Source organism: Eufriesea mexicana, unplaced genomic scaffold (genome assembly GCF_001483705.2).
Source record: "Eufriesea mexicana isolate 0111107269 unplaced genomic scaffold, ASM148370v2 scaffold1849, whole genome shotgun sequence".
NCBI classification, from domain to species: domain Eukaryota; kingdom Metazoa; phylum Arthropoda; class Insecta; order Hymenoptera; family Apidae; genus Eufriesea; species Eufriesea mexicana.
Window position 1 is genome coordinate 163,878 of NW_016909933.1, and position 72,089 is coordinate 235,966.

Consider the following 72,089-nt stretch of genomic DNA (forward strand, 5'->3'; position numbering starts at 1 on the left):
ATTTAATTAAAAGTTCCAAATATTTTATTGTTTCAGTTTTATATGAAAAAATTTGCATATAATTTAAGCATTAACTACTTTTAAGTTAAGTATTCAAGAAATACAAAACAAAACTTTTATTTTTCTTTTCTCTTTTTCTATGAAAAAAGTTATTAAATTATTGCATACTTAAAATATATAAAATTTTTACAAATCAAAATAGGTACATTTTATTAATATATATTTCATTGTTCCTTTTTTGTTTACATCAAATAGAATAACATAGTTATCTTAAAATTGTAAATTCCAGTAATAAAATTATAAAAGCACCAGTACCTTGAAATATAATTTTAACACAGACATAATAAAATGAGTAATATACGTATACGTATATATATAAAAAACTACTTATAACATTAAAATTTTGCATTGATAGGTTGCAGATATCGATCTATGGCATATTATTTAATATATCGTAAACTAATTATTAATGCGATTACATTGTATTAAGAATAACGAGTTGTTAATATAAAACTTATCAATAAATTACAATTTTTTTTTTTTTAATTAGAATACAAATAGTAATTATTCGTCAATTTTACTGATATTACTTAATTACAAATTACAAATTTGTTATTTTGTTTCTCAATACTTGAATACTAATATGATTAACAACATACAATGCACTCGCAATTCCCAATAATTTTATTAGTAATCATCTTGCAGGTATTGAATGCAACAAATGTAACTCATGTGTTACTGAAAGAATTCAAACAAAGTTAAAAGTATTATACTTTTATATCTACTCTATATGAAAAAAGTCAATAATGCATTAAGAGTTAAATTTTTAACCTTCTAATACATAGAAGAGATTAAAACTTACAATATTTAGTACTATGCTCATTACATAATAAATGAACGATTTTACTAATCAAACAATAGTCTGCTTATAAATTTATTCTACACTTTTTTAGCAACTACTATTTATCTAGTTTTTATTTTTCTTTAAGTTTTTTTTATTGATCTTAATTATAAAACGCTCGATTTTCAATAGGTTTTAAGATAATCTCACTTATAAGAATTTACCTGAGAGTGTAAAATATAAAAATAATAATATATCTTAAACATCTTTTTAAATGTTTAGTGGCAGAACTTTTTACTGTTATAATTGACAATATCTTTTTCATATAAAAATGCTTTTCATAAATATTCATTATAAAAATAAGTATAATTAAACTTTGTGCATTATTAAATTTAATATACACTATCATAGAATATAAAATGTTAATGTAAGTTTATCAAATTTTGCAAATATTATAAGTAAATTAATGCAAATACGTTGCATCTCTTACACTATTGTTTACATTTTATTTCTTTTGTTTGTACTTTTGAATATTTTCCATTTAACATAATTTTGAATAAGCTTACAAAAAATGCATTTTTGATAATGTTAAGGGATCATCTTAAAACATTAAAAAAGATAATTAAAATCACAAATTTTCATTAGTATACTATTGTAACTGCATTGTGTTTTGCTGCAAAATGATTACATAGAACCATTCTTTTGAGCTTGCAATTTCTTTCTTTCAAGAAACAAATTCTTCATATCGGCTAATGCTTTTTCTATTTGTTTCGCAAATCGGGCAGCATTCTGAAAAAGAATGGAAACGATATAAACATTTTAATTATTCATAGAATTATATAATAAACTATGTTACAATAATTTATATGCTTACTGTCTTTGGAGAACTACGTTTACATGAAATATGGAAAAATAGAAGATTTTCTCCAGCAATAATGTACGAAACACCATAACCATCATCAGCTACAGGGCCAAAACCTCCTCCTGCAGAGATACAATTTGGATGTTTTTTCAAATTTATTAATGAAGTTTGACCATGTGGTGTTTGCGAAGTAGATAACTTCCATGGTTCACTTAAAACTTCCTAAAAAAGGAAAATTTTTTAAAAACATTTCTTACATATGTCATATAAATGTATTTTTTTGCAATCATTACCTTTAAGAAAGGAGAGTCCACTTCTAAATATTTGGATACTACATATAAACAAAATAAGTGTCTATCTATTCCTTTACCACACATAGCATTTTGATAACCTTTTTGGTGTTGTTTTGCTGCTGTTAACAGAAGTTCATACTTTGTCTCTATCTGTAACAAAAATAAGTAAATAAACTATAGCAAACTGTTTAAAAAATATAAAAATCAAAATATGTATTAAATTATAATACACAGTAATTTATTAATTTATATAAGATTTTTGATTGTAATAAATTTTATAGCATAACTTACATTTGTATCTTTACTTTCCATCGCTTTCACCCATTCTGTAGATTCAATTGTACATGGTCTGACTGTCTCTGTTCTTCCTTCTCTGAATAGTCTAGTCATTGATGCTTCATAAGTTAAATTAAATTTACCAGCATCACGGAAATATGCTAACTGTAAAGCCATTTGTATGTATGCATCCGGTGACATTGAATTAACTTTCATGAAGCCTTTACCATATGCATCATGTACATAAATGCGTAATTCAACATCATTTAGTAAATTCTGTGCAACCTAATAATTAAAAATTTATTTAATATAATTAATTTTCCTTGTATAAAATAAATTAAAAATATTTTTTATTAAAAGTTCTAATAAGCTTATAAATAAATTTTTATATTATTATTAGTATCATATTTTATCAATTGTAAATTAGTATTTTAATAAGTGATTTATAAATAACTTTTAAAGGCAGACAATAACTTTAAATATATAAGAAAAAGTTTTTAATTTTATGACAGTTACTTGATTCGATTCTTCAATGGCAGCTATGCAACTTGGATTTAAATCCCACTGAAGCCGAACTGGAGCAGGTGGTGTGAATTCTGGTGTTCCCTTATTATATCCATCTTCTTTGTATCTACAATACATTTTAATGAGTCTTTCAAAGTATATAATATATTAAAAAATATAAAATTTTATTATATATATATGTATATACGCACATATATTAATAAAAAATGCTTGCATAAGTGATTAGAATATAAAGTAAAAACATAATATGATTACATAACAAAACTTCAATATTTAAAAAAAAAAAGTTAAATTATACAGATGTAAAGTAATAATTTCTTGAACATTTGTAAATCTTAAATTCTATTATACTACTGCAGAACTACTATAAATACTATAATTATTAGAGAATATAATTATTATATACTAATTTATTTTAGTTCCATACAATAGAAAGAATTTATATTTATTTTATTTTTTATAATTCATAAATATATAGGATAAATTATATAACTGAGATAAAATATAATTCTAGTTTGATTGAACAAAAGGAAAACAAAGATAAAAAAAATTAAATACAGATAACATTTTATTTAATAGAGCTCAAATGTACCTTCATATTAATATGGTTACATGTTCTACTGCTTATTAAATTCATAATTGAAAAACGAGTAAAATTGATGGATAACTTATTGAAAAAGAGTAACCATTAATAGTATATATGAAATATATGATAGTTAACATGCTTCAGAATTTAATTTTTTATACATTTCTTTGTTTGGAGATGCAATACTAAAGAGAGAAATGATATATATTTCTATCTTTTTATTATAGCATGTGCTTTATTTAGGTAGATATCTGAATTTCTTTTTTATTTTATCTCATGAATTGTGTTTCTTATAATTTACAAATATTCAATTGTTTTCTGCTTCTGTGAAATAAAATATAAGTTGTCCCAATTGTGTAACTTACCCTATAAATACACATATGTAAATTTTATTAGTAATTCACAGTACAAGTATGATCCTATAATTCAAAATAAATCACAATAATAAAATAGTTTCTTTTGTTCAAATATTCGTTTTTTAAAAAATATAATTTTTAAAGTATTTTATTATATATATATTTCACTAATACTTTAGCTATTCTTTTTGTACATAATAGAATGTCAAGCTTCCAAATAATAAATAAATTTTTATGTTGTATCAATTGTAAAAATAAATATAGTAGCAGCCTACAGTGATAACAATTAAAAAAAATTGTAGTCAAATTTTGAAGTTATTTTTCCAAAAATAACTTTTTAAAAACAGAAACATTGAGCAAAAAAAGAATTATTTTATATTTAGTTTTATTTTGTAGCATAAAACCTATCACATTCCACTTGTTGAATGAATTACAATCCACTCCATAATAAGTATAAGTGAATGAAATGTAGCAAGGTCATAAATTAAAACATTAGTTAATATTGCTAATTGATGCATCTGTTTATTTATTATAATTATATTTTATATAATATGTTAATTAAATATGCTTACTATTTCAATAAAATAAATATAGTAATAAGTAAGTAATAAAATATACTTTGTATAATTCTGAGGTTTCGAGTATCACATTTTATCAATTAATTTATTTTAAATACATATATTTTGATAGCTTATTTATTGTATGAACTTGCTATTTCTTTTTTCACTGATTATACTTCTAATATATATTGTACCAAGAGTTAGCATCTAATACATGTATATAAATTAAAAATTGAAAAAAAAGAAAAAGTAACATTCATTATATACAAGTTAATTTTAAATGAAGGAATACTGTAAAAGTAAACTTTGTATAATTAGAAGCAGAGAAATATAAGAAAATAATTACCCCATTTCCACCTCATTAGCGATAACATATTCCCATAGCGATCCCATAATAGGCGCATCAGCCCTATTAAGCATTATAAATGAAATTATTTGAATTATTATGCATAAAAGAAATATTACAATTCTACCAATTAATAAAATCATCAATAATATTGACATAAATATAACAAATTAAAAAATAATAAAATAAGTACAGACCTCCAAAGGTATGTATATACTTCTATCTACAAGAACATTGAAAATTACAAATGCATACTAAATAAATAAATATTAAAAAAAAGTTTCATTGATTTTATACACACTTTATGTATTTCTAATATGTTAGAAGGACATAAATATTTTAGTGAGAAGAAATTTGTGAAAACGAATACACAGGTATCTAAAAAATAACTAATATAAAAGTTGAATAAATCTTTTGAATCTCTTAATCACCTTTAAACAATAGTTATTATGTCGTAATTAGCTTTTGAAGAGAAGGCAGAGTAGGCAGGAGAAGCAGAAGAATAGTGAAGTAAACAACATCGCGAAAGCCATGAATTTAGATTCTTACTCTCTATTGCTGTTTTCCTGAGATATCACGTACTCCCACAAATGTGACATCACTGCAGCATCTGCCCTGCTCATCACTTCTCATTATGTATCAATTTCAACATATTACAATTTTCTAATACTTAAAGTTAGATATTAATATACAATTCCATTTAACCCTTGGGTGATTATGACCAAGTCATTCATGACATACATAAAGCTTCACACTTGCATACCACAAAATATTATCCAGGAAATATATATGCAGCTTTTTTTAATAATAAACAAAATACGATTATAACTTTATCACTAAAGTAAGTACAATAATTCTGTATTGTTGTTTTATATGGTCTTTGAATGATAATTTAATTTCTCATGTGAGGGTAAAAAAGAATGAAATTGTATATTATTTTTGTTAATTTTTTTATCTACGATAATAATAATGAAATATCTTTCATTTTAAACATACATTATTTGCATAAAGAACTATAAAACAAAAAGATAATAGAGAGGTATCACACATTTATCATAAAAGTTTAGTTTATATTACTAAAAAATGTTTAGTTTATGTTATGCAAAGTAATTAAGAAATTATATTCATTAAATACATGGTATATTATGTGGCATATGTAATTATTTCATTGTGAAACAACACTTTTTCTTTCAACCATATCCTCCTTTTATATATTACTTTTTTCTTTTATATAATTTAATCTCACTTTTTTTTTTGTATATATTTATATAAAAACTCACCATGAATGTTCCGCATTAAAGCCAGTCTGTAAAATATAGCAATATTTAATAATTATATTATAAACTGTACCATATTATTTTAACATAATGTTTTCATATAATATTACTTACTCTACCATTGTTGCCTATACACAAGGTAAAAGATTTATCGAACCATCTATCATATCCTTTACCATGCAATAAAATTCGACCATACTGATCTAATTTGTCTGGGTCTTCCTAATAATGAGGAAAAATAATGAATGTAATATAAATTTACAAATAAAACAATTTTTATATTACTTACTGCATCATATACATATGGTACATCATCTAATGCAACTACAAATGCAGCTTTTTCAATGAGATCTAGGGATGCTTTATTTATCCCCTTTGAGAAAAATTCTTCTCTAGCTATTGCCCATGCAGTTCTTTCACCAGCTGTTAATGCAGCCAATTTCTCTTCACCTTCTAATGGTTCTGATTTATCATCTAAAATTTGTTGCATTTGTCTGAAATAAAATTTATTACGTTTTTACAAACATCTTTTGTTAAATATACAAATAAATTTATTTATGATAAAAAGAATAAAATAATAACTTTATATTACTTTGAACATCATTTCTATTATTTTTGCATATTACTTAAATGAAAGCTTCAAAAATACTATAATCTTCAAATGTTTCATTTATATATATATTTTATAATTATTAAGTAAATATTTACACATATAAGACATACAAAATATTTTAAAGTTATAAGTCAATCAAGTAGAAGTGATGTAAAATAAAAGTAACAATTCTGTTATATAAATATAAAATTGATTCTAGTTCATGTTTTAAGAACAAAATTTAAAAAATAATGTATTTAACTGTCCATAGACTAGTATCCATTACATACTGATTGTTATTGTGCTGTTCTTGATATAAAACAGTTTGTTCATTGACAACTATCCCCTAAATTTCTAAAATTTTGTTATTAAAACATTTTTATTACAAAAAATGTTCTATTTATCATTCTTTACCACTTCTTACTTGATTAGTCCATACTTAAAAAATATCCTGTATAATTTAATAAACAAAAAACAGAATGTTACTAGATTAAAAAATCATTAAAATAATAGAAAATATTGGTTTAGAGGCCGGCGATTAACAGTTTATCAAACATTTCATGTATTAAATTTTCAAGTGTATTTTTATCTTTAACAGTATAATATATTAACATGCATTGTTTTTGGTGAAGAATTAAAAGAATATTTGTTCATTATTTTACTTTTTTTTATAAAATTGAGGATGTTCTAATACATAAGTTACATTATTTCTGTCTAAAGTTATTCAAAACTTTATGTATTAACTTTAAATTATTATGTCAATTAATGTAATTAGCATTTGAATAAGTCATTTAAATTTATATATTTAATATTTATTGAAAATACATCAAAATGGGGTTAAAAAATATTATGCAGTGGCAAAGACCCAATGAGTTTCAAAATATAAATAAATAATGTGCATCTTCTAAGCATATGACTTTATAAAGTATGGTTTTGTCAGTTATTTATTCTGTTAAAAGTATATAGTTATTAAAGTAAATTATTAAAAAGGTAAATTCGGATTAATTATTATCCAAGATAGTCACATAAATTTAATAAAAATTGGCCCAACCATTTTTTTTAAATCGATTTGAATAAAATAAATATAAGAGATATAAAAATTTCAGTGATCATACAACGAAATGATTACTCATAGTTCGGAGATAGTCAGCAGATTTGTTCTTTACTTTCCATCGGTGTCATTTTGGTGATTCACGAACATTTTTTGGAAGAGAAACTTGCCAAAGTCTTGTTTCACGCTGCCAGCTCCGAGTTGCCTCCGATTGACGCGATTCTATCGTATTTCTTAAACTATTAACCATCGGCCCTTAAAATCATGTATCCTTGTGAAATATTTCCATCTTTTTAGTAAACACAAACATTTATGTGTATATATATATAAAAAAAAAATATACATAATGAACAATACCTTTCAACATTTTTCTTCACATTTTATGTACATGTTATTAAGAATAAAAAGAACAGTTTAGATCTTAGAACCACAGAACACTTTATATAACAGGAAATCTTTTTACATTTCAGAAACATAAATACAAGATGAATTATTGATTAAAATACATTAAATATCTAAAAGGAGTTATTTGTAAATTTTATAATTAAAGTTTTAAAGTTGCTTTAATTTTTTTTAAATAAAATGTTGATATTGATTAAATATTCACAGTTAAGACATTTCATTTTACAAATTTTAAATTAAATTTTATGTGTTTATATTTCATAAAATTCAATTATTAAACAATTTTTAATTAATATATTGTTTATTAAATGTAATATTATATAATATTAAAGTTAAACAATTTAATGTCAATAGCGTTTACCACTGTCAACCCATAAATTTTTTGAAATATAAATTGGAAAAATATATATATCTATAGATATATACAGAATGTCCTGGAGTTTTCTGTACAAATTTCACACGTATGTTTTACAGGTAAAAACAAAACAAAAATGCTATGTAATAAAAAGTTTATAAATACTCGATTAAAGAGTTACAACAAAAATATAAAATATAAGGAAAACATTACCTATATCTCTATATTTACATTTTAAAGAGATACCTATATATATTGATGTAATATGATAACGACATATTCTACTGACGTTTATTGCAAACTGAATTCATTATAATTTTTTCTAATCTTTTCACATTGGAATATTGATTCTATAAATTCATTTTGTGTATATATTTTTATAACTATTATATATGTATCCAATTAAAAGAAATAGCATTATTCTCCATATATATTTCTATCATAATTTTTTAGTAAGGTATTTATGAATTTTTAAGTCCATAACATTTTTTCTTATAAAACATATTATTGAAATTTGTACAGAAAAATCTAAGATAATGTTCATAAATATGTAGAATGTATGAAAAAAATATAATAAAAGAAAAAGTTGAAATGTATAAAGAGATATAATTTTCTACAAGAGTAAAGATGTATTTATAATATACAAGTGCACTTATTTGTTAATAGAAACATATCAATATCATGTTAATATCAAAGTACCATGAAAAATATTCAAAATATCAATAATCAAGAAAGATATCCGAATGCAAATTAAAATTTAATTTATGAAAATACAATTTAATTTGTGAATAATGATATCAAATATTACAATAGTTATTTAAAAGTATTTAGGAATGTTTAAGCACCTCTTTAAATAAAAAATATCTTTATACATATTCACATAAAATATCTTTTGATTCATGAATTTGTAACTACTCAATACATTAATATTTTTTTTATGCAAAATATTGAAAAGAACCGATTTATATAAGAGAAAACATATGTTTTTATACTTGTATACTTGTAGAAAAAGAATACATATCTCTTTAAAGCATTTAATCTTCTTCTATATTATTCTTTTTTAAAATAATAATTTAGTATTAATCAGAAAAGAAATATAATTTGTAAAAATACTTATACAAAAATTTATCAACTTAATTATGAAGTAATTTAAATGCAAAATGTGATATAAATATATTACAAGTTTGTATATATTGTACAAGTTTGGGCATATTATTAACACAAAATTATTGAATTTGATAAACTTTAATGTATCTTAGATACTTACGTCAATTTTTGTTTTCAATATAATATTTTATAGATGTAATTCTTTTCTTACTCTAAGAAATTCTAAGAAATTTAATAATAAGAAATTAGATTAAAATTCTGAATTCTATAAAAAATTTAGAATTTCTGCATAGTTTCTTTTTTTTTTTTGATGCAAAATTAACAAGTAATTAATATTTAAATTAAAATGATAATCCAATTAATACCATGATCTAATTAAACATTACATTACATTAATGTTTTAATGAAATGTAATTACATTACATTCCCCCTTTAGAATTAATAGTAGACCTTAATTAATAATGTAAAAAAACACAACAAACAATAGTTGCTAAAAGAACATATTGTTAGGTACACTAATTTAGAGATTATTTGTAAAGTCTTTACTGCAGTATATAGTATGTAACCTCCAACTTTCTCAACAAAAGAAAAAAAGAGAAAATTAAATGTAGGACTTCAAAAGTTTAATGTTTTGATAATAACCACATATTAATTATATAAGTTATATAAATAAAAATCTTATTTTTAGGAAAATGATCTTAAATTTCGATTCTTATAGTGGAAGTATAATGCTTTTATACATGCTACAATCAAAAATCAAAGATATAAAGTATAAAATCATATCTGTACTTACATTTCAATTTCACATGGTTGAAGAATTCTGTTTTTATGATAAATGAGAACTTTGAAATATCTTCCTTTATGATATACTACAATATGTTTAGAATCCTGATAATGTGTGATTTTATCTGTTTCACGTCCTGGTATCCTTGTAGTATTAAATAATCTTTCATATTGCCATGAACAAAGTGGTACTAATCCTTGAATCAATATCTAAAATGAAAAATGACTTTTATCTAAGAATTGGTACTGTTTTAAAATATACAAATATATTCTTTTTCATATATAATTATTATCAAATTGAATTTAAAATAATTTATTTCAATGAATCACTGAATATATTTCAATAATTTGAAATTAAGACACACAGAATTAATGCATATGACAATATATGAATAAAATTTGCAAATTAGATGATAATAAATATAAATTAAATTATTTTTCCATGTACTTCATAGTTAAAAAAAAAAAAGAGAATAGTTTAATATATAATTGATAAAAATTTAAATTTAATAAATCAGAGAAAAAATGAAATATTTTATTTATAAAAAGCTTATTTACTAACCGGTTCTAATTCTTGCCGTTCAATGAGTCGTCTGTACTGTAGACATGAATAAATAACACTTGCAGCACGGGCAACTTGTACATTAGTAGGGTACATAAGAATGGCGTCAATACCATAAAAGTTTGAATTCACCATGATAGGGGATCTTCCACGTAAATAAACATAATCTTCCCACCAATCAGAAACGTAATTTGTAGCCCACCATGATTTCAAAATTAAATAACGCTGAAGTTTCACGCCAATTCCCTTTTGGAATTCATTAGCCAATGTTTCCATTCGAGCATAATTTTCATCATCAAGTAGTGGACGGACACTTCGTAGGTACTATTTAAATGAATGTTTCCAATTAATTAAATAAAATTCGATAAATAAATAAGGCTTTTTGATAAATATACAAACATATTATAAAAAAGAAAAGGAAACAGATCAGAGATCGACTTCTGTCTGATGAAATGTGAGTACAATTTATGTAAGATTATAAAATATTATTTTAGTTTAATTATTTAAATTAGTTTTTATAAAATATAATCTAACCCGTTTCATTGTATCTTCCACTGAAGGTAATGGTAACCGTGGCAACGATCCTTGAAAACTATAGAGCATTGGTTTATGCCACCCAAAGAATAATTTCACTAATGTAGTCCACACTTTGGTAACCCGTGTAGCACTGGATCCTTTTTCTCTTGATTCATATATCCATCCTTTGTACATAAGCAATAATTTAAAGGTGTATCGAATTACATATATTACTACCAACCACAAAAGCAGCCCAACTATAAAAGATCCTGCTAAGTGTGCCAATACTGAAGATCTATTATAATAATAAAAAAAACAGGATATTAAAACATTAACAATTTATACTTTTATTATTTTGTCAACATTTATACAAAAATTATATTAAAAGAGAGAGATAATTAAATTTACCCTGAAAGATATGGTGCAGCTTTACCAACAAGGTCATAAGGTACCTTGTAGCCAGCAAAATGTATCGCAGTCACTACAGTTAGAGTAAGCCATAAACTTTCCAAGGAGGCAGGATATACCCCACTTCTTAAATTATTCTAAAATTAATTTAATTATCTTATTAGATATTTATTTACAAATTGCATTATAAACTAATATTTATTTACTTACAACAAATCTGAAAAATCTTTTTTTCCAAGAACGTATACCTGATTGCCATACTAAATGTAAAACTTCTCTATCAAAATTAACATCCCAGCCTTCATGAGTAATGGAAAAACTAAATGCTACAGCTGAATGTGCTTCCGCCATATCATCTGTTATAAACTATAAAACTGAAATAAATGAAAAAAATTAATAATATTAAATAAGAAAATAAATAACATTGAAACAAACAAATATAAATATAGATCAATAACAATTTATTATTATACATTTAAATTAAAAAATAGTTACATATAATAATAATGGTAATAACAACAACAACAACAACAACAAAAATAACAATATTTAAAAAACTAAATATCTTTCTAATGTTAGTTTAATATTTACTTAATCTTCTCATGTTCATACACCTTTTTACAGATTGCATGTTTTTCCTGTACTTCTTTCAACAAAAATATTATTATGTATCAATATTATATATTTAAATTGGATACTATTAAATATGATTAACTTTCCATAATTAAAATTGCATTTTCTTTTGAAGTATATTATTTATATGACTTATAACTTGTGTTGTAAATGTAGTTTTGTGGAAAAAAATGATACAATTTTTTAATATTTTCTGTTTAATACACCTATTTTTCCCATATGTATTTAAAATTTTATGAATTTATAGCTTCTAAAAAATATTTAGAAATTTCTTATTTAAGTTCAATTGCATACTTTTTTTAAAAATATCAGACATATGCACACAACTATATCATATGATTGCTTTATAAGTTTCTAAGTTATTTCAGATTCCAATGACAAATAACAAAGAAAGACTAAAAACTTTGGGAAAGCTATTAAAAGAATTTTGATAAAACTAAACGTAATATATATGTCATATAAAGATAATTATACCGTTGTTAATTGTTATTTTTAATTGTATATAATAATATTTCCCATCTTACAATAAAAATTGAAAGACAATTGAAAGTAACATGCACGTATATGTACTTTCAAATGGTAACGATTGACTTTACGCTTCAGTTATATAACCTTGGACTTTGAACGATGTTCGTCTGGTTGGAAAAGTGGCCATAATTTTAGCAAACAATTACTCGATCTGGCTACACATTCTGAGTCCATCCGCATATTATGCACATGATATAATATAGTATCTATTACGAATTCTATAATAAGTTTTGATTGTACCACATAATAAGGTCTTCTAAACTTTTAGTAAATTCGTGTAATATAGACATTTTCATGTTTCCGACATGACTAGAAATTTTTAAATAACAATATTTCTTAAATGTCATTTTGTATATTATTTATTAATTGTAGTACATTTCTTAATAAAAACATTAAGAAGTTAACTTTTAATTCCTTTTTATCTTGCATAAAGATACGAGTATATATATTAATGGATTGAAGAAAATTGTTGCGACATCACTAGGATGATACATACATTCTTCGGGAAGAGTATCAAATAATATTTACACTACATTTATCATTGAGTTGCGTCAATGGATACGTAGTATGCGTATACGTAGAATGCATGTGCGTATATTCGTACATAAATGACACTGAGGAATAATATGCAAAAAAGAAAGTTTTGATATGAGTGCTATTTAATGAGATAAAGTTTGCTTTTTTCAGTTTGTTTTTTTTTAGTTTGTTTTGAGTCCAATTGAATAAATATGCATAATCTTATCACTGTACTGATATTTCTCATAACTTGTCATAAGACAAATTATTCATTCATAAATCATCATGAAAACATTTCATAATTAATATAGTATGAATCATATTTGTTTGTAAATATACAATTGAGAAAATATGTAAGTAATTTTAGTATTAAGAATATTTAAAAATTTGATATAATTTAATGTAATATGAAAATAGCCTAACATTCTGCAGAACTTACATATATTATACCAATAATATATAATTTAAACGGGGACAATGAAAATAATTCAAATGGAAACATACTTTAAAAATGAAGCGGTTTCTCGTGCAAAGATTCAAATCCATAATAACATATCCGAAAATAGATATACTCAAGATTTATTTTATTTCTTTTGTATTTATAAACAAATGTATAAATACAAATATATAAATGTATATGATATATCTATGAAATAGAGTATACACGTATGTGTGTGTGTATATATATATAATCTGCGTACAACAGAAATGTATAATTTAGTTCATATATATGAAATCGTTATTTTACATAGAAAAATATGGATAAAAACTGTATTTAATTAAAATAATTTGCATTGGATTATAGATGATTCTCGATAATTATAGCTAAAGCAATATTCCTTTTTTCCTAAATTTCTTTTTCAAAATTGGAAAATTATTATTTTTTGTTACTTTTATATATCAGTTTCAATAATTGTTATTCTATTTGTATTATAATCAAAAGAGAGATATCGTTAAAATATTTGAAAATAAGTTGAATTTTTTTTATTGGAATATACGAAAAAAGCAATATTTTAAAGGACTAATTACGAGAAATAGGAAATGTAATTCTGTATTAGAAATAATTTTCTTAATATAAATCTTCACATGTCGATGATTAACAGTTTGAACATTAAAAAAATTAAATTTGACGACCATACTTTATCTTCTACCTATTTTTTATTATTAAATTCGATAAAATTCACGACTGTTCGAATATCATTTAAAACTTCGAATAAATGTCGAAAAAAATACATTCGACAAAGTTTTTTAAAGTTTTTGAAATAGATTTTAAAAATAATTTGTTAATTAAGTTCCTATATAAAATTTTTAAGTTACTTATCATTTCATTAAGTACAAAAAACGAATAATACGTATTAAAAAATATAGCAAACTTATAAATTTTAAAACTTGCACAATCAAGATAAGTATCAAATCATTTTCATTTATATAAATCACTCTTATAATGCAGAAAGTGGTATAAATTATTTATCATAGTCCTAGTGAATTAATTCTCTAATTGTGAAATTGGAGAAAATTTTGTTTCGAAAATATTATTATTATTTTCAAAGTTATCCTTATAAATAACTATAATTTATTAATGATTTAATTGTAAGTTTAGATTAAACCGTTTAATTATAATTTATTCACTGCACGAAAATCTTGTTATTTCATAATTATATTAAAATGGCTTTCTATACAAATCAGAAAAAATTAAGATATTTGTATTTTGTTACCGATTGCAATTTTCATTTACAATATATTACATAAATATGAAGAACATTTACGTATCGATGCATATATACCGCACTTGTGGCTTCTTAAGTAAGGTCAACTAGCTTATTTCCTCCTGTGCTACAATATCGTTCTTACCATTTACAATAGTATAGTACATATGTGCATATTTCGAAGAGCAGTAATATTTATTACGTAATCAATTTCTAACGTTATTAAAATTAATAAAACTGGGATTTAAAATTATTGTTATTTGTAATATAAATTTTACTATATGTTTCTTGCAAAGTACTACTACTGAGATCAATTTTCTTCTATGGATTGTGAAATAACTGTATTATCTCTTAATAATCCAGTTTTATGTGATTTTAGCGACAAATTTTGATTTTATTTGGCAAAGAATATTTTTATATTAATATAAATGATATATGAACAATTTTTTACTATTGTCTCCTACTAGATGCATGAAATTAATTAAGATGCATATAATTTGAGTAACATAATTTACATAATATTTCTAATTTTTTACACAAAAAATTTATAATATGACATTAAAATCTAAATATATTTTATTAATGTTCTTTTGATCATAACATGTTTTCTATTTTTTTGCAGTAAGTAAACAAAGTTAGTTTAAATAAGATTAAATTCTGGGCAATCATTTAGTTTCTGAAATTTTCCCCCCAAAAAACCGTTGCTACTACATTGAATTCTGTCTATACGTACGTGTCGGCGACTCTGTATGCGTCAGTCCATGATCACCCCTTATCTCTTGTTTCTCCAAATAACGGCATGACGATCAACGACGAATAACGTGTGTAACGTGTCAAGAAAATTGAAACAAAAGATGAATGCGTGGCCGTCAGCCTCGCGGTGTTCGGAACAAAAGAATATAACTCGAACCTCATCCATTAAATTAGTTACTAGGTAGGATAGTTAGGTTAAGTACGGTCTGGGTTAGGGTTTTTTATTCTTGCCACTACGAGACTGCTGGTTACTTAAATCGACTTTTTTTTTTGAACACCCGTTATACGCGTCCATTGCTGGCTGCTTCAATGTGTTTACAGAAATCATAAACAATCAGCGACTCAACGTTTACTCACGCGCTATCACAGACATGTAGCTATAGGCAATATTCGTTGCAATAGTAGCAATAGTTTCTTGCTAAAATCTCGGAAATTCAGGCAAAGATAGGTAAAAGTTGTTCAAAATGTTGATTTCTACAATATATTTAAAAATCATCGAAACCGGTGAAATCTCTCCTTTCCTAAATAATTACCAAATTATGTACCATACTATAGTCTATAATGACAATGAAATTTAGCTTTATGTATTTATGTATATACTTTCTACGTTATTAAGTTTTGTATTTAACTATAAATTGTTACTGATTAAGGAACTGCTTTTAGATTTGTCCTGTTTTTATTTCAAATTTCACTTGTAATACTCATTAAATTTATAATTATTCTGATCAAACCATTTCCAACTTATAAAAAAAAGAAATGTTGAGTTATATTAATGAAATGTAAAATATGTGAGCATGTGTATGTAACTTTGGGAATATTCCATTGTGGCAATATTGTGACCGAGACGAATGACCAAATAAAACCACAATATGAACATAATAAACAATGATAAAGCAAAAAATGTGCATATAAAAATATTTAAATTACATAGCAGCTTTAAATATGTAACAGGTTCTTTACATTGTAAACTTGAATTCTACCATTATATTTACATACATTTTTATACCTGTATTAGTATGTCAAATTAATAGTTGATATTAACAATTACATTGATTTTACAATAATTACAATAATAACAATAAAAGTTATTATTCTCAAGAATATATAGTAAACTCAGAATATTTTGATTATGACAAATGAATTATTATTATGACACCTATATTCGTATAGACCCAAAATATTGTAGCATTTAAATGATTATGTATTATGGTATATACATATATTCGTAAATGTGTCTAATTTTGTGTGCGCGCGCGTGCGTGTTGGTGCGTGCATGCGTACGTGCGTGCGTGTGTGCAATGTATCCACAATCACATACTGCAAATGTAGTATAAACATTTATGAAAATATCATATAACAATTGACAGATTTAACTATTACCACTACTACGTACAATATTCAATTGTAATGGTTCTAGGAAGTTTTAAAAAAAACAAACATGAACAGTAATAGCAGTAACATTATATGCTAAAAATAACGCCATTAGTACTAGTATTTTATAAAATTAAAAGTTTGTAGTAACAGACACTAACAATTTATAATTTGTGTACTTAACGATTCGCTTAAAGTTTATAAAGCGTAATATTAATTATTAGCGATAGTTATTTTGCATAATGTTATTCGAAATAACATTATATATTGATCAATAAATTATATATTGATTACTGACGATAATTCATGTATCATTTTATACTTCAAATATCACTTCTAAATACGCTTAAAACGATTTATGCGTAATATGTATATATAAATCTATAATTTGTTTTAATGAATGATATCACTCATAGTTGATAATTTGATATCAATTCATAAATACTAATAGCTAATAACTAAAGAAAATATAATTAATAATTATTCTTCTTTTTCATCCTCTTCCTTAAGTGTAATATATCTGCATTATTTGTAAACATTTGTAATAAAATTATCCAATTTTTGGAAAGCCTAAATAGCTTGAAAATTGCACTTCAAACAGTAAGTAACGAAATAATTTATAAAAATATAAACAATTTGTTTATAATTATTTTTACATGTAAATTTTTATTATTAGTATAATTTAGAAAAATCTGTACTATCATTTAATAAAGTGAAAATTCTTTATATTATCGTATAAATATTTGTATAATTAGTATTCAATAAAAAATAATAATAAGAGATATTTGATAAAAAAAAAAAAGAGGATAAGCACTACTTGAGGTAATCTATATCGATACAATTAATTACAAATTATAGTCGAGAAAATTAATAATTTGCTGCTTCATATATTATCTCAAATACCATTGAAATGTACAGTAACATCGATTTGTTTGATAGTAATCAAAAGTTCGTTTAATGAAACTATAAGGATGCTATATAAAATATCTTATAATATACTTATAGATAATACATTAAAATTTGAAACTCTAAACGATAAGATACGAGTATAAAGAAGTTTAATTTAGAAAGAATTGCATGTTTTTCTCACCTCAATTAGTTCAATGACCCAAATACCAAACCGAAATTTTGTTATGCTCGACAAGGTAATCCTCTTTTGCACGAAAGAAAAGAATATTAATTTATCGTAAATAAATGAAGCGGTATGAAAAATATATAAATTATTCAAAATTCTATATCATTATTCAAAAGATAATATACTGTACGTAATTGCAATTATTCAATTCCTTATAGCTTGCAAAATTTTTAGGTCAACGCCGATTGAAATTCAAGTTAGTTTTTTTTTATAGTCGTAGACATGTGTAACACATTAAGCAATATAACCATGACACTATTCTCTACATTTCTAAGTTAAAAGATAATAGTTGCACTTGTTTAATATTCAATAATTCAAACCTATTATATGTACATAGGTATTTCATGTCATTTTTTACTATTCGTGTTGAAAATATTGTCCTTGAACAAGACTCGTTTCCACAAACATCGTGTTGTTGCAACTTCAGCGCGTAGAAAAAAGAGTTCACAAATATCGCACGGCCTAGCAGATATCGGATAGAATATCTCGATAGATACATATAACGTATTCTGAAGTAAAAAATTTGTTGTTTTACACAATTTACGTCTAAAATCATCTGAATATTATCATTATGGCAAATGAAAAAAATAATTTTACTGTTTATGATCTGTAAGTAATTTTATATCGAAACATCACTTTCTTAACTTTGTGAGTAATACAAACAATAGGAAAATTAAGTTATGTAAATGGTAAAATTGATGTATTATCTATCAGTTAAATTGTTAGTTTCACAATACCATTTCGTAATTAGAAGATAAAAAATAACTGATGCGCGATACAACTGTTACACTTTGTTTTCGTTTTAGACCTCAAAAATAATTTTTTCGTTTACAAATTCGTCATTAATTAAAACTTTTAGTTTGACACATATGCATAACTTTATATTAACAAAATATTGAAAATGGAATGTTGAAAACATGACGCATACAAAGAAAACCAATTTACATAAAAACGTATTCAGAATTAATGAATAATTAGCATGTAAATATATGCAAGTGTAAAGGAAAGTAATATACCTACAAAATTTAAATATGTTAATCATAAAGAAACAATAATGTATCAAATTGAAAAGGAGTGCATTTTTCATTTTCAAAAAAAAATGTTTAATTGAATATAATTCTTTTATATTTTAAAATAATTTGAAACTTATGTAAAAGTTAAAAATATACACAAGGAAAATATTATTATTACTCGATATATAAAAATTTGATCATTGAATTTAATTAATAAATATCTTTTTATAAAATTATTGTTCATAAGACTATTGTTTTTATATGACTTTCTTAAATTAAAATTTTTACTTTATTTTAATATTCTAATAGAAGAAACAAAGATTACGGAGTTAATAATTATGTCAATAATATAAAGCACTCGGTTCTATATTTTTATTATATATTCTTTCTTTCTTTCTTTTTACATCTCACATTTTTAAATATTATATTAAATAATATACTTCAGTTTTCGTTTCGATATTTTGAGATAATTAACGAAAATCTTCAATTAATATTTATGACACACATGATTTATTATTGTACAGTAATTACCTGTGATTGTAAGAAATGTGTTCAAAAATAGACATGTATGTATATTATATTCATTTACGAAGCACTCGTAATAAAATCGACATTGTCCGAAGATTAAAGATATTGCAAACTTGATATTGCAAACTACTTCTTTCAACATCTTATTTTTAAATGAATTAAAAGAACTGTAGGTCACATGAAAGTCAGAACAAATGAATAATTTCTCTTAGCTAGATTATTAGTTGTATATTCAAATATATTAATGTCATTATGATACTTCAATGTAAATAATAAAAAAATTTATTAATTTTGTATATGTTCTTCTAACTAAAAAATAAGGAGATAAATATAAATATAAATATACTTGTAAAGATAGTTTTATTTCTAACAGTAAATTATATTCGCAATACTATGCACTATTTCTGCTTATTTTATATTGAAGTATTACATCAAAAAGATGCAAATTTTAATAAAAAGTCAAAAGAAAAAAAATTATGAACATTAAGAAAGTATTCCATTAAATTTGAATTTTATCATATTTGAAAATCGTTTCAATTTTAATGTAAAATATTACTGATTAATAATTAATTTAATAAGAATTATTATTTCCGAGGTAAAGATTTTTATTTAATTAATTTATTTTCATATATGAGATTAAGTAATCAATAAAATTTAAGTAATAGTAAATATTAACAATTGATATGTTATTATGTACCATATATACGAATTTTTAAAGTGTGCATGTAATAAAAAAATTTGTTAAATAACTTATGTTGAGACTATATGTAAAACATTAAGATATTGATGTTTTTTTAATATACCATATGCTACCATAAATATATGTAAATTAATGAAAATTCTGAAGTACAAATTTAAGTAGAATAGATATTTACTTAAAAGGGTATGATTATGTATAATTTTATTATATTTTGTTTTTTTAATTTTACCAAAATTGTTTATTAGTAGTAATTATTTTGTATAAATGTCACGTGTAATGCAAACAGTTTTACGAGCAATTGTAATAAAAAAAAGATAAAGCTAAAAATAAAGTTTCGTTTATAAAATATGTAATTACAATAAAAAAAAGCTGTATAATGATTGAAAATAGAAAGAAGTAAACAAATTTAAATTTGTAATAAAATTATTAATAAAGAAATAACATTTTTAATTTTTAATAAATATATTCTTATTCATTATAAGAATATTGTTTATATTTATATGATTTTGAAGTTCATAATAATATTTAAATTTGTTATGATAAATAAATCAAGCATGTATTATTCTTTATAATCTAAATATACAAAATTTTTGTTAAATTAAAATGCAAAAGATAGAAATTAAAGCTTGAAATATTAAAAATTGAATATATTTATAAGAATGCTTTTATAATTTATAAAAATATGTTTTGGTACTTTGAAATAATAATACTGAATTTATAAAATGGGTATATAAAAAATATAAGATGAGAGAACAATGGCTTTATGATAAATACGAAGATAAATTATTTCTTAACATCCCATATGGTATATAGAAAACAAATGCAAGTGACCTTTCAAAAGTATTTCTAATCTTATTGAAGGATGTGAAACTTAAAACTAACTGTTTGTATACAGTGTAGTACAGTGTAATTAAATTAAACCAAACAGTTATTTAACGTATTATATCAATGTATTAATAGATTATAACGCATTAAATTGATACATCATAAATCTGAAGTCAATATTTAAAATATATTCTTTGAATTATATAAATTTTTACAATGCAAGACAACTGTGTTTCTTTTTGTTAAATAAAAGTATATTCATACTATACTTCCTTCGTATAAATAAAATGGAAGTCAAAGGTTATTAGCCTTAAGAACTGAAACTTGCATTCTGATTGGTCGAACTGAAGGGTGTGTGTGGTCGTGCCTCCCATCTTGGATTTTTTACGTGTAAGTAGGCCAAAATAATTTACTTAGTTGCTATTAATAAAGTATCATTTTCTTTTGCGTTAATTATATTCATAAGTAAGTAATAAATAATTAGCAAAACGTTACCACGATTAATAGGGATTCTTGCGACGCATATGAAAATAAATTTTATCGTAAAAATAATTTCACAACCTGATGCACAATCGTAACTCTTCAAATATCCCAAGCCTAACACACCTCTCGTTGTACTGCCGCCACTACGACTTCGTACGTAATACACTATTCACTCTGCTTTTAACTCCCTCTCTTATATTCACAACTGCACCAAATAACCAAGTTACCAACTTGTTGGCTAAACTAAACTATAAACTGTAAAGCACTTTACACCTAATACTTAGATACACTCATCTGTACAAATACTGTATACACTATAGCATATGATATAGTACAGGGTAACCATAATATTTATAATACGAAAAAGGGTTTATTTCAGCGCATGCGCAGTCACTATTTTGACAGTAATAAATTTATAACATATTAATAACATATATATTGATACGGCAATGAACTATTATATTTGTTTATTTATACATTTTAATAATTTAATAAATAATAATTTAAATCTTTCTATATTTACATATTATTTACATCCATATTATTACATATTAATTTTTACAAACATAATATTTATATAAGTATATATTTAATTCATAGCCTTTTAAATAAATATAATCTTAATGTACGTTTCTTTAATGTGTTTATATTTTATTATTTATTCTATTAAATAATAATTTTTATTTTTGTTCATAACTATCAATGCTTAATATATGATTATGATTAGCGCAAATGTGCATCATGCAACAGAGTATGCGTTACGTTACATGAAACAATATGTAAGAGTGGCAACACTGATAAGTATAACTTGTGATCTCTTGAAAAGAAGATATTTAAACATATTAAACATAAATATATATTTGTATTTAAACATAAATATATATATTAACATTATTTTATTTACATCTAACGTTTTTATATTTGTATACTATATATTTACTATATTAATATATCTGTTAAAATTATAATCATCATATTATATACCAATTTTATCAGTTTCATGTTATCATAATTTCAGATTATCGAAGAAACAAATATTTGAGTATTTACGTGAAAATAATTACATAAAAATATGGATCCAATAAGATTTGCGTTATTAACAGGTAAATATAATTAATTTGAGAATTTATTATTATTTTAATAACTTGCTATATTACACATTTCTTTATTCATTTTTATTTATTGCTATTAGATTTTGAAATTTTTATTTATTGCTGTTAGATCATGAAATAATTTATTCACTTCTACATTAACATGAAATAACAATATCTTTAATTTGTAATGTTTATAATTATGTTTTATGTACAATAATGAAATTAAAAAATTAGCAAATAGTAAAAATTAAAAACTTTCATTATTAGTTAGTGATAGCTGCTATAAACATAAAAATGAAGATAAAAGTGGATATGAAATAGAACAATATATTAAAGATGAAAAGTCTGAGATTGGAAAGATTTTGAAAGGTCAAATATATCATAAAAGTATTGTTCCCGATGAAGAATATCTAATAAAGGTAATTATTTAATATAGAATTTTATAGGTAAATAAATATATATACTTTTTTTTACATTATCATGATTAGTAGAATATCATATTTATTTATTAAACATAGGAAAATTTAATTTCTTGGAGTGATAGCAGACAAGTAGATGTTATTTTAACAATTGGTGGTACAGGATTTTGTAAAAGAGATGTAACCCCTGAAGCAACAAAACAAATTATTCATAAAGAAGCTCCTGGATTAGTTACAGCTATGCAAATGTTTTGTTTAAAAATTACTTCAATGGCTATGTTATCTAGGTTTGTTTTAAAAATTAAATTCTTAAAAATCATCATTATTATCCAAATTTGTTCTATGTTCATATAGTATATGAAATAACAGTCTAGAAAAGAATATAAAGAACTTATTATTTCGAATAAAATTTATTATTCGAAATAAAATTTTCATTTTGTATAGTAATTGCAAAACACATATATTTTTTAATTTGATCAAAAATATTATTATTTATACTTTTTTTTATTATTATTATTTATAGTCATTTTTATGATGCAATAATATTAATAATATAAAAGTGAAATTTTAAATGTCAGTCTATTTTGCCCTTGTTATATAACTTAAAAGAACATTTAACTCATTTAATTTTTGGTTAAATTATCTTTTAATATAACAAATAATAAAATTAAAAATATAATCTATCTTTATTTAGTATTTATTTATTTACATGTTTTACTCTCTTATTAAAACTATTTAAATCTATGTTATTAAGAGCTGTATGTGGAATTCGAGATAAAACATTAATTATAAATTTACCGGGATCACCAAAAGCTGCAAAGGAGTGTTTGAGTGTAATTGCACCTGCTATTCCACATGCTGTTGACTTGATTAGAGATAATAAAGAAAGAATAAAGAATACACATGGAAATATGCAAAATAATATTGGTGCGGAGATTTCTTTACCAGGGAGACAAGATAAAATATTGGTAGGGCCTTTTTCTGTTTATTAAATAAATAACTTTCCATGAGGAAAGAGAAAAAAGAATGAAAGTATAAATGAAAGGAAATATATGTAGTTTTTTTTTTTTATAGTCATGCTTATCTAATGTAGTTGAACGAAATAGAGAATCTCCATACCCAATGATTTCTGTTAAAGAAGCTTTAGAATTGATATGTAAACATGTAGAACCATTAAGTATTAAATCAGATGAGGATCTAGAAAAATGTCATGGTAAAATATTGGATGATGATTTACATTCTAAGTATGATTTACCACCATTTAGAGCATCTATTAAAGATGGTTATGCAGTCTTAGCAAGTGATGGAAAAGGTAGAAGAAAAGTATTAAGTGGAATTAAAGCAGGAGGCAGTGTAAGCAATATTTTAAAGATACCTTAATGTGATTACTATGAAATTTCAGTGTTATAAATTTGTAGGCTACTGCAATTAAACTTGAACCTGGTACATGTGTCAGAGTAAATACTGGTGCTCCTATTCCAGATGGTATGTTCAATATACTTGATCAGAATAATATTTTTAATTATCTTTTATTGATTTTTATTATTTTTATTTTGAAGATGCAACAGCAGTTATTCAAGTTGAAGATACCAAACTTGTAAATACCACTTCAGATAATATGGAGGAAACAGAAATTGAAATTATAACTGTAGTACAATCTGGACAAGACATTAGGTATTTTGTTTTTAGTAACATAAATTAGTTAGATAGTATTAGTTATACATATATATTTTTTAATATATTTTAAGACCAATTGGGTGTGATATTAAAAAAGGAGAGTTAATTTTAACATCAGGGACAAAACTTGGTGCAGTTGAATTAGGTCTTGCTGCAGCTTGTGGTTACAAAAAGGTATCAGTCATTGATCTTCCAAAAATTGGTGTATTATCTACAGGAGATGAGTTACAATGTCCTGGAATGGTTTTAATGCCAGGTCACATATACGATAGCAATAAAATTACATTATTAACAATGTTACAAGAAAATGGCTTTGATCCTTTGGACATGGGCATTGCAGTAGATGAGTAAGTCTATTTATATATTACTTCATACATTAAAAAAAAATTATTCAAATCTAATTATTATATGTTATATAGTGAAGACGTTATGGTACACAAAATTAAACATGCTTTAAAGCAAGTTGATGTACTTATAACATCTGGTTCTGTATCAATGGGTGATAGAGACATGCTGAAGCCTATTCTGCAACATTATTTCAATGCTACAATACATTTTGGTAATACTATTATTGAAATAATACTATTGTTGTAGAACATTTAAACACTATAGTAAGTATTTAAACATTTAAACTTTAGGACGTGTGAACATGAAACCTGGAAAACCAACTACCTTTGCAACATGTTCCTTTCAAAATAAAAAAAAATACATATTGGGTTTACCAGGTAATCCAGTTTCTGCAACTGTTACTATGAATTTATTTGCTTTACCTTTAATAAAACAATTGTGCAAAGATTTTTCTACACCTATAATTCTGAAAACAAAAGTATGTAGTACATTTATATATTTCAAATTATTAATTTGCGTAGTACTTAATGTATATTTTAATGATAGTTGGTGTCATCATATAATTTGGATCCACGTCCTGAATATGCAAGAGCAATTTTAACATGGACTAATTCAGATACCCTGCCACTAGCACACAGTACTGGAAATCAAATTAGCAGTAGATTACTTAGCTGCAAAAGTGCAAATGCTTTATTAATGTTGCCAGGACGTAAGGCAGAAAAATCTACATTACAACCAGGAGATATTGTAGAAGCAATGTTGTTAAGATTCACACAATGAACATAATTAAGTGATGAAAACACAAAATAAAATAATGATAAAATTGTTATAAAAACTTTGGTTTGTTACAAAAAAGTTATTTTTCAAAATTATATTTGTATAGAATCATGTTCATTGTAATTATATTTTTGCAATAAAATACTTTTTAAATGATAAAGTTTTATATAAATAAATTTATATAAAGTTATAAGTTATTAACATTATAAGCCGTAATACATTATAAATACATACATTGCAAATTGTAAAAATTTATTACATTATCTTATTGAAAATATATTTTTATGTATTAAAATGTTCTCCTTATGGTTTGTTTTTATTTGTATTACTTTCTACTCTTTTTTAATTTATGAATAAGATATGACAAAATCTTTACCGTTGTGATAATGGAAACGTGATTCCATCTAGTGGAGATGTAAAGGAAAACGGAACAGAGAATCTGCTATTTGGTAACGTATAAAAGGAGGAGTGGGGGAGCGGCGCGAGGAAGAAAATGGCCGACAAGGCAACGGTAAAAGGGCAGGGACGTCGAGTGAGATACATGTTTCGGGAGAAAGAAATGTGAAATCCGTGTTAGATCTTGTGAAACCAGACGGGAAGTATTAATAAAACGGCCGTGTTATTGCCTCTTTCGGTGGTGTATTTAAGTAAAATATTGTCAGACTAGTCTATAGTATTAGTGTATTAATTTATCGTTTAAAAAAGCGTTCGCGGGCCGTGTGTAGGAATAAAAGGGCTCGCTAGAGGTAAACATAAATTATGCGTTACTTTGCGTTTATTTCTTATCATTTAAATACATTTATATAGTGAACATATAAGTGATTTTATTGAAAATATATTACTAGAAATCTTCATAATAGTGTATGAGTCTGGCAAAATTTCGTACGTGACAAATTCATCGATCAGTAGAGTAGGTTTATGTTAGCCACTTGTGGCCATCTACGGATACATTTAAAAGGTATCCTGTTGTCCTTGTCCTTTTAATTTCTTTATCTGTAACGTAGGTTCTGTATTTTTTGTGAATATAGTACATCTTGTCTATGAAATGTTAAAAAATCCTAGTAAAAAATCTTGAACAGCGACTTTATCTGATGTATGTTAAATGATGGAAGCAATGAAATTTAAAGGGATCGATTTGTCAACAAGTCGATGAAAGTGCGCGCATCCGACAGTCTCGATCGTAATTCTTTTCTATTTTGTCGTTATAGTAAAATTTGTATATTTTCTCGGTTATTAAAAAATACAGAGCTGGTTTTACTGTACTTATATTTTGTGTATCTATAAACGTGTTTCGTTTTGAATAACACTAAAGTACTAGTGTCAGTTGGTCGTCATCTTGAGATTCTCACAAAAAAAAGAGAATGAATCAAATTATTTTTACATTATAAAAGCTTTTAATGCGTACGTTAAAGTTTTTTTTGTTAAAAATATATCTTTAGAAAATAAATTTCAGAAGTAGTTCATTTTGCTTTTGTATGTTTCATGTCGTTCGTCTATAATAAATATTAATAAGTTTATATATATATATTTTTTTATTTTCAGATTTAGTCAGCTTGAAGAAAGTTATAATATTTATAATATTTTACAATGGCAGTTAGGTAGTTTTAATGGTTTGCTCAGCGTTTTTTTTCAATATTGAGCATATTTCTATCAAACTGAAAATGTAAAGAAAACAATCATAATGAAGCCACAGAAAAAGGCAGCAGTTGCTCGGAAGGCAACAAAAATGCCAACAATTGCTAAAAAACGTCGCTCATTTTTAGAGAAATCTATATCTGATATAAGGAAAGAGAAAAAGCCCAAGAAGCTTGAAAAAGGAGAAGATGTAAAAAAGAAAATAGAAAGTGACAAGAAAAAGTCAGAAAAAGCTGAAGAGAAGAAGAAGATAGAAGATAAGAAGAAAATTGAAGAAAAGCGAAAAGAGAAATGTGAAAAAGTGGATGAAAAAAAAAAGTGTACAAAAGATCATGAAAAAAAGTGGGACAAAGTTGAAGAAAAGAAATTAGATAAAACAGATGAAAAAATTACAGATGAGTGTACTTATGACAGTGCAGAAAAAAGGAAAGTACAAAAAATAGAAGAGAAGGTAAAATTGGATAAGCAAGTTATGGAAAATAAGAAAAAGCCTGAAAAAGTGGATGATAAAAAGAAAAGTGGTAAATGTGATGATGAAAATGTGGAAGACCAAACAAAACTTCTAAATATTACAGAAGAGAATGATTTGCATGAAGAAAAGTTAGATATCCTTTGTTCCATTGCTAAGAAAAAATGTAAAGACGAGAAAAAGAAAGATTCAAAATTAGTGAAATCTGACATTAAGGAAAATATAAAAATGTCTGTGATAAAGGATAAAAAATCAGAACGTAAAAAACTTATTGAAAAAGGTACTATAAATACTAAAAGTTCTTTAGCACGAACTAAGAAGGATTCTAAGACAAAATCAATGCAAAAGAAAGGTATCTCTAGAAAGACTGTTTTAGCAAAAAAGTCACACTTATCAGTAGTTCAAAAATTGGTGGATAAAAAAATTAAGTTAAACAGATTGGTAAAAGATGAAGAAACATCGGTAAGTGAAGAAGATGAGGCAATGAAAAGAACAAAAAGGAAAAATGTTAATAATTCTAAGAATAAAATTATACAAGAGAAAAAACCAAAGCTAGGAAAACATATGAAAGCTAAGTTGCCTTCAAAAAATAATAAAATAAATACTGCTTTAAAAAAGGATGATAAATTAAAAACACTTGTGGAAAAAGTTATATCTAAAAAAAAGATAGATATAAAGGAAACAGAAAAATCTTTAAATGAACACAAAAAAATTATAAGTAAAGATGAAGTAAATGAAGAAGCAAACACAACAGACATAAAAAGTGAATTGGAAGAAGATAAGGGCATTGATAAAAGTAGTAAAGAAGATCAACTGCAATTGCAATCACAATCGCAATCGCAATCGCAATCGCAATCGCAATCACAATCGCAGTTGCAATCGCAATCGCAATCGCAATCGCAATTGCAATTGCAATCACAACCACAACCTCAATCACAACCACAATCACAATTACAATCACAGACACAATCACAATCACAATTACAATTACAATCAAAGTCTCCAGATATTAAAAAAATTGTTAAATCTGCACCAAAAATAGGCAAAAAGGTTATGAAAAAGAAAACTGTAAAAGTACAAATGGAGAACATTAACCAAACATTTTCTTCTTCTGAAGAAACATCTTCTGAGGAATCTAGCAAACAAATCAAAGTTTCTGAAGATAGTCTAAATGATAATATTTCTTCTAAACAAGAACCAATTGATAGTGAAAATATAGTTGATACGAATTTGAAAGATGAACCAATTAATGGAGACAATATAAGTAATAATATCTTATCATCAGAATCAGAAGATGAAAGTGATGATGAGGCAAAGAAAAATAAACAGAAAGAAATTAAGAGAAGAGAAAGAGCTAGTTCACCATCTGATGAACGTGTTAGAAGAATGAGATTGTTTGGTTTCTGGAGTGGACCAAAGCGACATAGAGTTGCTTCCTTAAATGCATTGGCCAAAGTTCATTGTTTATATGAAAATGAGACTGGAGGTGTTTACCTTGGTGGTTTTTGTAAACCAAAACCTGAAAAAGAAAAGCAAAAGAAAACTAAAGAAGAGAAAGAAGAACAAATTCGAAAAGAAAAAGAAAAGAAGCCAGAAACTAAAACAGAAGAAAATATTCCGAAAAGAAAACTTAGAAATGTTCCAGGATTACGTGGGAAACATTGGGATATGATAGAAAGTTCTTCAACTTCATCTTCTTCTGATGATGAAAGCGAACGTGATAAAACTATAGAACATAACAAGAAAAAAATAATCAAGCGAAGGAAGAAAAATGAAGAAGTAATGGATTTGAAAGATATGGTTGTTTGTAAAAGAATGGCAAGTCTCAATGCTACAGCTATTCTAGCTGCTTCCTATTCAGATGAAAAAAATCGTTGTGGTAGTAGTTCTGATTCTTCCAGTGAATCAGAAGTGGAAATTATTAAAAAACGTAAACAAAATGATTCTGATATTGAAAAACGAAAGTCTAGGCAAAATGCAGAACAAGATGAAGTTCTAAAACCATCTAATAAACTTGTTATTGTAAATCAAGATACAGATGTTACTATTACTGGTATTTAATTAATTTAATTAATTTTAATTTTTGTATGTCTACTATTAATTAAAACAAAATTTTTAATTTAAGGTGTTTATGTTAATCAAACTCGATCTACACATCATGAAGGTTTTTGCAGCATTGCTGGAATGCAATATAGAATAAGTTCGACAAGTCATACTCAAACTGCAGCTACTGCAGTTGCTACTGAGCTCCATGACCAGGTTGGTTGTTATATATTTAAAGAATTGTTTAACCTCTAGTGTAATTTTTAGAAGTTTTTATTCATTTAAGAAAAATATTAATATGAAAATCTATAAGTGTGTATTTGTATTCTTCATAATAGCAAAAATTGGAGCAACCTTGTAAGTCATATACGCCATTAGGGGCATTATCTTCAATGCAACCACCTGGTAGTCAAAGTAATCATCCAAACATGTCACCTCGAAGACACTCTGCATTTTCAGCACCACATCAACATGGTAAGCTAATTACGCGATTTATTATAATTATTTATTAAATAAATATAAAATATGTTAGAAATTAAATTGATATTTAAAAGAACAAACATATATATATATATAGAAATATAACATGTGTGAAGGGTATTATCAGCCGGCTGGACCACTGATACAACACCCACCAACTTTACCACCTATTAAAGGTCCTCCTCCAGAACCAACTCCTACACCTCCGCAAAATTCTGAAGGTTCAGATGATTTAGTTGCAACTTCTACAACTTCTGGAGGAACTAGTAGTACAGGTATATTTCAGAAAATAATTTTTCAGAATTTAATATACTGATTTTTATTTGTATTGTTAACAAGTAAATATTTGCTAATAAGGCATAATATGGTACAAAACCATTAGAAAATAGATAAACAAATTTATAAAAATTTAAGGATTTAAGAATTTAAAATGTAGTTATAATTATATGATGTAAATGTCACATTTTTAAAGTACTTTAAAAAAAAAAATTCGTTTTTTTTTTGTAATAATATGCTTATCGTTAAAGATGCTATATTATTTTTAGAAATATATAAAATATAACTTCTTATCAACATAATAATAAGAATTATAACTCATTATTGTATGTATAAATGTTTAAAGATTTTTATACATGTAGCATGTACATAATTTTCATAATTTCCTTTAAATATTTCATTATTGTCTTCTCGTCATATATAATCAATTACACATAAACAAAATATTTCATAATATTTCTATATAATCATTGGAACAGGTTACTTATTTATAATTGAATACTAGGTGAATTACAGACTGTTACTTAGTTCCAAAGTCATGGAACTGATTAATTTATTTTTGTTTGTGTACTTCTATAATCATTTTATTTTTAACTATTCGAACAAGTTAGATCTAATTTGTGTTTAATATATTCTGCAATTTCGGAAATATGATAAAATAAATTCCAATTACCTGTATGATTTGAAAATACATTAATATATTGTTATATCTTTGAGAACTGATTTAACGAATACTAAATGTATGTTTTTCATTCATAAATTCGTTATTTTGCATCAGGTTTCATGTTAATTGTGAATCTATTTTTGTTTTGATTAGAATCAGAAAAAACATAATATTTTGTGACTTTTAATAAATATTGTTCTCAATTTTCTTTTTTAAAATTTTAATTATTTTAATTTTAAATTACTGTAATTCTATTCTGAACTTTTGCTATTTTTGCTGCATCATTACTAACTTCTAATTTTTTCTATTACTTTTAAACTTTTTCTAAATTTTTTTAAATTTAAAAGAATTTTTCTTTTGATTAAATTGTCTAATTTGTTGTTAAAGATTATTATTCATATTAAGTTAATTTTTTGTTAAATGTTTTGTTAAATCTCTCATTACTCGATAATTATTGATATGATTGTTGAACATTTTTATAACAGATACATTTTTTGTTATATATAATAATTTTAATTATAATTTGTATCATTTCTGAATGTTTTATTAATATAATAAAATTTTAATTATAGTATTTGCTAATTTATCATCCAAAAATAAATAGCAAATTTTTTGGTCAATTTATAAAATGTGTAAGGGTTTTAAAACAAATTAACCATTTTTATAATTGTTTATCTAACCCAAACTTGAAAATGAAATCATTTACAGATACTAGGAAACAAAATTTAGAGACTTAAAATTTCTTTAAGTAAAGAAAAATAATGAAAAAATTTATATTTGAGGAGAAAAAAAGAATTGTTTAACCTCTAGTGTAATTTTTAGAAGTTTTTATTCATTTAAGAAAAATATTAATATGAAAATCTATAAGTGTGTATTTGTATTCTTCATAATAGCAAAAATTGGAGCAACCTTGTAAGTCATATACGCCATTAGGGGCATTATCTTCAATGCAACCACCTGGTAGTCAAAGTAATCATCCAAACATGTCACCTCGAAGACACTCTGCATTTTCAGCACCACATCAACATGGTAAGCTAATTACGCGATTTATTATAATTATTTATTAAATAAATATAAAATATGTTAGAAATTAAATTGATATTTAAAAGAACAAACATATATATATATATAGAAATATAACATGTGTGAAGGGTATTATCAGCCGGCTGGACCACTGATACAACACCCACCAACTTTACCACCTATTAAAGGTCCTCCTCCAGAACCAACTCCTACACCTCCGCAAAATTCTGAAGGTTCAGATGATTTAGTTGCAACTTCTACAACTTCTGGAGGAACTAGTAGTACAGGTATATTTCAGAAAATAATTTTTCAGAATTTAATATACTGATTTTTATTTGTATTGTTAACAAGTAAATATTTGCTAATAAGGCATAATATGGTACAAAACCATTAGAAAATAGATAAACAAATTTATAAAAATTTAAGGATTTAAGAATTTAAAATGTAGTTATAATTATATGATGTAAATGTCACATTTTTAAAGTACTTTAAAAAAAAAAATTCGTTTTTTTTTTGTAATAATATGCTTATCGTTAAAGATGCTATATTATTTTTAGAAATATATAAAATATAACTTCTTATCAACATAATAATAAGAATTATAACTCATTATTGTATGTATAAATGTTTAAAGATTTTTATACATGTAGCATGTACATAATTTTCATAATTTCCTTTAAATATTTCATTATTGTCTTCTCGTCATATATAATCAATTACACATAAACAAAATATTTCATAATATTTCTATATAATCATTGGAACAGGTTACTTATTTATAATTGAATACTAGGTGAATTACAGACTGTTACTTAGTTCCAAAGTCATGGAACTGATTAATTTATTTTTGTTTGTGTACTTCTATAATCATTTTATTTTTAACTATTCGAACAAGTTAGATCTAATTTGTGTTTAATATATTCTGCAATTTCGGAAATATGATAAAATAAATTCCAATTACCTGTATGATTTGAAAATACATTAATATATTGTTATATCTTTGAGAACTGATTTAACGAATACTAAATGTATGTTTTTCATTCATAAATTCGTTATTTTGCATCAGGTTTCATGTTAATTGTGAATCTATTTTTGTTTTGATTAGAATCAGAAAAAACATAATATTTTGTGACTTTTAATAAATATTGTTCTCAATTTTCTTTTTTAAAATTTTAATTATTTTAATTTTAAATTACTGTAATTCTATTCTGAACTTTTGCTATTTTTGCTGCATCATTACTAACTTCTAATTTTTTCTATTACTTTTAAACTTTTTCTAAATTTTTTTAAATTTAAAAGAATTTTTCTTTTGATTAAATTGTCTAATTTGTTGTTAAAGATTATTATTCATATTAAGTTAATTTTTTGTTAAATGTTTTGTTAAATCTCTCATTACTCGATAATTATTGATATGATTGTTGAACATTTTTATAACAGATACATTTTTTGTTATATATAATAATTTTAATTATAATTTGTATCATTTCTGAATGTTTTATTAATATAATAAAATTTTAATTATAGTATTTGCTAATTTATCATCCAAAAATAAATAGCAAATTTTTTGGTCAATTTATAAAATGTGTAAGGGTTTTAAAACAAATTAACCATTTTTATAATTGTTTATCTAACCCAAACTTGAAAATGAAATCATTTACAGATACTAGGAAACAAAATTTAGAGACTTAAAAATTCTTTAAGTAAAGAAAAATAATGAAAAAATTTATATTTGAGGAGAAAAAATTCATTTTATTATTTATTTTATTAGAAAAAATTAATTTTATTGTATCAACATTGATATTTTTTCTTAAATATTATTTATTTCTTAGCTATCGAGTTTTGAAAGTATATTTTTCATAATTTTTTGTATTTAGAATTAATTTTTCAAAATCTATTGATAAATTTTTATTTGCATATCATGAAATACATAGTCTGTATTAAATTATATCTTTATAATTGAGTTTCAATAAGTGAGGCATGAGGAAGTAAATTTTTTTTTCTTCGAATTGTAATTAACAATGTTTGATAAAGTATTTCAAATGTAGTATTTCACTTAAGTGGTTAATAAAGTGTTTAACTTCAGAAATATCCATTATAATGATTATAATGGTTATTGTAATGGTTTTAAAGTTATATATACATTAGTAATGTTTTTAGTTACTAGGGGAAAGTATATCAATAAAGGGATTATTAACAAAATGTCAATATAAATAGCTAAGGAATGCAAATAGTTTTGAAAAAACACTTATGGTTATTTTTATGAATCATTGTGAGTCATATTTATAAGCCATTATTTAGATATAAAGATATAAAGATCTGATAAAAATTATTCTAAGCAGAAACATTCAAAAGATTGTATAATTAATTTCATTTCTCAAAATAGAATGTTATTTATTAGATATGTTCAGTAACAGTATGTTATAATCATATAATAAACTGTTTGTGAAAACAAATATTTTTCACATACTAGCATGAAATTAACTTTTATACAATATTAATTTTTTGTAACAATTCGTTCTGTAAAGGCAAAAAGTAATTTTATTAGCAATATTATTTTACATTCTAGTATTTTATTTATCCATATTGAAGCAAATTGATAAATTTTTATAAATAACTTATTTTATACATTCAAGGTTCAATCACAGGATGATAAAAAAAAATGAGTTTAGAAATGTAAGCATAGAAAGTATTTTCTAAATATAAATAAATATAAACTAATAAATTTAGATTGAAAAATGAATAGTTTTATAGTTATAAACAAATTTTCGTTTTGGTTAAAGCTAGTGATTTGTTTGTTCCAGGAATTATTGAACTGCATAAAAACAATAAAGAGAAATGTTAATTGTACTGATTCAGAAAATATTGTTTTGTAGAGTAATTGTAACAAGTTTAAATTTTGTATCAATTAATTCATAAATATTTAACTATTCTTGTTCTTTTCCTTCCTTTCTTTAGGAGGTGGGTTTTATAGGGCATATTGTCCTCAGTACTATAGTACACCACCACAATACGCAGATCTGTGTTATCCACCAACATATTCTCATCCACATGCTCATCCACCGCCTTATTATAAATATGCCCCAACTTATAGAAGGTAAAACATTATAACCATGCTATTTTATGTCATTTTAACAAAATCATGACAGTATTTAATTTTGATAATTTACTGTAAAAAAGGTACTTTTTTAGGCAGTATTATGGATATCAGGAATCTGGTGGGGGCGGTGGTCCTGGTAGTGGTGGTACTGCAGGAGGACCAGCAGTTGTTGATTATCAACCACCCCCGCCACCACCTGGTGAATACCCCCTGCCATATTATGGAGGATATCCTCCACCTCCACCACCTCCTCCTCCTCCACCGAATCCGGCATACTTACATTCTCAGGGAAGACCTTTTGTAGATCGTAAGTATTTTAGTCAATTATCAAACATTTAAATCCATAGTTCAAGTACTGCAATTAAGTAATACGACTGCAAATTAGTTTCGATATTTTCTCATAGAAACATTATGAATTATATTGCTAGGGCTTACAGCTGACCTGATATTATATTTTGCTAATTATTGGCATAAGATTACAAAAACAAATTTTATTTAAAAACCTCATTAAAAAAATACATTCTAATGCTCCAATTATATAAGTATATTAGGTGTTTTACTGATGATTAGATTATACAGGACAAGATTAAAAGAATGAAAATAATAAAAGAAGATAATGAAAATAATAAAGAAAATAATAAAAGTAAATTACGATTATATATTTAATAATTTGTTTTAGATGCTGCCTGTCAGGTTTGCCCATGCCCGATGCAGTCTTGTCCAAAAAACGTGGATACTGGGCCCCTTATTGGTAATGGTAAGGGAGCGCCAGTGGTATCGGGGCACGGTCTGTCATTGCCACCCAGTGCTTTGGTAGGTCCGCCCTCGCCGGCGAGGGGGCTAGCCGGGCTAGCGCCGCCTCACGGTGCCAATGCCTGGGATACGGATCGCGTCCAACTTAACACTCATCGCAACCTGAATCAGAACCAACCTTCGGTCCCTCCGTCTCACAATCTAGTCGGTGGACATAAGCGCCCACAAAATTCGGATTGTAAGAATAAGGTTTGTATTATATTCCGAATATTTTATGAGTTAAATCATGCTATCTTATCAATTTTATCATGTTTTAATATTCTTCTAACTCGTTAATCACTGATTTACTGTTGAAATTATTATACTTTCTGTATTATTAATTCTTCAGTGAGGGAGCAATTTCATCAGCGGGTGCACTACGTAGACAGAGGACTTTCAAAAGTGAAAATTATTTCAAATTTTCAATGCCTAGGCTTTGAAAAGTGCGCGTTTATAATACACGTTTCCTGCTCTTTAAATTTGTATATAAATACTACACAAACTTTTATTTTATAAAAATGATCTTTGGCACGTATTGTCGTTTTAGATGGTGACATGTAAAAAAATTAAGCATTTGCTAACTAGGTCACTCATCGCTATAGAGTTACAAAAGTATCAAATATTTAAGAATTAATTAAAATTGATTTTTTCTTTCTTCTATTTCTTCTATTTGACTTCTATTTGAGTTCTACGACGCATCGACCTTCAGATTATTAGTGATGATTAAGTGTTGTTTCTTAATTACCGGAATAATAATTATTATTAGATCCTATTATATTTTCAATCGTTTGAGCATAGTCTTTGTTGGTAATACTGTCAACTGATTGCAGGATTATAGCTTGATATTGGGTTGAGATATACTCTTGTTTCTTAGCGTTTTCATATGAGGTTTTAGCTTTGGTAGAGTGTTTTGAGGTATTTTGATGATTTTCCATTTGAGTATTTGAATTTCTATCGGTTTGGGAATGATTTTTATAATCAATAGTTTCATTGCTGTGTTAATACTTCACTTGCGATATGGTGACAGACAGTGTGTAAGTACGTATACCCGAGTTACGGGTTAACGCATCTGTATTGGTGTCACTACCATAACTCTGATATTGTCAACTTAGTACTCTCTATTACTCACTATCAGGATGTATTTTCGGTACATCTACGTATATTTGCGGTATGAGTTGTCAAACACATTTCATGTTTACATTCAATAAATATAACAGTTATAGTAATTAGATTAAATGTATAAAATATAATAATTTAATAAATTAATAAGAGGTATATTTATATTCTATATTTATAGATTATAATTGAATTATTTTAGGATGAAAAGGATTGTGCAGAAGATAAATTACAAAAGTGCGGGTGTCAGAAACGTGCATGTACATCAACCTGTGAAGTTAAATTGGAAACTCTTTCACCTTCTGAAAAGTTAGCAGTGACAAACTGTCAAAGCAAATTTCACAATTTTAAATTAGAAAATAATAATGTGAAATGTGAATCCTGCAGTGTGGAAATGGGCGATAATTTGTCGTGTGTTGCAAATTGTAATGTTAAGTGTGAATCAGATTACAAGTGCGATATTATGAAATGTGAACAATGTATGAAAGAAGGTCAAATGGCCATTCTAGAAATTGACAAAGATTCTGGAATATTACTTGATGATAAATTGGATACAGATCCCGATGTTAAAGAGGAATTGAGCAATGTTATTGCAATTGATAGTGAAAATTGGAAAAAACCAGATTATGAACCAACTGTGCAAGAAACCATTGAAGAAACTGTGGATAAAGAAAGTATAGAAAAGTCAGAAACAGAACAACCAAAATGTCAAAAAGTATCAAAAAGAAAATTATCTTTAGATAGCTTATCTGATAGTAGAAAAAAGAGGAAAGTAAGCAAAAGGACACTTTCTGTTGGCTCTTCACAAGATTTAAATAGTAGTGATTTTTCAACAAAAATTTCTATACCAATCTTATCACTTATAAAAAAGATTGATAGCAACAGTGATGAAGGTGTTTCAAAGAAAAAACATCCTAAAAGAGATAATCAAAATCAAAAACGTAAAATAGAAAATTCAAATTGTTCTGAAAATGCAATAAAAAAGTCAAAGACTTCTAAACAAAGTACAAGTAATAATATTCCAAATTGTTTAAAGCATGCTGCCAGTGATAATTCCATTATGGAAACTATTAATAATGTTATTCAACAAAGTTTACAAATGACACAGAAACGAGATCGTAAAAGTAAGAATACTGAAAAATTAGAAAAAACAAAGAAAGAAGTAAACTTATTATCAGCAGTGAAAAAGGTAGCTAGAAAAGTTGATTTGGTAAAAGAATTAGCATCAGAGAAATTGTCAAAAGTAATTACAAAAAACAGTCAATCTAAAGGTAAAACAGAAACACGAACAAAATCAAGAACACATGAGAAGAATAGATGTAAAGGAAAGAGTAAACCTAAAGCATATGAAACAAAAGCAAAAGATAATGGGAAAAAACATGAGAGTACAACAAAATCTAAAGCACATGATATTCTTGAGTCTACTAAAAAGTCAGCATTAATAAAAAAGAAGCGAAAAAGTACTAAAAAACCACCTGTTAAAAAATCTAGTTCTAAAATTGAAGATTCCTTAATAGGAAGTGAAAGCCTAATATTAACTAGAAAAACATTCTTAAAACCCAAATGGAGTAATGGTTGGAGTTGGGAAGGCGATCCATTTGAAGCCAAAGTTTATTTAACGGTAAACATATAGTTATATGTTTTTTAGTTAAAAGATTATTTCACGGTATATATATATATTTGATTTATTTTATTATTTATTTTAGAACGAAGAATCAGCTATACGTCGATGTTATGCTAGCATGAAGCATGAAAGTGGTGATATTCTAAGACCTCGTGATTGCGTGTTATTAAAAAGTGGTCCACGTAAAGCAGATTTACCATTTGTGGCAAAAATTGCCGCCTTATGGGAAAATCCAGACGATGGTTTGTTAGTTAATGTGGTTAATAGTAGAGTAAAATTAAACGAAATAACAAAATTAAATTGCGTTACAGGTGAAATGATGTTTTCTTTGTTATGGTACTACAGACCTGAACATACCGAGCAAGGTAGAACTCAATACGACACCGAAGACGAAGTCTTCGCTTCACGTCATCGAGATGCAAATAGTGTTGCTTGTATAGAAGATAAATGTTATATTTTGACATTTAATGAATATTGTCGGTGAGTTAATATAAGTTAATATTTCGTGCATTAATTATTATTATATACATCATATTTCATTAAAATAATCAGTACAGCATAGATAGGAAAAAAATAAATGTTCAAAGTTGAATAGTTTAGGATAATTAATGTTCACATTCATATGAAGTGATAGCATAAAAATATAAAAATAAAATCTATTTTAATCCTAAACATAATCTGTAATTTAATTAGAAATTGCTCTGTATAGTAGCACAAAAGTTTTTGATAAAATATAATGTTGATATAATTTATAGGTATCGTAAAAATTTACGAAGAATCGAAGAGGGATTAGAAAGTCCCGGTTTAATAGTTCCGCCGGGAGATCAACTATATCCAAGAGAAAATCGGCAGCCCCCGATACCAGTACCCTCGGATATGGTTCTCTTTTGTCGACGTGTTTACGATTATCGCGGTAAAAAACTTGTTAAGAATCCTGGATGACTCGATTTTTTATAAAGCGCTTTGAACAGGAACCAATGGAATGCACAAAGTTTGCTGCATAAGTTGAAACTGGACGTAGGTCTCCCTTCAAGCGTAACTACACATTAATCAAGTTATTTTGATTTTAAGGGTGGATGAATTTTCATTAACGTTTTTGATCATTTTTAAAGCTTTACAAGTTAGATAAATTTTTATAGGCATATACGCATTTTTGTTACGATCATTGGTTATCGAGCACGCATAGAACTTCTTAATCGCATGTTATTTATTGTAAGCAATGGTTATTTGGAAGATAAATTTCATTGTATAAAAAGTTTTATGTTTTTAAAGAAAAGGAAAAGCTCTAGGTTTGTAGTATATAATACAAACAAATCGAATTCTTAAATTCGTTAATATAAAAAAAAATATCAGTAATAATATTTTAAAGTAATAATATCATAAAGTAGATATTACTGCTTTATTCATTTTCTACGTTTTTAACTTGCGATATAATAAAAATCTTGAATTATTTATTAATTCTAGTAACAAACGTTTTGATGCTCGTATTTTTAAATCTATGATGAAGAAAGCATAAAATGTATAAAATTCATTATATAGCACCAGGAGGGACATATTCAAATGAATAATCAAGAATTTGCAATGTTCCAAAATTGCAATAGCTTGACAATGAAAAGTCTATTTGATGTACGTCCGATGCTCACGTGTTAAAGAGCAGTTGGTGTGACTACTATTTCATCAATACGGGTTGTTTTATCACGAATGGAGCACGTTTTTAGGGAGATAATAGAATTTGACAATTTTATAGAGAGAGTCATATTTTTTGTGAGATAGTATTTACAACACTTAAATGAATATTTTTCACATTGGAAATACAAATACTTATATGCTATGTATTATTATGGCGCCCTTCTTGGAGGGGACCTTCGAACAGTTTCAAGGTAGAAATCAAACGCCTGGGGTATTTGACCATCTAGTGAAAATAGTAATGTATGCACTGTGTTCTATGAATAAGACGAAAAATGAAAGCGAGCAAGAGAACACTTCCATTGTCTTGCGATGGTTCATAAGACCCATGCATACGCATTATTTTAATACACAGAAATAATATAAGTTTCATTTTTTAATAACGATCATTAATAACAGAGTGTCGAGAAATGGAATTGATCTGATTAAAATTTAAATGAAACAGTAAATTTTGCGTACTCGAAGAGTTACAAAACTTTTTTGAAAATTATAAAATTATAATTTAAATTTTTCGAACTGCCATATCATAATAAGTATTTAATAATTTTTTTCATTGTAAATCTATAAATATTTATTTATTTTCGTTTTTTCTTTTTACTCTTTTACGTGAAATAGTCTTATCGAGTACGTAGGATCATTATTTAGCCGAAAAGAAGTACACGATTCAAACCGTTTAGAATGATATTTCATACTCGATTATTGCATGGAATAATGCTGTATTTTGTCATTTTGTTTCGATCTTTTTAACAATATTTATATTCCAACCCGTCACGTACTTGTATATTTCTTATCATGAATATTACCGCTTTATTTAACTTCTTTAAAATCACAATCTCTATTCTTTTAGGGAAAAACGTGGTTGTATAATAATCTCTTGCATCTTTATTATTTTGAGTCATATATTATTCATTAGCGCATAGTCAATGTATCGCATCGTAGTATGCCAAAAATGTATTTGTGAATTACAAGAAACCTTACGTTAGCCAATAATATAATTGTATTAAACAAGAGTTTATAATAATGAGTAGAAATCTTAGAAACGTAATTATTTTTACTGAAATTCCAAATAAGAATATCGCCGACGTATATTTTTGATTATTTGTTGAGTGGCGGGTGTTTTGTTAGAAATTATATTATTTAAAATTAATATATTGATGATACGATTATTATTTAATATCTAATATATTGGATATAGATACTAAGTTATTTCCGATAGAACGAAATATTATATGTAGTATAGATAGGGGAAGGGGAGAGCGCCCGTGATTGTTCCTGTCTGTGTATGCGTGTGAGCGATGCGAAAATAATAATGGCAAGACGTTGAAAAAAAAAAAAAAAAAAAAAAAAAAAAAGAAAAAAATAATTGAGAAATGCAATATGATAAGGAACACGTTTAAAGAAAAAAAACCTATATAATACCAAACCACTTTTTCATTTTTCAAAATCCTTTTATGGCGATTTAATATATTTTATATTTATTATTTTATCTATATCGATCAATTAGATATGAAATATACATGCATAAGAAATCGTGTTAGTATTACCTACGTGTGTGCGTAGATGAAGAATTGTGAGTATCGTCGTGCGCCGTATGCCGAAAGAGAAACGTAGGAATACACGTTTTACCTTTATATCCCGTTTTATCGGTAATAATCGAGCCTAAATAAAACGATCGCAGGATGAACGAAATGCGGCGCATGTAGATGCATCACACACCGTTCTTGCGATCTTTTACAAATAGTTTTATATTCGTTTTTATCGCATAAGTGGAATCGCATCACGTATGTGACTACGATGCGCCGATGCATTTTATCAGGATAATCGAAATTGTTCAAAAGGCGAGCCGCAACATGTAGATATCGTGTAACTCGCATTTTTGTGTAGATCTAAGTGCGGTTTCACCGCTACTCGTCTTCGACAGGAAGGAAAGCAAACCAACAGCTTTTCTTCATAGCGCAAGCGAAACAAATACAGATATATACTTTAACGATGGTTAATGTGGGAACATTGCACAAAAAAAAAGAAACAAAAACATTGCATATCCTCTGTTCATTCAACATAGCCGACAAATTTTCATCGAGCGTGTCCAAAAATTTAATCGTTTAAGTCTGTATAGGCAAATACGATTCGTGTATGCGAAGCTCTTCAAGACTTGGCATTCGCTTTAATCAAAATAGAACTTCCAGTTCGCGAATGATTAACTTAATGAATTCTTAATGGATTCATCATGGATTCTCAAACCGTGCGGTTTGCTGATTTTTTTGCGCGAATTTTCGCGTAACTGAGATTAAGGATACTATACTTGCCTTTGTTAACTTGAGCTTCTTGTCAGTTTGTATCCCATAAACGTGTATGCCTTTTATATTTTCAGTATCGCAAAAGTTATGTTTCCTTTTGAATCAATATCCGGCAAGCTTTACATTAAACAGAAGGTTTTAAACAAATTTAGACGAAATGTACAGTTCACGATTGTGTAGCATCTAGTGATTCTTACCAGTGTGAAATATCGTTTCAAACACGTAACTAACGAATAGCGATATTTGTCGTTTATTTTAGCCTACTTTTATGTAAAAATACTGATGATAACCTTAATATCGATCCATGTCGATTATTCTTCTTTTACGGTGCTTTGCAGTATTTCTATTTTTTATTTATCGATGTGCTTGAATGTATAATTGTGGCATACGCGATGAGAATAATAATTTTTATTACTTCCATGCATACATATTTAACGGTGAAATTGATATCGAATAATGTTTAATAGTGTTTCAAATAATCCGAGCAACAATTTCGAATAAAATTTAATGTACGAAAGAAAATATATTTAAGAAATTGTTGTTCAGATTATTTCCTATTAAATTTGAATCATATTCGACTTATACAAAAATGTTGGTAATTAATTGGTTGAAGTACAATTGACGTTCATATGTATACAGGGTGTTTCATGAGTCGTAAATTAGTCGCTTATGGAAAAATTTAGTATACACTTTGCGATCGTATTTTATCAATATTTCATATTATATGTATCCTAACCTGCAACAGAAATCGTTCGTCAGTTTGGTACATTAATATCTATACAGCTATTAAAAGTTTGTCATAAATAGATATTTTGTGGTTATTTGATTGCGTTCTTCTTTAATATATACCGTGTATAAGCCTAGCAATATAATAATGATTTAAGTATTTCAATGAAATAAGTTTTCACTGATGCTCAGCTAGTATAGTACTTTATGATGGTATTAAGAATGAGTAGGGTTCTATTAATCCTCGAGTTGGTACACTGTTTTAAGCATGCGTGTAAACACTCTAGCATGTCGCTGTAAACTTCCATTAATTCACGAAGCAAATCATAAGTTACTTAATGAAATATTTATTTACTAGTATATACGTATATTATATCAAAATTGTATCATTAACATATCATTATTTATTAATTAATATAACATAATTTTTTATTAATTATTTTTGTTATTTAATTTTCTATATTTAAATTTATATTTAATTTGTTACTATTAATCTTATTATTACCTTAGAACATTGTAAAGATATTTCACGATGTGTATAATTATTATAAATTACAATATATAAAACAAAAATGCTTAATATTGTTAGACTAAAAATTACGCATTACTCGAGGATTAATACGGTTTAGGTGTTATTTCTATGCATGTACGAAGTTTTTAATAATGAGACTGTTTACAAGCTATGAAACATTCTGTATATCTTGACATTTCTGTTCTTTGTTGTTTGTAAAATTTATCGGCTGGGGCCAGAAGTAAAAAGAGAAAACATTGTACGAAATGATCATCAACACTATTTTTATTACTGTTACCGAAAACATTGTCATAGTAACAATTTCAAATCGCAAATACAAATTTACTAGTAAATATTGAATAGACAAATAATGACGAGCGTTTCATTGTTTTATTTGTTTATTATGAACAAAGAAACGCATAGTTGCTTAATTTAGTTTTTCAAACATTTTTTAATCATTATAATGCGTGGCTTGATAAATACGATACAAAGAGTTAAATATAAACTAAGAAAAAACCATAAGGGTGTGGTTATGAGTTTTAATATGTTTAATCGTATTAGAAATATTGATACAGTTAATTTATGTAAATTACAGTGGAAGGTAAGTATACGTTTGCCACTTATAATGTATGCACTCTGCGATGAACGAGACAGTTTTAAATTATAAATGATACAGTTTTGTGTAAATGATATTATACAAAATTATTCAATATCGAGTATACTAAGTATCGCTACTATCAGAATGTTAATTTTTTTTTTAAGTAATATAGGCGATATACAGAAATATGTAAAATTAAATAAGAAGCTTTGAACTTTTTCAATTAAATATTTATAATAATTTGTTGGTATACATTTTTATTACATTTGAAAAGATCGATAGAACTATTTTTTTGAAACTTCTATACATCGTTCAATTAATTTTTTGTTTAGCTTTTAAATATATAATTGATATTCGATATTAAGTGATTGTTAAATATTAATTTTTGAGTTGTAACAATGTACCATTTTTTCAATGCATAAACATGGCTGGTAAAATTTAAATTTAGAAACACGGTTTAAAATTCGAAAATTGAATATTAAAATTTCAAAATTGTTATATGCTTGTGATATGTACAAAATTTGCAAAATAATTAGAAAAATTTAATTTTTGTTCGTATAAAAATCATACTCATATTTTTAATTGAAATATTATTGATATTGTGAATAATATTATTAATCATATCTAAAAAGATTATTTAAATCTTTTAATACAATTATTATAAATTAATATTTGAATCTAAAGCGTTTTGATATTTCATTGTATTTAATAATGCTAATACTACGATTTTTCATCACATAGATGTTACTACTTTTCAACATATCTATAACTTTTTCTAAATGATAATAAACCTACAAATAATGAAACTTTAAATACTAAAAAGAGAAGGTGATATATACGAAGGGGAGATGTTTAAAAAAATTCACTTTCCGGAATGTATAGACATAATAATAAATATTATACACGTAAAGTTAGTAAGAAGAGCATAATAGTAATAACACGAATGAAGTATATTATACTTTATAATATATATAATAGTATGTCTTACTAAATTCACCTCAAATCATTTACAGAAATCAGTTGCAAGGAATATGTGGTTACAGTCTGTTAATAAAAACAGGGGAAAAAATAGTTTGATATCTTTAAATGAAATTCTAACCTTTAATTATAAAATTTGATGGAACTGCAAATACTGAATATAAAGGTACTAAAGTTCAATTTTTCACTAATCTTTGATGTAGAGAAAATATTATACATAGTTAAGCCATTCATATTTTTCAGCATTTACAAGTTTCTTATCCAATGATGGTAAGATTATCGATATAAAATTTCCTAAAACAAACGCATTGAAATAATGGAGATATTTAAGTTGAACAGGATTGTTTGGACATCATGTATATAATAAAGTGTACAGTACGCCAATGTATTTGTAAGGTTAGTATATAATATATGTAGTAAAAAATGAAATGTATTTTATGTTTCCATAATTGATTGAATACTCAAATTACAAATTTGATTTGGAAGAATTTTAGACAGGTTGTTGCGAAAGGCCAGAGAAAGATAGAAGACAGGGTAGTATTAAATTTAACGCGCCGGAAGTTTGTTGAAAGACGTCCGGAAAGAGGAAAAAAGGCTAAACAAAAGGCATTCCGAAAGCTTGGATCGGTCATTTGTCGATCGCTTTAAAGTTTTAATCCGAGGCAAGAGACCTAAGCCGAAAAGCCTAAAGCCGAGAATGTCATCACGCCCGCTCGTGCTCGCCTAGCTGTTCCTTCAGATTACATTAATTCGATTAACGAATGCCGCTTATCGTCCACGCCACGGCCCTACGAGAACATTTTTTTTCACAGAAAGCCATCTACCAAACGATCAACCTGAAGTTTAATCTAGCAATATAAATTTTCATTTGTACACTAAATGTCTTACAAAGTTTTGAACTTGAAAAATTTGATTGTTGTTTTATATTTTATAAGTATTTTTCGTTATTGTTATTTTTTGTTATGTTTGATTGCTTGACGTTATTTGTCTAATGTTATTTTATACATTTATATATATTTTATTTATTAAATAATATAAAATTTATGAGAATAATAAAAAAATATTTAATTGCTGTATAATTATATTTTTATTACTTAAATATTACTTATAAAAGTATTTACAAAAAATATGCACTTTATATGTATTAAAGATGATTATCAGTTTTATTTTATAATAATCGTGGATAAAGTAAAATAGATTTATCGAGAAATTTGATTGAAAAATAAAAATTAATAATCTTATTGGATCTTAAAGCAATTATATTTGCAACATGAATGAGCATTATAGAACCTAATGATTTTTATTTTAGTCTTTTTTCATGATGAATTATTTATTAGCGTTATATTTGTTTACAGAAAAATAACAAAAGAGAGATACATTCATTAAAAATTGTATTTGTTTCATTTATAAGTATTACTTTATAATACTTGAATATATAATAGAAAATATTTCATAATATATTTAGACCTAGATTTAAAAAGAAATTTTTATTCATTATTGAAATAGGCAATCATTTTTACAATAAAATAATTTTATTTTAAAATTGAAATATCTTTTCTCAAACAAGGGTTATTTCTCAGTTTTATTGTTAGCTTCATAAAATATTTATTTAAAAATTTATGTGTAGATAAAAATATTTGAAAAGTAATAAATTGTTTGAAAATCGGTTCCTTATAGTGAATGCAGGTTGTTGGAATAGAGGCTAGGAAAAAGGCTGAAGGCTGCTACTGAATGGCATTCTTGAGGGTCGGGTTCGAATACCACAATTATGCTTCTGACACCTTTCGGTAAGAATTTTACTCGTCGAGAAACCGTGCTTTAGTGCATTCGGTGAAGTTTTACAGGGAAGTGTTAAATAACTCGACGGGATATCTTTAAACGATATTTGAAATGGTGTTCAAAAAGATTCATTTGTCCTCTTAGTTTTTCCTCGTTTACCAAAGTCGACGAAAATATTAAACTCTTAACAAATTTTACGTACAATACAATTTTCTTGCGTTGTATAGAAGCATTAAATAATGCAGATTCATATTCCTTTCATAAACACATTAAAGAACGAAAAGTGTGTGTAAAATATAACACAAGAAATACGATAAATTTAAATTAATAATTAATTAAATTATTGTTAAGACAACGAGAATAATGACGCTTTCCTAATATCTTCTTGAGGTTACAAGGTTTCTTGCATGTATCTTCTACTTCCTTGATTTAATAATACCACCTGAGGCACTTTTATTTCGTTCTCCCAACGTTTTAATAACAAAAATGGAAACAATGATGAAAGTGATTAATACATTTATCTTCGGAATTTAATTATCCTATATAATTTACATAACACATTTTAATAATAAATATGTACTAAATAAATAAATATACTTACATCATTAAAAAAATAGTTGCAAGTTAATCAACTTACCTAAAATAAAAATAAATGTAATTTTTAGTTACATAATAGTATATATACTGAGAAATAAATCTTGAATTCATGGGATTCCATGAGAAGAAACAAAAGAAGGAACGTAAGAAAAGCTATATCTTTTAAGCAGAATATTACGTTGAGTGGCGATTTTGTAGCACACGAGTTCATATAAGAAGAAAGATTAGAAGCCGTTTAATTCGTGGTGATTGTAGAAACTAACGAGAGGCTTTCTTCGAGGATTGGCAGAGATCGCGTGACGGGCTACAGAAGCTTCGTCTGTTCTCTCTTTCTATCCTGTCGTTCTTGCTTTTCGACGTCGTATCTCCTGCATTCCCGTTCTGCTTTTTTTCCACTCGCCAATTCGACCAATAGACCCTCGGAGAACCCGCTCCATAATCCATGCACGCACCAGGACCTGTCTTCTCATCGAATCGATGGAAAAGGAACCTTCGTCTCCTTTTTGGTACAACCATTGCGAAACGAACCCTATGCTAAATTCCATGAATTCTTTTCTTAACAGTAGAACTACTGATTTTTACTACATACGTACAACATTGTAGGTGATAATTACAATGGCACGATAAAAATAGGTATGCGCAATTACATTTTTATCACGATAAAATTAAACATCACTATCTTACCAACAGCATTTTACCAACAGTATTTTATCAGAAGCAGTTGTATATTTTCAATAACTACGAAAGCAAGACGTCTGAAATAAGCCATTTTTACTGCTTTGGTGGCTATACAGTGTTAATTTCAACCAATTCAAACTATCGTTTTATTTTCCACTTGACCACTTATGTTTATTCTTCGAAGATGCTCCTTCGAAATAGTATATAAGTATAGGTAGTGCTCATGTAATAAAAGTTTACTGATTCTGCCCGCCACCTATGATTTTTCGTTCAAATAATAGAAGTACACGTTCCGATAAGTGGATTCAATCGGTAGCAGCTCAGTAAATCGGACACTAACCAAAATTTCCAATAAAGGGAGTTGAGATAAATGGAGTTCTACTGTATCGGCTGTACAGAGCATGTACTTGTAGCTTCGCATTTTGCTCATTGGGAGTAACTGCTGTTTCGGTAAGCGACGTATTGTTACTTTTCTGGATAACACGAATTATTTTATCCTTATTATACGTGAGGGAGAAAATTATAGGGACTAAATTATAGGAAGGTAGGTAATATCGCCTTATTGCGCACAGTGCCATTAATTTTGAGGCGAAAATTGGTGGTTTCGTTTTTGATCTAAAAAGTTAATAATCCTGCTAACTTAATAATATTTTCAATCACGGTATTATTTGCATGTGATTATGCTGTTGCTGAAATTTTACACGGAGTAAGCAATAACTTAGCTTTGTATACACAGATACGATAGTAGGTTAAGATTTTTTAATTAATAGTGATTGAATAATTTTATTTTATCAAATATTTTAAAAATTGGAGAAATTATATAAATATTAGGAAACTTAATAGATAAATATTTTTATATTAGTTATACCATCGCTATTTTTTAAAATAAGATTATTTCTACGTAAACTTAATCGATGTTTCTTCATATCCTTTGTTTAATGATAAATGTTAGATCGCCAGATAAGAAATAAACAAACTAGTGCTACTCAAAAGGTTATTCAATCTTTTATTTATGTTCGCAACATCTGTTTTAACACATATCTATTTAACACAATAGTTTTTTAACACAAACCTATAATTGGAATTAAATATACTCTGTATCATTATTTGGAAAATAGAAATAGTTTCATAATTGTATAATTTATAGTGCTATATTTAGTCATAGATTACATGCATACTGTGATGTATAACATTAACTATTATTTTTAGGACCATATTTAGAAGACCATATCGGAAGATTTGGAATAGATACCGTAATGGAATAATTGAAACAAAAATATGAAATAAAATTGATATTCGATATAACAGATCGATATAATCCATTAAATTATTATTGAACGTAAACTAGCATTATAGAAAAGGTATATAGATTAAAAATATCTCGAAACATAAAACTATATTAACTAGAAATAATAATGTCTTTTATTGCAGGAAACCTTGTTTTTAACAAAAATAGTAGAACGTGTATGAATATTTTTAACACATTAATCCTTGCATCCAAAATTGTATATAACTTTGTATACAAATTTTATAATTACCTATAGCACTAAATTATATACAAAATTAGAGAAATAACGTAAGAAATGTAATGTTTCCAAAAAATTTTTCAAATTTTAAATACGTTCTACTTTTTGTAGATTTTTTGGCAAAAATATGTAATAACTATATCAACTATATCAACTATATCAAGTATATGCTCAAGTATATTCTATCAAATAAAATTTCAAAAACGTAATTTTCAAAATTAAATAAAAATAAATTGCTCTGTGTGTCAATTTAATCTCTAATTCTGTATTCACGGCTACTTGACAATCAATTTTACCCTGATATTTAAAGATATTTTAATATGTACGCAAGTAAAATAATTAAGGTATTTGTTCTTTAATAGCGCCTTCATTGAAAGTTTTATACTGAGATTCTATTTTGAAATTTATAATTATTACCCTAATATATTTTTAGATAACAAATTATTTAATAATTTAATTTATTATATTATATCTATTGGGTATTATATAATTAGTCTAATAATGTTTTCTATTCAAATAGGAATAAACGATATTTATTTTTTTCAGTATGATAGGAAGTTAAGTTACGAATGAAGTCAGAAAATTAATAAATTAAAATAGTATTCCAAGTATACTAATAACATATCAAACATATTACGTTTGAAAATTTTATAAAGTAGTCGTTATTTACATATAAAATACTGGTGAAATAATGGAACAAAACAAACAACTTCGACATCTTACAAACATTCGCATACAAAAACTTATGTATCAAAGCTGCACAAAGAAATGAAAAAATTTAACGCAAATTATAAAATAACGTCTCAAATAGAAGATTTGTCGATATCTAGGAGTTAATTGGTACCAAATTAACATTCAGAAATAATTTTTCACACATTTATTACACGATAGTGCTATTAGAATCGTAAAATTTGTTCATATAATAGTGATATATTCGGTAAACATATTATTATTTGTATTTTGTGTATTATTTATCAAATTACTTACTAACTTGATAAATAAATAAAAATATGTAGCAAAAATAATACTGGTAAATATCACAATATTTGCAACATCATAATCGTGATTTTAATATAACGATCACACTATTTATATAATGATACGATACAATCTGACGATGATATTTCCTATCGATATACGAAATATTATATCATTGTAATTTACAATATCGCATTGTAGATTTAAATACAACATTTACACTTTATCGTTATCATCTATCGCGAGAGTTACGATCGGTCCGCTGATGATCAAACCAAAGTGATTACCTAGCTAACGCATGGTCTCGGAGTCGCGCAAAATGGAGGCCAGATTGAGGTTAACTCTAATTCTCGTTGAAACTTCTCGCAGCCCTCCAAAAATTTGATCGTTTGGATCTTCGTTGAAGCAAAGGTAAGGTTAAGAGAAGACGAGAAGAAGGATAGAGAAGAAGAGAACAGAAGAGAATATCGTCTGCTGGTCCAGTGGTCGGCTGGTTTCCGGTAGCGCGGCGTGGCTGCTGGATCCTCGATCCAGTGTGGCGGAACGCGAGTAGTGGGGTCCCGGCGAGTAGTGGCGTCGCCGGATTGGCCGAAGAGGAATTGGTCTTGGATGAGAGGATGCGAGCCGACGGTCAAAGCGAAGAGAGAGGGAGACTCGGCTGAGCGAGAGAGGCGGTATGGTGGGGGGAACTGCGAACCGAGAGGGACTCGGAACAGTTCGGATGCACACCGTGCAAGGACGGTGATTCAGTTAGCGGCGAGCCGCCGTCGGTGGAGGATCGTTGTTGCCGGTTTTCTATTCCATATTCGTACATATCGCTTCGGTTCGAGCGGCGTGTCGCGCATCGTGCATCGTGTTCTGTCTTTACAAGACACAGTCGCTTCGCGTTCAAACGCGGCCGTCGCGTGTACATGCGCACGCGCCCCTATCGCTTCGCAATTGCACGGACCAGATAAGAAATAAACAAACTAGTGCTACTCAAAAGGTTATTCAATCTTTTATTTATGTTCGCAACATCTGTTTTAACACATATCTATTTAACACAATAGTTTTTTAACACAAACCTATAATTGGAATTAAATATACTCTGTATCATTATTTGGAAAATAGAAATAGTTTCATAATTGTATAATTTATAGTGCTATATTTAGTCATAGATTACATGCATACTGTGATGTATAACATTAACTATTATTTTTAGGACCATATTTAGAAGACCATATCGGAAGATTTGGAATAGATACCGTAATGGAATAATTGAAACAAAAATATGAAATAAAATTGATATTCGATATAACAGATCGATATAATCCATTAAATTATTATTGAACGTAAACTAGCATTATAGAAAAGGTATATAGATTAAAAATATCTCGAAACATAAAACTATATTAACTAGAAATAATAATGTCTTTTATTGCAGGAAACCTTGTTTTTAACAAAAATAGTAGAACGTGTATGAATATTTTTAACACATTAATCCTTGCATCCAAAATTGTATATAACTTTGTATACAAATTTTATAATTACCTATAGCACTAAATTATATACAAAATTAGAGAAATAACGTAAGAAATGTAATGTTTCCAAAAAATTTTTCAAATTTTAAATACGTTCTACTTTTTGTAGATTTTTTGGCAAAAATATGTAATAACTATATCAACTATATCAACTATATCAAGTATATGCTCAAGTATATTCTATCAAATAAAATTTCAAAAACGTAATTTTCAAAATTAAATAAAAATAAATTGCTCTGTGTGTCAATTTAATCTCTAATTCTGTATTCACGGCTACTTGACAATCAATTTTACCCTGATATTTAAAGATATTTTAATATGTACGCAAGTAAAATAATTAAGGTATTTGTTCTTTAATAGCGCCTTCATTGAAAGTTTTATACTGAGATTCTATTTTGAAATTTATAATTATTACCCTAATATATTTTTAGATAACAAATTATTTAATAATTTAATTTATTATATTATATCTATTGGGTATTATATAATTAGTCTAATAATGTTTTCTATTCAAATAGGAATAAACGATATTTATTTTTTTCAGTATGATAGGAAGTTAAGTTACGAATGAAGTCAGAAAATTAATAAATTAAAATAGTATTCCAAGTATACTAATAACATATCAAACATATTACGTTTGAAAATTTTATAAAGTAGTCGTTATTTACATATAAAATACTGGTGAAATAATGGAACAAAACAAACAACTTCGACATCTTACAAACATTCGCATACAAAAACTTATGTATCAAAGCTGCACAAAGAAATGAAAAAATTTAACGCAAATTATAAAATAACGTCTCAAATAGAAGATTTGTCGATATCTAGGAGTTAATTGGTACCAAATTAACATTCAGAAATAATTTTTCACACATTTATTACACGATAGTGCTATTAGAATCGTAAAATTTGTTCATATAATAGTGATATATTCGGTAAACATATTATTATTTGTATTTTGTGTATTATTTATCAAATTACTTACTAACTTGATAAATAAATAAAAATATGTAGCAAAAATAATACTGGTAAATATCACAATATTTGCAACATCATAATCGTGATTTTAATATAACGATCACACTATTTATATAATGATACGATACAATCTGACGATGATATTTCCTATCGATATACGAAATATTATATCATTGTAATTTACAATATCGCATTGTAGATTTAAATACAACATTTACACTTTATCGTTATCATCTATCGCGAGAGTTACGATCGGTCCGCTGATGATCAAACCAAAGTGATTACCTAGCTAACGCATGGTCTCGGAGTCGCGCAAAATGGAGGCCAGATTGAGGTTAACTCTAATTCTCGTTGAAACTTCTCGCAGCCCTCCAAAAATTTGATCGTTTGGATCTTCGTTGAAGCAAAGGTAAGGTTAAGAGAAGACGAGAAGAAGGATAGAGAAGAAGAGAACAGAAGAGAATATCGTCTGCTGGTCCAGTGGTCGGCTGGTTTCCGGTAGCGCGGCGTGGCTGCTGGATCCTCGATCCAGTGTGGCGGAACGCGAGTAGTGGGGTCCCGGCGAGTAGTGGCGTCGCCGGATTGGCCGAAGAGGAATTGGTCTTGGATGAGAGGATGCGAGCCGACGGTCAAAGCGAAGAGAGAGGGAGACTCGGCTGAGCGAGAGAGGCGGTATGGTGGGGGGAACTGCGAACCGAGAGGGACTCGGAACAGTTCGGATGCACACCGTGCAAGGACGGTGATTCAGTTAGCGGCGAGCCGCCGTCGGTGGAGGATCGTTGTTGCCGGTTTTCTATTCCATATTCGTACATATCGCTTCGGTTCGAGCGGCGTGTCGCGCATCGTGCATCGTGTTCTGTCTTTACAAGACACAGTCGCTTCGCGTTCAAACGCGGCCGTCGCGTGTACATGCGCACGCGCCCCTATCGCTTCGCAATTGCACGGCTCCCTCAGGAATGAAACTGACACGCGCGTTCTGCTTGAAAATCGAATACACCTGACAGACACTCAATGAAATACATCGAGGCCGGTTAAGCGCGGGGAATCTTTCAAACGTTTTGAAAAATTTGGCTCGCGAATCGCGAACTCGCCGGGGACGATAAACCTCGTGGAATCGAGCGTGACGAAAGAACGCGTGGCTGGCGGTGGATCTGGTTTCGTTCACGCGGTTCAAGGGATAATGCGAATAGGTGGAAAAATCGACACGAGTGGCGCGGCGGTCATCGATACATTGAGAGGTTAGTCGATCGCTCGATATGACGAGTAGGATCGAGTGATAGAATCGACTGTTTTCGAAACTCGCGTTACACACGATCGAAGGAAACGGGACTGGCGCGGATCGTCGAGATCGTTGGGATCGCTACCCTCGTCGTTCTTCCTTGACCAGAGAAGAACAGAGCGCGGAAATAATAATTGTCGAACGAGGCAAGGACGGTTCGTGCGTAGGTGACATAGCAAGGTGCTGCGGGGGAGGGGGCGGGGAAGGTGGCGTGCGAGGAGGTGCTAGTGGCAGGAACGAAAGGGAGAGAAAGAGACAGCGAAGAGAAATCGGACCGCGTGCTACCAACGCCGGCGAAGATGAAGAGCGAAGCAGCGGCGCGTTTACTCGGAATCGTCTGCGTTGCGATTCTGTTCGTTCACGGAAACGCGTTGGCGGGCAGCGAGATCTACGCGAAGACGTTCCCGAGCAAGCAACACCCGTCGGACCCTTGCTACGACGAGGACAGGCCACGACGGTGCATTCCGAACTTCGTGAACGCAGCGTTCGGCGCCGTGGTAGAGGCCTCGTCGACCTGCGGAAGCGGCGGGCCCACGAGATACTGCGACGTGATCGAGCAACCGGGAGGTAGCACGAGTATAGGTCAGTGCCACATCTGCGACGACAGCACGCCGCGGCGTCGATTCCCCGCGAGCTACCTGACGGATGTGAGCAACCCCAACAACGTGACCTGCTGGCGGAGCGAGCCGCTCGTCACGTCGCAGAGCTTCTCCGCGCCGCCAGACAACGTGACCTTAACCCTCTCTCTAGGAAAAAAATACGAACTGACCTACGTCAGCCTGCAATTCTGCCCGAAGGCTGCCAAGCCGGACTCCATCGCCATATACAAATCCATGGACTACGGCAAGACGTGGCAGCCTTTCCAGTTCTATTCGTCCCAATGTCGCCGTGTATACGGCAGGCCTAATCGGGCGACTATCACGAAAGCCAACGAGCAAGAAGCCAGATGCACCGACAGTCATCGATACACCGGTGGTAATGGCCTCGCACCCGTCGGTAGGATCGCGTTCAGTACCCTGGAGGGTCGTCCGTCGGCGTCGGACTTCGACAACTCGCCCGTCCTTCAGGATTGGGTCACTGCGACGGACGTTCGTGTGGTCTTCAATAGACTTCACATGCCTCAGCAGCCGTCTCAGGAACAGGTCCTGCAGCTCGGAGGGACTGGCGACGATCGTGATCGCGATCGCGACCATGGCCTCGGCCTTGAAGAATTGGCCAAGCGAGAGAGAGAGAGAGAGGAGAGGTTGAAGAATCAGAAGACATCTCGTGGATCGTTAGATCCTCTGGCGACCGCGTTGCCCTCGGTACACCAGGTAATCGCGCCGCAGGAAATGCAGTCAAACGACGCCGTGGACGATGGCGAGAGCTTCGCCGCGGTGACCGTGTCCACGAGCACCAGCAGCAGCAGCCTGACCAACAACCTCGGGACCATCACGCTCGCTCATCACTACGCCGTCTCGGACTTCGCCGTCGGCGGCAGGTGTAAGTGCAACGGCCACGCGGCAAGGTGTATCCAAGGGAAGAACGGCGAGGTGGCCTGCGAGTGCAGGCACAACACCGCCGGCAGAGACTGCGAGAGGTGTCGGCCGTTCCACTTCGACCGACCCTGGGCACGAGCCACTGCCAGAGATGCCAACGAATGCAAAGGTTAGTGCCTGTTCGTTGCGCGCTTCTTTTTCCCATTTCCGTTTACGCCGGTCTGATCCGTCGCCCAGACTAATTCGAGTCTTGCTCTCGAATCGGATTTCAAGCTTCTTCGATTACTCGAAACTGCGCGTTTTCTAGAACTCCGCGTTGTCGACCTCTGGCGGCCGATACTTTTTTCGCCGCCGGACCTCATCGTTTCCATGTACATACGAGTGTGTGCTTAACGTTTAGCACGGCTACGAACCACGCTCGCCACCGGGCTCTTTCCTGCGAATAATTAGGAATAGTTTAAATTTACGCCTAGTGGCGGAGCGGAAGTCGCTTGGGCAGCGATTCGCGCCGATTTCACGCGGTTAGCTCTCGCGGCACGGTTTAACTTGTGTATAGAGGCACTTCGAGTGACATAAAACTTGCACACCGGATGTGTGCAGGATAAATGAAATCTGGTGAAATTTAGCCTGGCAATACGGTTGGAAATTGCCGGTAGAGGGAAGAGGTTGTATCATAGAAATGCTTGCTTTCCCGTAGAGACGAAATTAACGATTACGATCGAAATTATGATAAATCGAAAATATGGAAGACAATCGATTTTCGATTTTTTTAACGTTCGAACATTACGTGTTTAATCTTTGAAATTATTTGCTATGCAAATATTTGGATATTTCGTTGTTTCGTCACATTTTTGTGTTTACTGTCTTGCACAAAAGACTTACGATGGTTGTTTCATTTGTTTCGAGTCTAGAGAATAAAAGTAATCTTTGAAAGGTACTTTGGAAACATGATTTCGTTTCTTACCTCATGTAGTTAAGATAGTACATAGTATTATGTACTATAGCTCTATATATACTATGAAATTATGTATGTATATTACATATACTGTAGTTTTACTGCGCTATACTATAAATACTATAGTACTATTGTATTGTGGTACCATATTCTAAGTTCTGTAGTGCTATAGTACTATACCACAAATACTGCAGTACTATATTAATCATGGCATGGTGTTATGTTATAAATATATAAACTATTATACTATAATACTATAATACCATATTATATGTGCTATATATCAATATTACAAATTACAAAGAGTATAGTATTATATAATATGGTATTGTAATGTAACAATAAATTATAAATACTGTAGTACTGTACTTACCGTCTTACCGTGCTTTATAAATCTACGGCATACATACGAAGCTAGTATAGTGCCGTATTACAAATACTATATTTCTGTACTATAAACTCTATGATATTTTACTATATTATTTTACTATATTTTTACTATAGGTATCATGGTACCGTAGTACTACACATATTATTATATTCATGTTACTATGCCAGTAATAGCATCATACTATATATACCATACTCGTGCTCGTATTACTATACGATAACACAGTACGATGCATAGCGCAACGAGGTTAACGATTTTCGGCGAAACGAAGATACGATTAAAAATAAATAGAATTTACGCGGAATGCGCGAAATATCCCGAAGCTTTTGGTACAGAGTGTACCTATATCCGCCGTTCCTCTAACTACAATGCGCTTGCAATATCTTGTTACGTTTCGATGCCATAATACCGTACATCCTGTTGCGATATTTACGGTGCACTTTTCTTATAAATATTTCCTAGGACCGTGGAATATTTCGACGAGTCGTGCATTGTCCCGAAGCTGTAAGTCGACACTCGCATTACCCACAACCGAAAGGACGGGGGTTGCCCGTGTTTCAAACGTAAAGGGTGCCCGTATTCCGACAAAGTGAACATTTTCATCTGTGCGCGCAGCATTACGAGCACTTTCGTCCACGGTTGTATTTCATTGAAAATATTTTCCGGGCATGCGACGTCACGAAGCCACGCGAGAGGGATCCGATTTCTATTTAAGATAGCATAGGAATCGCTGTTGTTTATCTTTCTATGCGCGCGTCGAAAAAGTGTCCTTCGGCTGAGAGGTTAGGTAAGGAGAAGCGAAGTGGTTAAGCGGTTCGTTCGCCGCGTCTGCTATTTAAAGGGGACGTTATCCTAACCTTGAAATTCGCGAAGGTTTAGAGAGAACTGCTGGTTATAAACGCGTTTCGAAATTAATACCGGGTTTATGCGCGTTTCTCGAGAGCACGAAATTTCTTAACGAAAGTCCCGAAGGGTTATTCCGTAAACTTTTAACTTTGAAGTTATTTCTTTCCCCTTTTAGGTTATCTTTGCGTATCAACGCTATAACTCTATCGCGACGGTGTAATTTTAACGATTACTTTATATTTGATTAGTAAAAGTTTCGAAGGAATATATTTTCCTTAATCGACATTATAAAATAAAACAAGAAAGTTTAGATTATTTTTAAAATTAGCATTATTTCAGAAATTGACAGCAGGATAAATGTAATGATAACTGTGTTTGTTAAATATCATAATAAGTATATTTAACGAGTGTAATAATCGTTTTTAAAAATTCTGCTTTATTCTTTTTACAATATTTAGACTTGAAACAATAATGAAAGTAAAACGATATATAATGATAATAATAGCAACAAACTAATCGACAATAGCTGAACGGATGATAACGAAAGTGGTCTAAGTCATACATGTTTTGTTTCGAAATATTTAAATTTCACGCCTTGGATGTAAAAATAAAGAAAAACTAATTTCGACAAAGCTGCAAACTCGATCTAGAGGTTTAAAGCTTTAACATTTGACCAAAAATAGGGTGCAGTCCCAAATAAGAGACAAAGTAGTTTCGAATTTTTTACTTAGACCACTTTCATAATTACTTAAAACAATAATGAAAGTAAAACGATATATAATGATAATAATAGCAACAAACTAATCGACAATAGTTGAACGGATGATAACGAAAGTGGTCTAAGTCATACATGTTTCGTCTCGAAATATTTAAATTTCACTCCTTGGATGTAAAAATAAAAAAAACTAATTTCGACAAAGCTGCAAACTCGATCTAGAGGTTTAAAGCTTTAACATTTGACCAAAAATAGGGTGCAGTCCCAAATAAGAGACAAAGTAGTTTCGAATTTTTTACTTAGACCACTTTCATAATTACCGCTACAGTCAAGAAATGGATTTGCGAACTTTTATTCTGCAAGTTCGCATAAGCTCGAGTAGAACCTTAAGAGTTAAGAGGTTAGAAAAGAAAAAAGGTCGAAAAAAGATTCGTTAATGGAGAAATAAATGACATCGATATTTACCTGTAACTATTATTCGGTCACGCAGCAGTCGTTCAAAGCGACAGAGAATAAAGATCGCGAAAAGTTCATTTCTCGTTTCGTTTCGTTGGCTGGTCCCTCTATCCTCTGTTCCGCATCTTCCATTCTCGATTCTCGTGTCTCGATTCGCTCCTCGCGATTCCATCTCTCATTCCCTTTCTCTGTTTTGCCCGTGGTTAGACCCCAGGGGTTGGGCACTCCTTTCGGTTCACCCCTTAATTCGAAGCGGCGAAGCGTTGCCTCGAGACTCGTATCGAGGATGCATGCTGAAATCAAAAACGTCGGGGGCAAACCACCCTCTAAAATCGTTTCGAATCGATAAAGGACTCCTTCTTCGCGCGGCAACCGCGATTCGAACTGGCTACGGTATATCGCGATGGAAAAACACCTAACCCTAATTAATGCTCGATTTCGTGATGCGATGATGTTATCGTGATTCCGCTGCGCGATGGGTTCGATGAGATTGAGTGTCGTGACGCGTTGCGTGGATTGTTTTGTTGCGAGTATCATTGTATCTTGCAAGTCGCGATCGGTCAAGAAGAGGTTAGGACACGCATAAGTGTAATTTGACTTTTCTACTGGGTGTTTTGAAGAAATTAGAGGAATGTGTGATATAAAAGAATTATGTAATTTGGAAGGTAAATATTTAAATATATATATACACTGATTATAGATAGATATTTAAATATATATATATACCGAGGACGCTTGTATTCTGGTCCATCAGCCTTAGCCTATGTTAAGTCCATGCGTATTCGTTGAATATTCAAAGTCGATTGTCTTGACAACGAAGCTTCGAATGAAAAATTTGTATTCTTTATTTTCGATTTGCTTTTTCATGTAGAATCACCCCCTACTCGGTTGTACCACTGATGCTGATATATCGATGATCTAGCCACCTAAATCATAGTTAAATGAATATTTAAAGTCGATTTTGCGTATAACGAAGCTTCGAAGGAAAAATTTGAATTTTTTATTTTCGATTTCCTTTTTCGCTTAGAATCACCCCCTACTTGGTTGTACCACTGATGCTGATATATCGATGATCTAGCCACCTAAATCATAGTTAAATGAATATTTAAAGTCGATTTTGTCTATAACGAAGCTTCGAATGAAAAATTTGTATACTTTATTTGCTTTTTGCTTTTTCATGTCAAATCACCCCCTCCTCGGTTGTACTATCGCTGCTGGGACACCCTGTATAAGTACACTTATAATATATACTTCATATTATTGTATGTATCATAATACTAATAATAATATGTTATATATAAGTATATAATATAAAATATAGCGAACAGGAGAAGTTTGTTACAGTATGAACCTGTTAAAGTACAGTTGATATATCTCGTATGTTATATACTGGGTGAACCATGTATCAAGATCACCACCATTATGAAATAATTAAAAATTTGTTTTTCGTAAATAGTAGGATGTGAAAGAATAACGAAAAGATAATGACGCTTGATTTTTGTTAATTTAACTGTGATACCCTATACTCTAAATGTATATATATTTATATTTATATTATTTTATGTTTTATTTTATTTTATATTATTGTTGTTATTATTATTATATATTATTACAGGTTACAATAATAACAATTATAATAACAATAATTTAGAATAAAATATAATATAGAATAATATAGTATGTATATAATAATAGCGAGAATGTAGAGTATAACGTTTATGGTTGTAATGGAGTAAAAACGTGGAGGAAGGAAGAATTTTATTGTGCGCGTGAATATTTTTGTGACCGACTGTAGATGTCGCAATTGAGTTGGTGATAGGACACGGAAGTTTCGAGAAGTTGAGACTCGAGAGAAGTTTTGTCTTAAAGGAAACACGTGTACTATACTTCACGAGAATTCTTTGGAAAAGAACAGAAAGCAATTTGTCGATGTGAATTTTCTAACACTTTGCAGCAATTAGATGAATAACCATTCTCTTTACGAAGAGAAATTTTATATTTTTCTCTGCTGCACGTATTTGAATTAAAATGGTTTCACCTTGTAGAACAAAATGGCGGGCAAAAATTGTAGCAAAGATCGCGTTCTTAAACAAACGAAATGAAAATATTTTGTGTAACTTTCCAGTAAAATAATATAAATTCAGTGCAAAAATTGGCGAGTCATCAAATGGCAGTCTTTTATGTTTAACTTATTTTATATTATTTATGTTTTACTTATTTTACATTACTTCATATTCTGGAAAATTTATTTAATTATTTCTCTCTATAGTTTCCTTGACTTGGATTGGAAAGCTGTTTATTTTAAGCTTGAACGGTAGTTTATTTGTTTAAGAGACTTTTCTGCAAATCTGGAAAACATGTTTTCTGAAAAATCGTATTCGAAGTACAACGGATGGAAGTTTTATCTTAATTTACAAATAATACTTTTCATTTATTTTGTAATGTCCAATAACTTGAAAAATTTTGTTTATTTATATAAATAATATAGCGATTTACAATTTTTAGAAGTTTAGTAAAGATATCAATTTTATTTACAAAATAATTCTCATTTTAGAAGAGACGAAATATTTGATCATAATTTTGATAAAAAAATAAAAGTGCCAAGTAAGATGGTAATACTAAATTATTATCAGTTATACAAATTGCACGAGACATATTGTAATCTTTATAACACTTATATCTCAATTATAAATTATCATATATTTCATACGTTTGATATTATATCCTATTCACATTTATCAACAAAAAGAAATTGATGTATAAAACACAATTCAAATAACCAGAAGCAATTAAATAAGACTTTTGTAATTTTAATACCGAATTAAAATCAAATACCTATTTATGTTAAATTCAATATCTTTTTATTTCAATAATTTCTATTTAAAAAATTAACATAGAATAATGTTTATTATAATTTAAATCGAATATTAATTTATATTAAATGAAACATTTCTTATTAAAACAAATTCTACTTGAAAAATTGATATGCAACAATTAAGCAACATTTCGTTAATTTTAATATTAAATTAAAATCGAATATTTTTTATTTAAATAATTTAGATTTATATACTAGAAAAGATTTATATCTAACACTACAAATGATCAGAGAATATCAGATACTATTTCTACAATTTTAATTTTCTTTACATTAATTAATTTATATAAATTAATTAATTAATTAAACATTTTCTATTAAAATAATTCAAAATAATCCGCAATTTAAATACTAAATTAAAATCGAACATTAATTCACATTAATGGAAATTTATCAAAATGATGTGCCCTTTAATGTGTGCCTGCTCAGTATTTAATATTCTCTATTACACATTTCTTAATTACAATTTTAATATTCTTTACGATCGGTAATTAATTTATATTAAACATGAAACATTTCACTAATTTTAATACTAAATTAAAATCGAATGAATATTTCTCGTTTAAATAATTTTCAATAAAAAAGATTTACATCTAACACTACAAATGATCAGACAATATCAGATACTATTTCTGCAATTTTAATATTCTTTACATTAATTAATTTATATAAATAAATAAATGAATTAATTAATTTATATTAAATTAAATATTTCCTATTAAAATAATTCAAAATAATCCGCAATTTAAATACTAAATTAAAATCGAACATTAATTCACATTAATGGAAATTTATCAAAAAGATGTGCCTTTTAATGTGTATCTGCTAAGTATGAAAAACTGTTTCCGATTAAAGTGCACTTGTCTCATAATCGGCAAGTGTGCAAGTATCGTTGCGAAACAGGAACGACGACTTTCGAAACTTTTCGATTCCGAGTAACAGTTCAATCAGTCGTTACTTTCACAGGGCAAATTATTTTGAAAAATCATTTTCAATTTTTTCAAGCGACCCACATTCTAAACGAAGATTTCATGGCAAATAGCTTCGTTAGATGAAACACTGGAAGCTTCTGTCTTTCATGGTCTTTTAACGATTAATTAATATTACGTGGATTAATGATTAAATAAGAAACAATTTTATTTATTAATTCATTAACCCCTTAACCCTTTGCACTACGATGACGAGCCTAATTCATCGCGAATTCTTCCTGTCGAATTTCGAGATTATAAGCTATACTAATCGCGAGACCATAATTATATTTCACGCGCTTTAACGTGCACCGAATCGAAGAATTTCGAAAAATTTTAGCTGATTTTATCGTTGATGGTACACAGAGGATAATTGAAATTGAATGCTACCTCGATGCCTAATTTTTCATAATTAAATCATAGTGCAAGGGATTAAAAATCGAATTATTTTACAAAAATCGGTGAAAAATTCCCGAATCTTTTTGTTATCGATTTGACAAGTCACTATAACCTATCGTGATTATAATTGCGAGGAAATCGCTGTTTTAGAAAATTCGAATATACTCGGTGTCCCATAAATCGAACGAATAAAGTCAAATCACGTAAACATGGGTTGAAGGAAGTTTGACATAAAATTGAAATACAGTTATGGTTGTTAAATTTAATATTCTCTGAAAATACTGTTCCAGTGGAAGATTCGATTCTCGACTATTTCTGATAGTTGAAATACAGTGCATTCTGATTGCGCATAATTTGTGTTAAAATAAAGCACACCTTAAAATTTGTACCGAATTTTGATCAGAAAAGGAGTACGATACTAATTGAATTTTAGGTTATGGAGACATTGAGAGACTACGTGGATGATAATGACAGAAATAAATTTAGACGTAGAATAATAATTTACATTACGAAGAATAATTAGTGAAAATAAATTTAATTAATTAATCCCTATAAATTGGGAATAGAAATCAATGAAAATATTCAGAAATTCGAGATTAAATTAATTGACACATATATCTAGAAATTAAAAGTGAAAATTAAAGGTACGAATTAAAATTAGAAATTGAATATGGATATTAAAAATTAAAAGTAGAAATTAATACCAGTATTCAGAAAATAAGTTTGCAAACCAGTAGAAATGTTATAAAAATGAAAACAGAAATTGACAGAGATACGAGTTGGAAGTCTAGACAAAAGTCTCTTATAAGAAAGGAAGAGACGTTGGTACTGTGGATTTGGTTTTATCAGTGTGAATGCGAGTGTGTGAGGTCGAGTGATGGCACGAATGTTTTTATACATAAATAAGAGAGGAAAATCCTATTGAATTGTTATAGCCATTACAGTTCAATAGAATTTGACTGAAAAATTCAATTATATTGGCATTTTCGACTAATATCCTGGTGAGCTGACTTTTTTACAAAAATAAGGAGGAAAAATTCTATTGGTTTGCTATAGTCATTGCAATTCAATAGAATTTGACTAGAAGGATCAAGTATGCTGACATACTAGACTAATATCGTGGTGAGCTATCTTTTTGACATAAATAAGGAGGAAAAATTATATTGGTTTTCTATAGCCATTGCAACTCAGTGGAATTTTGAGCTAATTTTTTTAGATACGTATGTTTTTGGAAATGCGAATGGAAGATCTAGAATGCGTGGTATTGTGCAATTGTTATAGGTCAGAGCCAATATATTATGAGGAGAGCGAGTTTGTTATGAAAAACGTGAAAGTGAACAGTGACGAGATAATAATAGTATTAAGAGAAATTTCAATGCACGTACCTAATCGTTGTAATCTTTTTGTGACGTGTGTATATTATAATTTGTAATAAATATATAATTGTTGAACTTCCAATAAGCAAACTCGCAGGTACTCTCCATTGAACCTAATAAAATTTCGATCGAAAGTAAGTTATGTCAGTGTGTACCAGCATACAGTCGAAAATGAAATCGTCAACGAAATTTCGCATGGAGATTTATGTAAACCGTGCATGGTTCGTTTATTCGCGTAGAATTGCCCATTCTCGGGTGTCCCACGAATTACAGTATTCCCCTCGCATACATATGTATAAAATATGAAGCGTATTTTATGAGATACGTAGTTACGTTAAGGGTTGGATTCATAAACGTCACGGTCATGGTAAGCAACGGTTTGGTAATAGAGTATACATGAAACCGTGCAAAGGAAGAAATAAAAAGGGAAGAGGGAAGAAAGGCGAAGAATTAATTTATGGATAACGAAATTAATAAATTACTCGAATAGAGTATATAATAATTATATAATATATAATGGAATATAATAATAATTCGTATAAATAAAAAGGGAAGAGAGAAGAAAGGAGAAGAATTAATTTATGGATAACGAAATTAATAAATTACTCGAATAGAGTATATAATAATTATATAATATATAATGGAATATAATAATAATTCGTATAAATAAAAAGGGAAGAGAGAAGAAAGGAGAAGAATTAATTTATGGATAACGAAATTAATAAATCACGCGAATGGAGTATATAATAATTATATAATATATAATGGAATATAATAATAATTTGTATAAACAACGGTAAATAATAATTAATAATATAAACAACAGTAAGTAACTCGAATGGTAATACATGACATAAATAATTACAATAAATAATATAAACACCACACTGATTATAGTATCCTCCCTCGCATACGTACATGTATGTATAATAAAATATAAAACGCGAAATTACGTTAAGGGTTGAATCCGTAAATGCCATATTCATAGTAAATAACAATTTGAAAATAGAGTACGTGTGAGACTGTGTAAAATAGACGAAGAAAAATTATTTTATAAATAACACGATGAACGATTAATACGAATAATAAGAATAAATACAAATAGTAACAAATAATAATACATATAACAAATAATAATAAAAAATAATTCTTAAAATGTTAAGAATATTTATTAAGAATATTAAGGATATTATTATATTAATATTATATTATTAAAAATATTAAGAATATTGGCAAGTAACGCTTTAATAATAGGATTACGGTAAGATAATTCATATAGTAATAAGATAATTGATAATTGATATGAATAATAATCATTTTTAATATACATAGTAAACAGTAACGAATAATATAAATAATAATAATATAAATATTAATAATATATGATAGTAACAAATAATAATATATAATAGTAACAGAAATAATAATAATATGAATAATAGCAAATAATAGTGTCGAACTAATTAAAATATTTTCTACACACAATTCCGCACAAAAATATGAAGAATACTTGATGAGATACAAGAGTGCGTTAAGGGGTTGGATTCATAAACGTCATGCTGGTAGCAAGCAACGCTTTAGCGATAGAGTATACAGGAATCCGCGTAAAATAAGAAATAAGAAAAAAAAAGGAGAGAGGAAGAAAGGAAAAAAGAAGAAGAAGAAGAAGAAGAGAAGAAAGAAAGAGCGCGAGCAAGGAGAGGAAATAAAAGAGCAGTGTCACTTGCCACTTCAGCGAGGCCCGTAAATTTCACTCGCGGAATTGTACATGCCGTCTGTGCCCTTTCTGGCAAAATGTACACGCGATATAAAGTATTTCCAGTTCTTTTCAATGTTTCCTAACTGTGCACGCCTTTTTGTTCTTGCGACATAAGCCGGTACCGTTTAAGCGCTTAAGTAACATATGCTAGGGGTTTGCGTTTCGAGTGGCACACCCGGCATATGCGATTTACCGCTTGCTTTGTGAAAATATGGGATTTCCAGGTCCACCCTTGTCCAGGCCTAATTCGCTGATCCACTCGTTCCTTCGGACACCCAACTGGTATCTTTTTATTACGAAACACTTGCAGGAAAACGGTACACTCCGGGCATCTAGGTTTGCCATTTCTCAATTTATGAAAGAAATTTCGTAAATAAAATTGCGTTGCGTTCGACTATTTTTATAATTAACATGTTTATAGTTTTTAACTAATGTATCTAAAATTTTGGTTATTTTTATAATTAATACGTCAAGTAGAAAAATAGTTAGGATGTTGGGTTATAAGCGAAATCTTTTTGGTGTATCGTGGAATTTTTTGGAAAACGCGATACTTGACTATTTATTCGATAGTATAGATCTGTTTTCCTTTAAATCCTTAGATAGAAAAAGAAAAATGGCAATAGCAAATAAAATTACAGATAAAATTTTTGGGTATGTCGTGAAAATTTTTATTACATACAGTATTTAACTACTTATACAATTACATATAGAATAATATACTTTATAATTACTACTTATACAATATATACAATATACAACATTATACAAAAGTGACAGGAGCGTTGAATATATAGTTAGTGATATTTTTTGATTACTCTGTAAGAGTTTTATAATTAATTTGCGTGTGCTACGAAAGAAAATTCGTTTGCGAGGTGATAAAATTACTGTAGTGAGCTAAAATACTAAGCTAATAACTATAGCTATTTCATAAATTTTATAAATTTGATAGAGTATAAAGTTATACTTTAATTAAAAATATTATAATATAGTATAAAAATACTATAGTATTGAGTATTATATACTGTAGTATAGTACAAAATAATTATAGTTATTACCAAGTATATTAGTAGCTTATTGGCTAATAACTATAATTATTTTATAAATATCCGTGTAATTCGTATAATTTTCGAATTTCGTTGTTTTATAAATTTTATTTAAAATTAAATATTTGCGATCGTATTCCTGAACGAGTTTCTTTTAAATTATTTCATTTCTTACAGATATATAAATTAACGTAGTGTATAACTACTTGGTCTCGCAATGGTGACTTGAAGACTCCATGTGTTTGGGGCCTCCTTAAGTAACCTTAAGTCACGTTTCTATTCGCTACGCTCCTAATAGCTTGCCTCCTGTCTTCACCTCGTGGTTTCAGTCAGGCAGTTTTTCTTTCATTATTGCTATTGCATCTTGCTGACAGCCATAAACAAAAATTGAACATTAGTTTAAGGATGGTCGTCTAGGGTGCAATTGTTGGTTTTACCCCATATGGTTGCGTATCTAGAAGCATGCATACAAACTTTCACTTAGAAACGAATGCAGAGATGAAAACGAGTGGCAACGGTTTTCGAAATACAATATAAATACATATTGTCGATATATTTCTGTATACAATTTTTCTATTCATTATCGAATCGTTGCATCATAATTTTGAGGTTAGCTGAAAATATATTTCTTTAAAATAAAGTAAATTCAATAATTTATTAGAGAATACTAAGCATTGAACATGTTCAAAAATAAATTTATCGAAGAATAACGAATATAAAGTATCCTTCGTTATAATTAATTAGTTAATAATAGTTACAGCAAATAGCAATTGTCGAATTCCCGCAAAATTTTTATAATTGGAAAGTGTAAAGAGAAAAACAGATTGTTCAATTTAATAATATTATAGTGTACAGTTTAAAAATATATGTTTGTCTAAGGCAACTAAATTTATAGAATTTTGTTTTAATACTAACCGAGAGTACAAACTCTCATTATGAACAATACAATTTAATTCACCAAATCTTGTTCTTTCCCTGTGAACTAAAATATTAAAAATAGATTTTTTCTGCAAAATCTGTTTTGTGATATTTCTCATTTTCACTTTTTACCATTTAATTACCTTTGTTTTAATATATAATATCACACAGTTTTTCCCTATACTCGTTAAGTCTACTAAGTCAATTAAAATGATTATTTCAAAACCTTTTTTGCAGTTATTAAAAGCATACATCTGCTGTTGACAAAATTAATATCATTGAAATAGAAACAGTTAAATCAATTGAGCCAGTTATACAAATTGATTAACTCCATGAAACAAAAAGTGGAGAAATGCAATGAAATAATGTATATTGTTTTTTAAAATTCCCTTTATAATTTAAATCGAAATAAATATCGTAGAATGCATAAATACAAATGCAACTTTCATCTAACGGTATATAAAATTTATAAGAAAAAATAGCCAAAAGGTAATCGTTAGTAATGTTACCATTTTTATGTTACTGGAAGAGTTAATCGATTTGACAAGTGGAAAAAGTAATAAATTTAAGTTTTACTAAATTTTACTTAAATTCTGATAAGACGGCACTAAAAAATTCACCGTTATCGTTCATGGCTTGCTAGTGCATTTGAGTTGCATTATTGCAACGATTTGCATTGGAGTACGGAGTTAATCAAAGTGACCTCTGAAATAAATTATTTATTATTCAGTGACCAAAAAATTTTTGTCGTTTAACGGTGTTAATCTTAATTATCGGAGAAAGTTATTATAAATATAAAAAGTTACGACTATACCAAGTGCTTTGACACTTAAATTTAAGATTTTTCAAAAAGTGGAGTTAATCGATTTGAAGTTAATCGATTTGTGCAGTGAACGGCTGAATTGATCAATTTTCATCATATTTCAGTTCTTATTATTTTCTTATGATACAAATTCATTTGTATTTTCTCAATTTTTTCGTACAAGTTACGAAAACACGTTAAATTTTATCTAAATCCTTAGCCTTTTACTATAAAGCTTCACAAAATATTTATCTATTCGCATTATCGATCTTTTACCGTGAATGACAGTATCTATCTATCTTCATCGTATCGCGTCAATCATTTTATTTCATAGTCAAACACACATTCCGCATCAGTAATTGCATCGTTGCTAGAACACGGCAATTTTTCAACAGCCATTGTTACCCACCGGTGTCGCCCTCTACCTCTGTTCTCCACTCTCGTAAACATAACCTCGAATTGCGTTCAAGCACAACGAGAGATTACCAAACATTGACTGGTTAAAACGTTCGTAAATGTGCTACATTTGATTCGAAATCGATCAGCCGCCTGAATTATTCAGTTCGCGTGACGATTTCGCTCGCTACCTTTTCCACGGGGAATCCCGCGTTAACAGGGAGTGTTTGACTAGAAACATCGCTTCACTTTTCCACCTCCGATTCGCCTCGCGTTGTCTCGCGTTAGCTCTGTCCGGTCGTAAATTGATTTCGAGGCTTTCGCCGGTTAAAGGTGGAAAAGCAGGCCTCGTAGGTGTCTGTAAATATTCTTGGTAAATGTAAAACTGCCGGCTCTCGTTGTTGCGGCTCCCCGTTAATTTGACACGGCACGCCGTTGGCGGCTGTTTACCGCAATGAATTATGTTCTCAAGGGTTCGTTTATACGACGCGTAGCTATACATCGTACTGTACCGTGATTCTTGCACCGTGCTTTCCTTCCTTTTCATTCTTTCATCCCTTCATTTTGCGTCTCCTCCTTTTTCCCGCCTCTCTTTCTTCCTCCCTCTCTCTTGCTTTTCTTTCAATTTGTCTCGTTGTTGCTGCTTCTTTTCGTCGTTTTTCCTCCTCGCTGTAGAAATTCTTGTTTACTTTTCACATGTGGACCTGTTTGTTGGCAGAACTGTGCAACTTCTCTTTTTGAAAAGAGTAGAAGGAATGATAGGTTAGGTGTAACTTGATGTGGATTTTTTGTTTGTTGGCAGGATTTTGCTGCCATTTGGTTATTATAAGATAGATAGGATAGTTTTGTAGTGATTGTGTTGATAGATCTTCTGTAATTTGAATTTTGCTTGGTTACAGCAGAAAAAGTTTGGGGTTAACTATAACCTATTATTTTCATTGGAAATTTAAATTCGAATAATTATTGCTATTAGTAATTTTCTATAATAATGTAGAAAATATAAGATCTTTGTAGGGTTGGTTTCAATCGATTTTCGGTAATTAGAATTTTGGTCGCTTACAAAGAAGGAAGTTTGGGGTTAATTGTAACCTATTAGTTTGATTGGAAATTTAGATTTTAATAGCTATTGCTATTGGTAATTATTAAATAATAAAATAA

The 72,089-nt window shown here is 28.2% G+C and overlaps 4 protein-coding genes across 9 annotated transcripts in view; 3 read left to right on the forward strand and 1 right to left on the reverse strand.

The window, feature by feature from the left end:
* Positions 1-1,447: 1,447 nt before the first annotated feature.
* On the reverse strand, positions 1,448-22,076 carry whd (carnitine O-palmitoyltransferase whd). 5 transcript variants are annotated; one of them, XM_017902505.1, is made up of 16 exons: positions 21,902-22,076; positions 11,909-12,072; positions 11,699-11,835; positions 11,309-11,585; positions 10,775-11,098; positions 10,223-10,422; positions 6,212-6,416; positions 6,037-6,144; positions 5,926-5,951; positions 5,195-5,260; positions 4,646-4,708; positions 2,789-2,903; positions 2,288-2,557; positions 1,997-2,146; positions 1,716-1,925; positions 1,448-1,630 (listed from the first exon to the last, which is right to left on the reverse strand). In XM_017902505.1, exons 2-16 carry the CDS (start codon positions 12,047-12,049, stop codon positions 1,526-1,528), a joined length of 2,397 nt encoding a protein of 798 aa, XP_017757994.1. In that variant the 5' UTR covers positions 12,050-12,072; positions 21,902-22,076; the 3' UTR covers positions 1,448-1,525. The 5 variants fall into 5 exon arrangements, with proteins under 5 accessions (XP_017757994.1, XP_017757991.1, XP_017757990.1 ...); XM_017902502.1 differs by lacking the exon at positions 4,646-4,708 and having other exon boundaries at positions 21,968-22,076; XM_017902501.1 differs by lacking the exon at positions 4,646-4,708.
* An 876-nt stretch (positions 22,077-22,952) lies between these two features.
* On the forward strand, positions 22,953-26,207 carry cin (Molybdenum cofactor synthesis protein cinnamon). Of its 2 annotated transcripts, none has more exons than XM_017902509.1 (11): positions 22,953-22,992; positions 23,251-23,402; positions 23,502-23,689; positions 24,157-24,370; positions 24,477-24,755; positions 24,821-24,887; positions 24,962-25,076; positions 25,151-25,426; positions 25,499-25,638; positions 25,718-25,905; positions 25,974-26,207. In XM_017902509.1, the coding sequence occupies exons 1-11, from the start codon at positions 22,962-22,964 to the stop codon at positions 26,205-26,207; spliced, it is 1,884 nt and encodes a 627-aa protein (XP_017757998.1). In that variant the 5' UTR covers positions 22,953-22,961. The 2 variants fall into 2 exon arrangements, with proteins under 2 accessions (XP_017757998.1, XP_017757999.1); XM_017902510.1 differs by having other exon boundaries at positions 25,718-25,804; positions 25,974-26,068.
* A 490-nt stretch (positions 26,208-26,697) lies between these two features.
* Positions 26,698-40,599, forward strand: LOC108549225 (uncharacterized). The gene is made up of 14 exons (XM_017902514.1): positions 26,698-26,950; positions 27,747-29,116; positions 29,294-30,361; positions 30,434-30,567; positions 30,690-30,825; positions 30,948-31,000; positions 32,958-33,081; positions 35,750-35,888; positions 35,984-36,198; positions 36,571-36,893; positions 38,002-39,420; positions 39,506-39,665; positions 39,735-39,903; positions 40,179-40,599. The coding sequence occupies exons 2-14, from the start codon at positions 27,886-27,888 to the stop codon at positions 40,363-40,365; spliced, it is 5,358 nt and encodes a 1,785-aa protein (XP_017758003.1). The 5' UTR covers positions 26,698-26,950; positions 27,747-27,885; the 3' UTR covers positions 40,366-40,599.
* A 15,254-nt stretch (positions 40,600-55,853) lies between these two features.
* Positions 55,854-72,089, forward strand: part of LOC108549218 (netrin-3) — a gene marked incomplete at its 3' end in the record, with an annotated part of 246,021 nt that continues 229,785 nt past the window's right edge. Inside the window, exon 1 of the mRNA XM_017902500.1 lies at positions 55,854-57,201. Coding sequence (XP_017757989.1) covers positions 55,854-57,201 — 1,348 coding nt within the window. The remainder of the gene's footprint in view (positions 57,202-72,089) is intronic.

What these genes read in the sequence shown, in the direction of transcription:
- cin (XM_017902509.1), top strand. Translation starts at nt 22,962, where the DNA reads ATGGATCCAATAAGATTTGCGTTATTAACAG. An exon ending in ATGAAGAATATCTAATAAAG is followed by an intron (nt 23,403 to 23,501) that starts GTAATTATTTAA and finishes TATTAAACATAG; the next exon opens with GAAAATTTAATTTCTTGGAG. An exon ending in CAATGCTACAATACATTTTG is followed by an intron (nt 25,639 to 25,717) that starts GTAATACTATTA and finishes TTTAAACTTTAG; the next exon opens with GACGTGTGAACATGAAACCT.
- whd (XM_017902505.1), bottom strand. Translation starts at nt 12,049, where the DNA reads ATGGCGGAAGCACATTCAGCTGTAGCATTTAGTTTTTCCATTACTCAT. An exon ending in TGGAAGATACAATGAAACGG is followed by an intron (nt 11,099 to 11,308) that starts GTTAGATTATAT and finishes TCATTTAAATAG; the next exon opens with TACCTACGAAGTGTCCGTCC. An exon ending in TACCATATGTATATGATGCA is followed by an intron (nt 6,145 to 6,211) that starts GTAAGTAATATA and finishes CCTCATTATTAG; the next exon opens with GAAGACCCAGACAAATTAGA.
- LOC108549225 (XM_017902514.1), top strand. Translation starts at nt 27,886, where the DNA reads ATGAAGCCACAGAAAAAGGCAGCAGTTGCTCGGAAGGCAACAAAAATG. An exon ending in ACCCACCAACTTTACCACCT is followed by an intron (nt 31,001 to 32,957) that starts ATTAAAGGTCCT and finishes CTGATACAACAC; the next exon opens with CCACCAACTTTACCACCTAT. An exon ending in ATTCGGATTGTAAGAATAAG is followed by an intron (nt 36,894 to 38,001) that starts GTTTGTATTATA and finishes GAATTATTTTAG; the next exon opens with GATGAAAAGGATTGTGCAGA.